Genomic DNA, 72,089 nt, shown 5'->3' on the forward strand with positions numbered 1-72,089 from the left:
TATAGAAAGTTCTCCGGATGTCTCCCTGTCTGTTCCTCCCATCCTCTGTCTGTCTTGCCTATTTAGAGTATTTAGGTTCTTGGGGCAGAGGCTCTCTCTTGCTAGTTTTATGTACAATGCCTAACACAATGGGACCCTGATCTTGGTTGGGATCTCTAGGCATTAGCCCAACACAAATAAACAATAACAACGCTCATCACTGCGGGGAAACCAGCAAGGAAAACTTTCTCCACCAGGTTCAAGGATAAAAGCAACATTTTCTTTAATTTTTATCTTCATTCTCCTCCTAGTGAAATGAAAGGCAGCTTTTACTGGCAGAAGTCTGTCATTGTGCCTAAAAGAAATTCACAACTTTGTCCAGTGGGTGGATTTCAGCACAAAATGCTGTGCATTGCTGGCAGCAGTGATAAAACTCCACCTTGGAATAAATCCACAAATACTCACAAACAGATTACATTTTGCACGTGCACTTAAGCAGGGACTCCTGTTCGTTCCACACCTCTCTGTTCCCTAGCTCTGTTTGCGGTAGGATTACAAGATCAGGGAAATGATGAGGGAGGAAAAACAGCACAAAGGGCAACCAAGAGTGAGGGTGCATGAGGAAGTGTCGATGACCAAATGGTGGCCAGAGGGTAGGGTGACCAGATGTCCCAATTTTATAGGCACAGTCCTGATTTTTTTCTTATATAGTCTTTTTCTTATATAGGCTCCTATTACCCTCCACCCCCTTCCCGATTTTTCACATTTGCTGTCTGGTCACCCTCCCAGAGGGAGACAGCTTGTGATTTAGTTAATGTCAGGATGACTTTTACCAAAGTGCAGCTCTCTCTACAAACAGTGACATGCTCTCAGACTGCAGCCGTGGGTGGGTGATGTCACAGGGAAATGACCAATGGCTGAGGAAGCGATCCATCCAGCAGTGAGTCAGGCCTGAAAACTGACCTTCTTCAGCTGATTGCTAAGTGGGCAGTGGCGTGTCAGCTTACTATTCATTTAACAGTGGGATGCTGAAAGGAACTCTGAATCAGCCAACGCCCACTGCACCAACGTGCAAGGAAAGATGGTACACTGGGCTCAGATGACAGAGGTGAACAGTAGGGCCTCTAGCTATAGAAGGGGGAGGTAAGCACAACAACAATCCAGAGGTTCTTAGTCCCAGGGCCTCCTGAAGGGCGTTCTGTGAACTGGTGGGAGTCTGCAAATGCTGCCCACTTGCCACAGAACATTCCGCAGCTGAGAATGGGAACAGTGACCCATCTGATCTCAAAGTGGAGAGGGGAGGTGGGTCTATGAGACAGTGGCTCTCTCCAGAGCTGGTTGACCCTATGAAAACGTTCAACAACCGCTGTATTGATCTTTAACCTCTGGTGGTCTGGATTCCAGCGTGACTTATTATCATTTATATTACCATAGCAACTAGAAGCTCCAGTCAAGGACCAGGACCACACGGTGCTACATGCTGTACAAACACAGAATAGGTAATTGTAGGTCACAGGTAAAATGTGTTTGGTGGCTCCAACCTGGTCCCTGATGAGCATTTATCCATCTCACAAAAGCAGCACCCAGTGAGGGACAATTGGGCGTGACTTGATCTCTGATCAGAAGCTCAGAACCAGAATAGTAGGTGGCACATTAGGTCTAGATGGAGCCAGTGTGTGGGAGCAGGCCAGGGCGTGTACAGCAGAGGAGTGTCAGATCAAGATTGAGGTACATTAGCAGATCTCCATGGGGAAATTTTGTGACCTGCTTGACTATTCTATAGCTGATTGGCCAGGAGCTATAATCCTTCATCTTTGTGAACACAAAAATTCACCTAGTGACTCCTAACTTGTTTTAAAAGGTGAAAAGAAATGTAGTGGCCCCTTGTCTAACTAGTATAAATTCTGTAAATTTTCAGCTTGTGAAAAACTTTATGAAGATTCATTTCATGGTTCAGGTTACAGAAAAACGTGGAAAGCAACAGCTACAAATTAGAATTGGTTTGTTAAGATGATTTGCACAGCACACCATTCCCAGCTGCTTCATCTTCATTCCGGCGGTTCAGCTCTCCAAACCTGTACACAGACAAAGTGACATGCATGAGTATTAGCATGACAAGCCTTGTCAAGAAGGCAAATACCGGGCTGATTTGCCATTGCGCATCTTTTGTATAGAAGTGGAACATCGTTTTAATATAACTATAGATGGGGCCTACATGCCACTATGCGTGTGGATACAGCTAGCTGAGTAGCAGAAAATAAATATTCATTTGACATTTTATTTAAAATATTCTGTGAAATTGGTCAAATAAATGACTATGAATTTCTTCCTGAAGCATTCAACTCGCTCCTTAGGGAGGGCACATAACGGGGGTTAAACTGTAAAATAGTTTATTAAAAAATTGGAAATTAATATTAGTCAGACAATTTAGTCAACTATTTAGCCAGTTTAATGCAGATCCGGTCCAAGTTGTGATTCAGCATCAACCTTTAGATATTCCTGTTACATATACAGTGTTCTTACACAATTGCCCCTCAAACACCCACATGTGCCCACAAACTCACACACACACACACACACGGCTTGAAATCTTCATTTAATGAAACCCAGACTGCATCTGGCAAAAATATCTTCACTTTCCTGACCAAACTGAGATTTCTGTGGTCAATAAATGCTACATCCTCATAGTGAATCCCCAGCGGGAATTTCTTGTGCATCTTGCTACCTGGGGATTTCTTAATGTTGAAAAACATGATCATCATTTGTTCCCAGCCCACAGGGGCTTACCTGCATCCCTGGGGAAAGGCGTAAGGTTACCTCCATTTCCCCTCTTCCTTACACCCCCTACCCCTGAGTGCTGGCATCAGAGCCCCAGCTGAGTCCTGGATGGGACTCACTCGCTGAGGATCCAGCTCACCCATAATTGGTCAGGGGGGACGATGTTGAGCAATGTGAATTTTTCCCAACCTCGGGGGTTCATTATGCTGCCCCTGCAGTGTACTCAATCTTCAATGGCCTTGTGCAATAAGAGACAGTGATCAGGAGTCAAATGGACCTCTCCCAAATGGCTCTGCAGACCACTGCAATTAAGCTACTAGGTTGCCTTATCATCATGTTTTTGAACAAACACAATTTAAGCTCCTATGGGCCCACGTATGTAAGGGTTACTCACCTAAGGCTTTGCAAGGTTGGGCCCCGAGTCACCAGAAGGAAATGAGTGTTGGTTTAACGGCTACCGGCCACCTTGACTGAGTTACTTCAGTTTCACTATGAAAACAATGGCATTACGTTGGCATAAAGCTGGAGCAGTGCAGTGGTGAATCCAGCCCTAGGATTTTCTAAAGTGGCCTCCAAAATGGCACACACCCTGTTGAATATGCAAATCCTGATCTGCGTGTGCAAAAGTGTATATTGGCAGGTAAAAGTGTGTGCAGTTACTCAGTTTGCATGTGCAAATGCCTACTTATTTATTCAGCTACACGGTTTGCACACTGAAGTGGGGGCACATTTATAGGAGCCAGTTTTAGAGGCTCATTTGAAACATGGGTCCTTATAGTTCATGCAAATGCACTTTGAAAGAAAGCCTTCCCATGCCTGCCTACCCTTGAGCCTACAAAAGTCTGCATTTCCCGCGCAAGAACTGAGCACTTTGCAGCTACTTAAAACAATACAGGGCAAACAGCTCCCCACGAGCTCGAAGGTGGTTCAGATCTCCTCCATCACGGCACGAGAAATGGAGAACCACAAGTCTTCACAAGTAAACAGGCATTTTATTCACTTAAAAATATTTCCCACCGTGTGCCTCAAGACGACCCAGGCTTCATATATTCACGCAACCGTCACTCCAAAGAAACATTTTTCTTTCCTTTTCCCCAATTCCATCCTCTCTAGAGCAGGACAATTATCATAGACCCAACAAAAAAAAGTGTATTCCTTTTGCTCAATCTATCAGCTGAGCCATTTCAGCCCATCCTCATTGCAGTCTGTGCTGGGAAGCCCATAAAGCACTAGGGAGGGATAATTACTAGTCCCAGCAGCCAGGAGATAATTAATACACTGATAAGAGGAGGGCTTGGGAAGTCAGGGGATGAAATACACACATAGGAGGGGTAAAAAAAAAATAATAAAGCCTGAAAAAGAATTGCTTTAAGGTGGAGATGTGGGGGAGTATGGGAAGGAGAAGAGGTATCTCTCTGATCTAGATGGTAGCCTAAGCAGACTGCCCTCTCTCTGAGCTAGGGCATGGGAGGGGTTCTCTAGAATATATCCCTAGGAAAAGTACTCTGCAGTTTGGATGCTGTTGAGATGGAAGGAAGGTGTTTTATTGAGCACTCTACTGTCGGGGATACCCCTTACCTGAGAACTAATGGGCTATGACTTAGGATTGATCTGCAGCCAGTATTTCAAAAGAAACCAGCCAGGTGTTGAGCTGAAATGCACTTCTCTGAGGGCTCAGATGTGCTCTCAGAGGGACGAGGAAACCCTCTGCATAACCTTATATACAGCAATGGAAACTTCCTTCAGTTGGGTTCCTGATTTAGTCTATGTCTGCCAGTCAAGATTTTGCCTTGACTCATAATATCCGAGTCTTGGACATTTGTATTTCAACATTTCCCGTATCTCCCCATCATTCCAATGACTCCTCTTTGGCCATTTGACATCTCACTGCTGTGGAATGTTACACAGCTTTCTAAGCACCTTGTCTTAACATTTTTCTAAGAAAAACGTTTTTCTTTATCCTTTTTATAAATTTTTTTGTTTAGAAAATGTCAAGACAAAGTGTTTCGGTTATTTCCGAAGTGTTTGTTTTCTTTTGACCAAAACAATTTGGTGAATTTGACACAAATTCACAAAATGTTTTGGTCAACCCAAATCTGCCTTTTTCAGAAAAAAAAATTCCGACAAATGTTACCCAGCTCCGCTATTGAGTAAAATGTGTTTTACAACTTGTTAGGTATGCCCTGTTTTCCATGCAGTGGTTGCCATTAACAAGTCACCGGTTACCAACACAAGCCAGGCTGTGGTATCACAGACATCATAGTTACGGCCTGTTTTCAAGTATGGGGAACAATTGTAGTTTCTCAGCTACCACTGTGCTGTGAGTATTGCTAAATACTGACTGGTTAATGATGGCTGTTCTGCAGGCGGTGACTGTAGAGAGTATCTCAGTGGGAGTTGAGGGCATTCAGGACACTGCAGGAATGAGCTCTTATTGTCGATAGTATCTTCACACTTATTGCATATCAAACTTTTTACAATGGCAGAGTTAACTAAAAAAGTAATTCTAAGGGGAGATTGAGATGGAGAGGTACCAGCAAGGGAGAAAAACATGTTTTCAGATGAGATTTAAAAAGAGATGTTTTGTTACTACTGGGTTGGCATCATACGGTCATAGCCCCATCAACATAACATGCTATCACTGCTAACATGACTGTTTAGGGAATATGGAATGCGAACAGAAAGCAATTCAAATAGAAACATACTGAGAATGCTTTAATAGAAGATAACAAATATGCAGCAATCTCATTCAGTACCATGGAATTCCACCTTGGGGGTTCTGGGAACATCATAGTAGACAGGAAGTCACCAGAACCCCTGAATAGAATTAGATCTGTGTATTACATGGCTCCTTAGCTTTAATTCTTATTATCTATTCCTAATAGAGAAACGGTTTAAAAACAGATGCTCTGGCATCAAATAACCCTATCGTTCCTTTCTAATAAAAATAATTATCTGTCTTCTCAAGAAACCGATTTATTTTAAATCCCTAAGTATCTCCACTCAAAGGAATTCATCACCTCGTGTGAGTTAAAAACTGGTGATTTCAAGTCCCTGGGATCTGAAGATACTCAAGCCTGAAATCCATCAATCTAATTAAGTTAGGGGGCAAATTTTAGACTGTTGGCGCTCTTTCTGATTGGCATGAATTTGCTCCTGCAACTGAGTCACAGTGTAAATCCAAATACTCGCTTCTCTCTCTGATTGTGGGTAAATACTCAGACTTGAGTGCACAATTCATTGGATGGGTACAGAAATATGTGAACTCAAATTGCATCCACAAGTAGAAATTCAGCCTCATCCTAGGTGAGATGGTATCTCTAAACGAGTATGTCTGGAAACTCACCACCCATTAGCATTGAATGTGCTGTGTTGACCAATAAAGTTTTGGCACAAACACAGCTACACAAACCATAGCAATAAGGATGACAGCATGACAACCGTTACACAAAAAGAAATTTAAGAAAAAACATTCTATAAAAATATTGACTCCGAAGCCTTTTTAATTTGTATTATTCTGTCTAAAGATAGAGAAAAGAGATGTGAAATCTAAAAATATCCCAGAAGCTAGGTAAGATACTTTTAATAAACCTAAAGCTAGACATCTATATTGATAGCTATCAGAGATATTACTGATGTTCTTCGTAGCGTAGAGAAATATACACACATGCACTTGTGCGTGTAGTTGTGTATAAATGTTCCTATAATTGGCGTAACAAATGCATGATTTGTGCACAGTAATCTCTTTGATTGTGCATATGAGTATTTTGCAGGCACAAAGTATTTACAGATGTTTGAATTGCCAAGTGTAGCTGTAACTGAGTTAGCCACCTCCGGAGTGCCCCCTCATGGCCTGTGGTGGTGCTGCAGTGGTCTCCCTCAGTTTCCCCTTTAATCAGATGCATCAATAACTCCACAAAGTCTTGTGTCCAATAATAGCACCCTTTCTTGGGGTCTGGTTCATTAACATAAAATACACTCCTCCCCTCCTCCCCGAGGTCTGCCCCTCTTCAAGTTTCTTCTCAGTTCCTCCTCTCAGCCCACCCTGAGCTCCTTTAAACACTCCCTGCTCTCTTCTGAGCATCCAGTGTCTACTCGGAGGAACTGTTCCCAGGCTTCTGTCCTGCCTGGCACTCCCAGCCCTTCTCCCACTCAAGAGCCTCCAGTAGGAACGTCCTGCTCACTGCAGCTCTGCCATGCCTTCCTACCTCCTGTTCCCCTCCCGCTCGTTATGGAGACCAGCTGCCCCCTATCAGGCTCCATGGCCAGGCTGTTAATGAGGCATATGTGGACTGGCCAAGTTCCCTCTTAAAGGGCCCACTCGGCCCTGTGACATCGGCCAACTAAAGGACATCCAAACCCTGCAGCTGGGGAACCCAACTGGCACAGAGGTTCAAATAACTGATATATTCAAATAACTGATATATTCAAATACAGTCAGAAGGGGCTGTGATGGTGCCAGCATTTGAAAACAGGCCCTTGCACATCTAAATAAATGTCTGTGCATTGATTCATTCCTACTTTGGGTCCAAATGTGGGCTCGGCCCAAGTGGAAAGGTCCACCCCAGTGGATCAGATTGGAGGACTGGGGCCAGACATGGTGGTGGTTGCCAGGTATTTGGGTGAGGTAGCAGCGAGGTAAGGGGAGTGGGTGCAAAAGAGAAGAAAGCAAAATGGGAGGAGAGGTAATGGAGTGGTGGTGGAAAGGAAAGGGTGAAAAATGGAGCGAAGAGAAGAGAATGGAAAGAGGGGGGTGAAAGGAAATGAGAGAGAGAGGAGGGAAAGGAAGAGAGACTTTGGATTCTCTAATTTTCCCTAAGAAAAGGACAGTGCAGAGACCCTCTTGCCCCTCCCCAGTGAGTTTCCAGAAGACGGAAATTGGCCATCTGGACTTGCCCCCAGTTCCTTTGTCCGACACTGGAGCAGGTGTAGAGCCCGAGAGGACCTCTCACAGCGTGACTGAACTCTGTGCTAGAGGGACTCTCCAGAACTTTCCGCTTGCCAGGATCCCTGACCGGCACTAAGTGAACAGTGGAACTCAGGGAAGTAGCACACACAGGAGAGCCAGACAGAGTCACCCTGGGGACAGCAGAGGTGTAGGAAATCATCAGGGCCAGACTCCTAAAGGGGAGAGGGAGACGTTCAAAATCTCCTCAGACTCTGCTCCCATAGGCAAGTCCCTTTGGACGGGTGATTTTTTTGAGACAATGGCTGATGGAGCATCACTCAGGAAAGTGGAGAGCAGGAGGTAGGGACAAAGCTGGGTGAAATGATCAGCCTTCATTTTGCAGGAGACTTTATGGGATGAGGATAATAATGGGTGAATTTATAGACCATTGGGTCAGCAAATCCAGCGTTTGGGGTTTTTTTTCTCCCAGCAAAAGTAGCAAAATTTTTTACAAGTAAAATTATGAATTTTTTTGATTCTGTTGGGGGTGGGGTGAAATTTTGCATTTTGTTTCATATCAAAAGGTGGTTTTTGCCCCTCTCCAGTATGTTGCCTGCAGATATTGTCTGACATTTGCATTGTCCTATGTAAACCTGCCAAAAATTCAGGGGACCCCTCCCACCATTTTGTGCTGCACCATTTTCAACTGGTTCTTCTGGTTAGTTTGTTCACACTGCTTTCTGAGTCCATGTTTCCATTCGCACCATGGCTGCTGGCATTCACTCCAACTTCTCCAAGGGCAGCGTTCCTTAGAAGTCCCAATGTTTCATCAGAGCATCAGTGCTTCAAAGGTGACGAACCAGTTACACACAGCAGCATTAAAGATACACTTTGCTCCACCAACCAAGTGGCTGAACATGCCTCATACTCTCAAGTTGATTACAAATAGAGGGGGGTGAAACTTTTTTACAGACAATTGGGTTTTTGATGAAACTAAAATATTTCTTGGAAAGTGCTTTCCATAGAAAATGTTAATGTTTCATTAAAACATAACCAGCCCCGGCCCTGAAAAGTGAAAGCGGTTGGTTTGTGTGTTGTTTGTTTTTGACAAAAAAAAATCCAAATTTTCTCCAACTCTCCCTCACCATTTTCTGACCAGCTCTAATTTTAAACAACACAGAGGGCCGCATTCGGATCTCAGTGTAAATCTAAAATAACTCTGCTGATTTCAGTGGAGTTCCTCCAGGCCCGATTCTTAGGTTTTAGAGCAAGTCCACTGACGCCAGCAGATTGACTCCGGATTACACTGGTATGTATGAAAGGAGCATCGGACCTTCTGAATTCATCCTGATGTAAATCTGATCAGAAAATGGCTTGACGTATTTCAGGGGAGCAGCATTAGCAACAATTTCATCCGTCTTGTCAGTTTCTTTATACAGAGTGATTGATCACTGGAGTGTGATACAGCAGAACAGGGATGTGAACCAGAGTAAAGCCACAAAACCAGATCACTTTCAGATGACCAATTCATCTCTGGGGTCAGTCCAATGAAGAAAATAGAATTTTACCAGAAAAAGATTTGGTCCATTCTTTCTAGCAATCCTAGCCCACATTTGGAGTAGTAGAAATTGTGGCTTATGGAAGAATGAGAAAATGCCTCATTCAACCTGCTAAAATATTTTGCATAAAACACAAGTTACAAAAAGTTCTATAGTTGTGGTTTAATTGCTTTAGTACATACCCACAGGAAATGAAAAATGATCTTTTGAACAAGTATAGCAAGGCTCAATTATTTTGAATAACAGTTGTACAAATTAACATCTATTTTCCTGAGTCACTTGCATGTGCACTTATGGAAAGTTCATGTGTGTATGAACTCTTTTGTATGCACGCTTAGTTCTTTTCTACACACAACTGCAGAAATTGCACATTGGAAGTTTTGGGTTACACAGCACCTATCAGGGATGATCTTGGTCCTGCCTCAGCATGGGTGAAAGGATTAGATGACTTTTTGAGGTCCCGTCCATCCCTAAATTCCTATGATTCTATAATCTTGGCATGCACAATGTGCATAGGAGATTTTTAAAATTTAGGCCAGATTTTTTTTCTGCAAGTGAAGTTGCTTTCTTGCATGCAAAGTACTCATAAAAGCTAGGAGCCCTTTGGATGATTCTTGTGGGAGACAAGAGTATAATTCTCAAAGTGATAGTGGGGGAAAACTTTTATCCTTGCTAATACAGAACACTGGAAAAATTAGACAAACTAAGTAAATTTAGATAAACTTCACATGCAAATACTCATGAAGCAAAAACGGGAGCTCAGATTTTGAGAACTGGGTGTGCAATAAAATGCAAGCAATTGTGTGCAATTGTCTTCACAGAACACTCACAAATAGGCAATTAGACAAAGATACCATGCTAAGAATATTATTATACATTTAATTTTCTGTAGAACCCAATCTGCAGTGGAATGCCTTAACTGCACCAACAGCGTTTGTAGACAACACTGGAAAAATCCCCAATCTGTGCATGAAAACAAATATTTGTACGTACAAATCTGGTTGTCAAGTTGCTACAGAATCTGTCTGCACAAATTCTTGTTAGAGAGGCAAGGTGGGTGAGGTCATGTCTTGGATTGGACCAACTTCTGCTGATGAAAGAGACAAGCTTTCGAGACTGAAGAAGAGCTCCGTGTAAGCTGGAAAGCTCGTCTCTCTCTTCAACAGAAGTTGGTCCAACCAAAGATATTACCCCACCTACCTTGAATCTCTAATAGCCTAGGACCAAGACAGCTACAAAAACACTGCATGCAACAAATTCTTGTTGGTATACTCGGGTGAACATGTCTATGAATCTAGCGTAGTGCAGCTGAAAATTTGAGACCCAGTATTCAGGGGTGCTGAACCCCCCTGGCTCCAAATAAAGCCAGTGGGAATTGTGGTTGCTCTGCACCTCTGCAAATCAGACCCTAGGTCAACAGTGTCTTTCAAATCAATGTAATTTAAAACACTTTACACATTTAGCAATGCTAGCTATAGAAATAAATAATAGTAATAGAAATAATATATTATCTGAATTCCATACAATGCAGAATATGTTTCCGAAGTAGCTGATGAAGAAACACATTGGAGGAATAGGCAAAAGGGGAAAAATAGGCTTGCTGGAGAGATTTTAAAAAATACAGAGAATAGTGATCTGATGTAGAGTTATCTGGAGGTGACTCTAAAGGGCAAGAGTTGCAGAGAAGTTTCTCACCCCAGGAGTGTCCACACTGTGTGAAGAGGCAGGAAAAGAGACAGGAATGAATAGATGAAGCAATGACCATTTATGGTCACTGAAGACCTGATCCTGAAAAATGTTCACGAGGGCTTGTGTCACCTAATACTAAGATTGTCAGTGCTTTGGGACAGGAAGCGTCTTTTTTGCGATGGGTGCACAGTGCATGGCACAATGGAGCCCTGATCGCTGATAGGTGCTAACACAATACAGATGATAAATAATAATACAAAATAGTCTCATTGAATTCAAAGAGACTGTTTGCATGTGAGCGTATTATTCAGTATGAGTAAGGGTTACACAATCTGCCTCTAAAAGGTTCCAAGACACTGCAGGAGTGGGTAACCCCAGGGTCCAAATTCCAAGATGAGTAATTACATTCTGCTGGCTTAAAATCCCCCTGGGGTTACAAGCAAAGACATGTATCAATTCACAGCTATTCTCCACTTCCCCTCCTAAACACAGTTACACAGAATTTCCTGGCTACTTGCCATGTTCTATCCCAGAGGTGGCTGCCTATCAGTTGTAGGTGAATGATCCCTGCATGTACAGTTCATTAAGGGTGCTGGGAGCCTTAAAGTCACCAGATAAATGTAATGAGTGTATATTATTCTATTTCTCCCCAGCCACACTGCTCGTCTTTAGTTTGATCTCATCAACTCATTGCAGACTAACTGTGTGTAATCCACATGAACTCCACATGTCTCACAGTGAAACCATGAATCTTGGCAGGTATGAGCTGCAGGCTAAAGGGACCAATGTGCTGTTTGAATATGCATGAACTGGGAAAGTCATATGTCACATTGCAGCATGCCCTGAAAGCTAAGATAGCTGATCCTACTTTCCGTTATATGTATTGGACACTATTGCATACAAGTCGGAACTGGATATGGTCCTGCGACCATGAAGAACTGCAGCTATGTAAGCAGAGATAGGATCAACTCTATAGACAAAGACAAACATTTCTAAACATACTTATCACCTTCACTTGATGTCCTTTAGAAAGAATCTGATACTGTTCATTATAAAGATGCGGGCTCCACCTATGCAGGTAGGACAAATACTTTGCTATGTATCAATATTTACTCAAGTGACATGACTAGAGATGCTCAGAAAATTTCAACAGAAAACAAATGAGAAATGATTATTTTCAAAAAGTCTTGCAGTATTTCCCCCTTTTCCAACCAGCTACTAGAACTGGAATGGAATTGTTCAACAACACTTTTTTGGGGTCAGAAAACACCAATTTGTCAAGCCCAAAACTTTTTGCAGGAAAATTATCACATAACATTCTCACATTTTTTAAACACAAAATGTGGTTTTCTGGTTCAAAAGGTGTTTTTTTTTTCAATTTAATCTAGTTATAGTAAAAAAAACATTTTAAATGGTCAAACGTGAAATGAAACATTCTGATTGACTTGAACCAATTTTTAATTTTTTGTTCATGAAAATGTTTGAGATTTTTTTACTTTTCATCCCAATTTGTGATGGGCAAATTTTCTGAACTCTCAAAAAGTTTTGCATGATGGGAAAAACATTTTCTGCCCAGCTCTGTGAGCTATAGATGTGATTTTAAATCCACTTCATTGTATCAACTGCTTCTTCTGGATGAAATCTCTCCTTAGCTGATGAGGGTGATAGATAGATAGAGTTGTAGCTGTGTTGGTCTCCATACATGAGAGGAACAAGGCAGGTGAGGTCATATCTTTTACTGGACCAACTTCTGTTAGTGAAAGAAACAAGGAGTAAAAGATATTACGTCACCCAACTTGTCTCTCTTGGATTAATAGAGATGTAGGTAGATAGAAGCAGTTCAGTGGCTCAGTACCAGGAGAGCTGTCTTCCTGGTGCTTCATCATCACTTCTTATCTCACATTTATAGCCTACATTGCTTCCTGGACTTTATACACACCGGGCTACTATTCACACAAATACTTCCCAATTTTGTATAGTCCCCGCCCCTGAATCCAATCTCTGCTGAAAACACACAGCCTCCAAAGAGTGTGCTACATTTTAAATAAAAACAGAATTTACAAATGAGTCTGTTGAGATGTGCATATGGACTGCAACTCCCCATGATCTTATTGAGGTCCCCTTGTCCAGCCTCACCCTAACCCTGTTTTATTTCCTTCTCATCCTCCCTGGATATGTCCCATCTCATTCTAAATGGTAAACTCTTCAGAGCAAAGGCCTTGCCTCACTCCGCTCTTGGAGGCGCCCAAAGCAACTTTAGCCCAAACAATCAGCAATAATAATAGGACACCAAAGGGCCGGTCTTCGGCTGGCGTACGTTGTTCTATTGCCATTGACTTAACTGGAGCTCTGACAATTCACAACAGTGCAAGACCTTCCCCCAAATCCTCATGGAGATGAGGGCTTTCTGCAATACGCCTCAGCGAGCCTGTGTGCGGGTAAATAGTTGATATACCTGTAGACACGTGGTAATTTATTAAATGTCTCCTCTTATGATGAAGGTGGGCTATAAGTCATAAAACAGGGAAAGAACTGAATTAACGGGGCTAGTTTTCTTCACCACCTAATTGTTCCAGGGAGCCTGAGTTCTGAGGAGGCGATGAATCATTGTTTATGAGATATTGCTTCCAGGAAGATGATTTGAAAAAGACATTTATTACAACCCCTTGCTCTCTGGGAATGGCAGCTAAGGGAGGGATTCCCTCCGCCTTTTCTTCTCCCTCCCAATTCATTATTTTTATAATCTCAGCTCTCTTCCCCCCCCCTTTACATTTCACATCTTATTCTGTGTGTGTGTTTGTGTGTGGGTGTGGGTGCGCGCATGCAAACGGGGAGAGATTGGGAAAAGGCGTCATATTTCAAGCTGGCTCTATTTAAATGAGTTTGGGATTGTGCTTCTGTAGAGCAGATGGCCCTGGGAGATAATGATGCCTGAGCAATGGAGGCTGTAGCCCCCTCTCTTCTGTTGCCATGGCAGGCCAGAGGGCTGAAATGGATTCTGCTTATTAAATTTGCGAGCTCTTGTGTACTCAGATGAATGGCGCTCAGTCAGAAAGAGGCCCAGCCTCCCAATGTCACTGGATAGTTTTATCTTAGAAAGCCAGGCACTCTAACTCAGTCAGATGAGGGTCTCATTAACCTATTAACAGCAGCCTCGGAGGAGTTCAAACTGCAGGGGCTTTTAACTCAGAGTGTTAGGTGTTTCCAGGAATAAGCCAAATGCTAGTGTTCCTGACGGCGTATAAACCATAACAAGAACACTTAATAAACTAGTATTTATTGGCTCATAAAGGATAAAGCATCTTCCCCTAATATGTGATCAAATATAGAACACGTCTATAAACTATCACAGGGACAAATTCTGTTCTCATTGACGCCAGGACAGGGACCGTGGTTTCCTATATGTTTGTATGGGACCTCGCGCAGTGGCGCTCCGATCCTGATTGGTGCCCTTGAACAGTACCATTATTTAAATAATGAATATTAATAAGGATTTCAGACTCATTGATTCCAATGGGAGTTGTACCAGTGTAACATCCCCCTATGTCCAGATGCATTATTAGCTCAATTTCATAAATCAAAATTATACACACACACACACACACACACACACGAGTACAACTCTAGCTATATTAGAAACAAAAGTGATGCCTCAAACTGTTACTAAAATCATGACATGGTAGAGACTGCAGCAGGAAGAGAAACTGGGAAATAGAAAACTTTGGGGCCTTAATGATTGGCAGATGTAATGTGAAAAGATCAATGTCCTTTCTTTTAAGATTTCACTGCACATCAGAACTGTACCGCATACTGTGTATTGACTGAACATTCACCTATCAACCACAAAGCACAACGTGCTAAGTAATGCTTGTTGGAATTTTTTCATCAAAACTTTTTTTTTTTGATTAAACAAACTTTTTTTCTCAACAAAAGTCTAGTTTTGTCAAAAAAATTGGGGGCTTTGTTAGAAAACTGAAAATCAATGTGTTTGTGGTTGCCAAACCCTTCCTCCCCCCTTCCCCGCCCCACCAAATGTCCAAGAAAAATGTTATCGAAAGCAAAAAATGTTTATTTTCATCTATTTTTTTTAAAGGGAAAAATAATTTCCTCACCAGCTCTACTGTTAAATCAGTATGGCTGAAATTCTGTTTTCAAGAGAGACACAGCAGTCCCATGTCTAGCACATTTAGAACCACGCAAAAGATTCAGAAGAATGGAAATTTGACATGCAGTTAGACAATACATGTTGCATTACAATGAACTTAACTTTGATTAACCAGAGGTAGGCTACAACAGATTTTTTTTTTACGTATGTAAATTTTGCATGTCTCATTTCGTATGCTACACAGATACATTCTTCCCCCACAAGGGAAAAATCCTGCATTGCTCATGCATCCAAAAAGCCCGCCTGGCATTGCTGCAAGATATAGATTTTCAGTCATGATGTTGGATGCAATACTTGCAGTGTCCATGTAGCCGGCATATAGGAAATAATCACTCAGGAGATTGTCATCACTGAATAATCTTCCTGGATACAAGATGGAGGCAGCAGCCATCTGCATCGGTCTAAGCATTCCCACTCCTTAAATGGCAGATGAAATGTAGATGCCTAAATCATCGTCAGGGACCTAGGTAAGTGGCCTAATTTCCAGATGGGCTGAGTAGCTCCCATCAACTTCAGCAGGAGTAGTTAGTTGCTCAGCACTTAAAAAAATCTGGCTCCCTAGATAGGTGTCTAACTCTGAATTTAGAGGGCTAACTTTCTGACACCACTTTAGAAAATCTTGGCCTGGCTGCACTGTGAACTAGAGCTATTGGCAATTTTCCAGTGGAAAAGGCGGATTCATCGAAACGGAAAGATTCCATGGGAGTCTATCTGCTCCAAGAAGGCTCCTGCAGAGCCAATGCTCCCAGTGTTCCACCCGCTTTCAGGCTCCTGGCTCTTTGGTAGCTTGCCAGGTGAGCCACTATCAGAGGTATGAGCATGAGAGCATTAAAAGAGCCTATAAATGGAAATCTGGTTAGAGATGAAGTTCAATCCTTGAGGGGGCCATTTAGGGATGTGGGGCAAAAATGTGTCTGGGGATTGGTCCTGCTTTGAGCAGGGGGTTGGGCTAGATACCTCCTGAGGTCCCTTCCAACCCTGATATTCTATGAAGAGGCCACATCAGTTGAGAAATCCTCATGTCCTGCCTTCTTGCCCCGCGTTACTTATTGAAGAAAACCACAACTTCCTTGCAGATTTCCTTTGCAATGTCCTTATCCACTTATAAAGAGAGACATTTACACCAAAGGCAAGACTCAGTCCTATGGATTTCTCCATATCAAAATCTAGTCCAAAATCTCCACAGAACTCCAGTTGACCAAGGTGAAGAGGCCAGGCTCTTATTTCCAAAATGAGCCTTCTCCAAAGGCCATGAAATTCAGTGGGAAGGTTTTCCATTGGCTTCAATGGGCCCCAGGAATGTTAGTGAATGGTATATGAATGTGGCTGACAGGTTTTCATGGGTATTATGTTTTAGGGAGGAAACTCTCAGTCTAGATGGTAAGCTCTTTGAGGTGGTCTTCAAAGTACCTAAGGTCTGCACTGCACAAACAACAACCCCAACCATTGCCCAGGCACCAATAGTCTGACCACCAGTCTATCTTGCCAACACATTTTCCAAAGCTGGAGCTGCCTGTAAACAGGGGGAATGTTGAGTTCCAAAACAGACACGATCACCATCCCCCGTGAGCCCATCTAGGCTATTGTAAGACAGGTGGTCTTCACTCTAACAAAAGTTTTGACAGTGAATAAGGGAGCTCGAACAAAGTCTTAACACTCGAAGTAGTTAAAACAAAGCCAGCGGGAGCTAGAAAGGTCAACCTCCTCCCTTAGAATGACCTGAAAGTCAAACGGGCCAAAAGGAGCATCGTCATTTACATGAAGGCAAGCACTTGGCAATATCTTATCAACATCACTTTCTCTTCTGTCTGACTCCCCAGGGCAGAAGGCTAAGAGAAACAAAGACATCAGAAGAATTCGGGCAGGTGCAGGATTCCTGATACCCTGCCTCTTATGTTACAGAGTCAGCAGCAGAAGCTGGAGGGGTGGACAGGATTTGCTTATAGTGCGCCTTCATGATTAAATATCGTTGTCTATTTCCCAAGAAAGACAGGGTTATGTCTTCTCATTCACAGGGCATACAGAGAAAAGGCCCTTTAGAAACACAGGACTGGAATAAAAAAGCCTCTAAAATACAAAGTAGAGAGTCAGGACTTTTTTCTCCCTTTGTTATTAAGCAACCCATTTGAAACCCCAGATTTCCTACCTTCTGGATATTTTTGGGATCATCCAAGAGTGGGACCCACCCACAAACAGTTTTATAACATGGTGGAAATAAAGGTCAGAGAGAAGCATTTCCACCATGAAGTTGGCTTTAACACATGGGGAAAATGGGAGCAGAGTTACTCTTGGGCTCGTGAAGAAGTGAATTTTGTTGTAACCCACTAACCCTATCACATTTCTGAAACAAATGATTTGCAGTCTGTGGGTGGGGGGTTGGGGGGGGAGAGGAATCATTTTGTTGGGATTATTGCAAAACGCACAATAGCTTCTTTTCTCTTTCGCTCTTGCAAGAAGCTTTGTTCACCAGCAGAAAGAAGAAAAGGTTGCCCTATTTCAGTGGTCCCCAACCTTTTTGTGGCCAGTAGCACATTCATGTTTTCAGAAGAGTGTGGCGGGCGCCGAGAGTTTTTCAAGGCACCAGCGGAGCAAGCATGTGCCTGGGGCAGCACATGCTATGGGGCGGCATTCCATCCATTCTTGGGATGGCAGAGTCAGAGCGTTTTTTGTTGTTGTTGCTGTTTTTCCCCTGCTTCAGCAGTTCAGGCAGGTTTTTTGGGTTTTTTTGGCGGCAGTTCTGGGAGCGCGGAGAGAAGCCGGAGAGAAGACATGGCCGGCGCCTGCCAGGGACAGAGAACATCGGTGCCTGCAGCCTGCAGCCCCGGAGTTCTCTGTCCCCAGCAGGCACGGGGCCGCGGCTTCTCTCCCTGCTGGACACTAGGCGGGCGCACATAAATGGCCTGGCGGGCTCCCTGGTGCCCGCGGGCACCGCATTGGGGACCACTGCCCTATTTGAAATGCATGAATACTCAAAAACTGGCAATGGGAGAATTTAAAAAAGCATGGAGGGGAAGCACTGATTTAGGGGAAGGATCCAAAATTTCAGCTACTTATCTGAAGCACTTTGGAGTTTGCAATCAAGGGTCAAATAGGGAAAACAAAAATGTTAAGGTATTCTCCTAAGTCCCACCCACAAATCAAGCTCTGCCCACTTGAATCACCAAAGCAAATATCCTCTCACAGCAGATTGTGAAAATCTACACAATAAACTCATTCTTCTTCTTTCTTGTGTGATTCAATCAGCAGTGAAATAGTTAACAGTATTGGCATTTAAATTATCATTAGGCTTCAGTGTTAACATCCTAATGATGGGTAAATTCATGCCTCTCCAAGCTATTGTTTCAGGCTGCCTGCAAACTTTCCTGCATTGGTTGAAGTTGGCAGGTTATCTTCACAACCATAAGGGCTAGATAATTCCTTTTTTTAAAAAAATCACAGCTTAGATTCTGGAGCATCCTTCAAAAGATGGAGCAGCTTGTTACAAACTGGCCCCGTTCAGTCCATGTTTGTATCCAAGTCTAACACTATTGGTTCTAGAAATTTCTCACCAGACTCCATGACCACAAGGCTTTCTTCCTGATTTAGGCCCTAGTCAAAAATTCTATGAGAATCTTCTCTCTTTTACTGTCGAAGTGTTTCTGTTCCAGGGTCTGGCTGGAACAGAGACATTCAGGGAGACAGTTTAATTAAACAACCAAGAATCAAAAAGAGAATTAACTCAAATTTATTTTCCCCTTAAAAGATAGAGACAGGCCCAAATCCAGATGTCCTCAAACCTTGAAGAAATTCAGCTCCAGAACCAGATCTGAACGTTGAGGCTAGAACCCTGCCACATCTAAACAGAAGCCATTTCTCATCTCCCTCATCTATTAATGTGCGTTGCTGGTACTCAGGAAAAGCATGGGATTTCAGATTTCAGAGTAGCAGCCGTGTTAGTCTGTATCCGCAACAAGAACAGGAGTACTTGTAGCACCTTAGAGACTAATAAATTTTAAATAAATTTGTAAGTCTCTAAGGTGCCACAAGTACTCCTATTCTTTTAATGGGATTTCAGTTTCACTTCTATACTATCATCTTTCTTGGGATTTCACAAAGCTTTATGAAGGCTAGTGAATGTGACTTTTTTGGAAGTGCTATAATCCCCATTACACTGGTCCATAGTCTGAGCACACAGAACTGTTCAAATAATGGATTTATTTTTTTTTGGTTCACTGGTAGTTCAAAAAAATATTTTTTTAAACAAATTTTCTTCAGGCCCCGAAAATGAAATCTGTCTGAATTTTTGGCAAATCAAAAAGTTAGCAACACAATGTTTTGGGTTGAACAAAACTTTTCATTCAACTTGAAATGAAAAATTTCAATGTTGAGCTGTTTTTTTTAATGTTTATGCATAGTTGAAAATTGAATTGAAGGGGAAATTTTGTTATAAAAAGTTGTTTTGACCTGAAAAGTTGAAACATTTCAATCTTCTTGGAATAGGTTTGCTTTTTCAACCAAAACCATTCAGCAAAGCCAACAGATGTTTGCAACGCATTTCGCTGTTACTGAATCTGCGTTTTTTTGCCGAAAAATAGTTCCATCCCAAAAATGTTGCCCAGCTCTAACCCACAGTAGCTAGGAAGCCACACAGCAAGGAAAGCAAAGCCAAAAACAGAACTGAGATCCCCTGACTGCAAGTCCTGTGCTTTAACCACTAGACAATGCTTCCACGAGTGTGCATATGAACTAAACTATGCAGGGCCATGTTTGTGCATGTGAGTGTGTGTGCACGGAAGAGGGCTCTGTTTGTAGGTGTGTGCACGCGCGAGAGAGATGTCCCTGGGTGCGTGCATGTGAATCCAAGTATCTGTGTGTATTTTCTTCCCTGCATGATGACATGGCCTGGCTTTTGTTTCCTGAGTAAATAGAGAGGCCTAGCTGGCAGGAGGAAAGAGGCAATGGCAGCACTCCACAAACAGCGGCCTGCTTAGAATAACAAAAGACCCTGCCACACTTCTGGGAGGAGATTTTCCTTCCAGGCTTCAGGCCTCATTAAGTGAGTGGCCACAGCTAATAGGCTTTGTGTGCCACCGGCCCCAGTCTTGCAGGGCCCAGCTGTCACTGGGGTGAATGTCAGAAATGACAGCGGGCCCAAGCATTCGCTCCCTCTTTCTCTTTTTAAAATTTATTTTCAAAAGGGGGAGGAGCCAGGCGGTGCAAAGTAGCAAGCAATTAATAGGAAACAAAAGCAAATGAACCCAAAGTGCTGATTGTGTGGGGTATAAATCCCAAGAAGCGCAAAAGGGGAGGATGGAGGGGTGTGTGTGTGGCGGGGGGGGGGGGGGGAAGACACACACACACACAAAAATCAATTGCTGTAATGAATACACAAATTCTTTACAGAAAAAGACCCAGAGAAGTGGGAGGTCTGGAATCTAGGACCCCAAGCGGGTCATTCTTTGGACTTTGGTCAGACTGAAGAGGCCAACCCCACCTCCAGGCATTCTTCGCTCCTGGAGGTTTCACGTGCAAATGGAGAAGCAGAATGGGGGTGTCGGGGGGAAGCACATTTTCCCTTTAATAATCTGGAGCAGGGATCAGAGCAACGTTCTCTGAAGTTGTAGTCTCTGGCTACGTCTACACTACCCGCCGTATCGGCGGGTAGCGATCGATTTTTCAGGGATCGATATATCGCGCTCTCTCTCTACGCGATATATCGTCGATCTCGCGCGCTTTCTCGATCGAAACTCACCCACCCGCGGCGTGGCGGCGGATATATGGAGAGCGGACATCGATCGATCCTAGGGCGGGGGGGTTATTATCGATATATATACGACTTATTCACGCTCATATTCCGTGTGCTGAAGTGTTCATCTTATTATCTCTTTTTTTTCCCAGTGTAGCCCTGAGTCTGCCTCCCTGCCACAGAGGAAGTGGAATTTCAAGAAAAAAAAATCAGATCTGGTAAGAATAAATATGCTCAGTTGTTTGAGGTTTTTTTTAACTCTTTCCCTCCCTCCCTTCCCCCCTCCATCCCACCAATAAATCTGTCCCTCAGCACCACAGGACTTCTTGGCTTCAATAATATTTGTAAAATGCTTTTCCCTATGTCTCTATCAGGTGTCTGGGCGAAGATACACAAATCTTTTTTTATTCATGTAGAAAGTCAATAGGGAAGACAGGCTCTAGAACTCTTTAGAACTTCAGGGGTTCTAGAATTGAAGGTCCTGTAGAACTTGCCCTGCTCAGTTTTCATCTAGCCTCAAGCATCCTTCTGATTTGGCATAGCCACATTTGTACGTACCAGCCCTTCCAACCGGTCCCTTTGTTTGGAGATATGCCACTCATTTTGTTCTACAAGTTGGCCATTTTTTGGGGGGGTGGGGATGGGAACCCTCTTCACTTTCACCACTGAACATTTTTACATCAGAAATCAAGAATTGTAAAAACAAGGTTATGGGAAGAATTGTTTATGCTAACAGAGCGAATCCCACAACATTTTTGAGCATCCGGCATGAATGATTTTTGTGCATCCCTCATTTTGGTCAGACATTGTGTCCTGTGTTTGGACATTACTAACATGCACATCATATGTAATCATACAGTGATCCTCTTTTTCATATGCATGCACATGATCACATATATGAATTGTCTAGAGGATCCATGGTCTAGAAACTGACAGGTAGGATTGTAACCCAGTAGATTATCTTTCTGTTGCCAGCTGTGTCACTAACTTCCTATATAACTTTTGGGCATGCCCTTTAATCACTCTGCTTCAGTGTGCTCGTCTGTGAAATGGGGATATTACTATCTCACAAAAAGACTGTGTGATGTTACACCCCCATATTCTTCATAGAAATATTGTTATGATATGAATATGGCATAATTAAGATGTTTTATGCAAGATGGGTCATGTGAGGTATCACTGGAAAAGTTATGATGTACTGAATGTAATTATCCAATTTGTAGGCATGTATCATTTCTGTATCTGAAGTTAGGCATACTGACTATATAACATTTACAACTGGGAATGCCCACCAGACAGTAAGCAATCAGCCTGGATGGGCTATTAGGAAAGACAATAGGTCTTTGAAGATGCTGATCTCCCATCTTCCTGGAGTTCCTTCCTGTGGACATTACAAATAAGCTGTCTCATGGTTGCTTTAACACTGCAAGGTCATGTGATGATGTCACCTGGTACAAAATACCACCTTGGACACTTTTCTAGTGAAGGGGGTAGGGATCAAACAGGGAAACAAAAGATTCTCACCTTATGTAAATCCTATTTAAGGCTGGAGAGTGAGATAATCAAGGTTGCTCGTTCTTCCAGCCCAGGATGACTGCTGGAAACAGCAAAGACTGATCTGGGGAGAAAGGACTGGGACCCAGGCTGAGACAGGCGGGTAGCCCATGAAGAGAAATACCTGGAACTCTGCAACCTGTCTAAAACGACATTTAAGGTGAGAAATTACTATTTGTAACCAAGTATCAGAGGGGGAGCCGTGTTAGTCTGGATCTGTAAAAGCAGCAAAGACTCCTGTGGCACCTTATAGACTAACAGACGTTTTGCAGCATGAGCTTTCGTGGGTGAATGCCCACTTCTTCGGATGCATCCGAAGAAGTGGGTATTCACCCACGAAAGCTCATGCTGCAAAACGTCTGTTAGTCTATAAGGTGCCACAGGAGTCTTTGCTCTTTGTAACCAGTTTCTTTAGTGAATTAAGCTTAGGTTGTGTGTTTGTTTATTTTGCTCAGTAATCTGCTTTGTTCTGTTTGCTATCCCTTATAATCACTTAAATTCATCCTTTGTAGTTAAACTTATTTGGTTTTCTAAAACCCAGTTTGTGCAATTCATAACGGGGGAGGGGGGGGGAAGGGGGCAAAGAGCTGTGCATATCTTCCTCCACATTGAGGGAGGGGACGATTTTCATGAGCTTGTGCTATATAGATCTCTATACAGCTCAAGACAATATAATTTTGGGTTTACCCTCCACAGGGTGTGTGCACAGGATGGGTGGGCAATCCCCTAGCTGAGTCCTCCCACAGAGAGCTGATTGAAGACTCTGTATGATTCTACAGCTGGGGGTGATCCTACCTGTGTATGTGCTGGAAAGGGGCTTGGGGGCCTGTCACAGCAGCACAGAATAAGGGGAACCCAGGCTGGTGGGACAGGCTGGCTTAGTGAGACCCCCGCACATCCAGTGGCACCCCGAAAGAGGGGTCCAATCTGTCATCTTTTGTAATTCACTGATGTTTGTAAAATACATCAATGCCATTGGATAGGAGATATGATAGATGAGTAAAGCCTTGCATTGTGTATCAGACAATTTACAGTCCAAAGAATTGCTGACTTTGGAGGTGGAAGTCTCCATCACTGTAAAATATTTTGAAGCAAAAATTTGAAATACTGAATTTTTGAAACAAAGGAGTTCATTTGCTTTGGTTTGGGCCAGGTTTTTAGTCACAGACCTTTATTTTTGCTCCCACAAATTACAAGTGCAAATAGTTGTAGGTGCAGTTTTGTTTCACAATAAATTTGTGGATACCATTTTGGTCATTCAGATATCTAAGTACCTAGTTTGTGGTTCCTTGTTACCCTATCCAGCCTGCCAAAGAAGGAAAGATGGCCCCGCTTAATCTCTGATGTAGCATTATGAGAAGGAGGCAACATATATTATAGTACATTACTGATAAGGATATCAAAAATGCCTTTCACCCAATGGCTTTCTTCCTGGAGGAACTCAAAGCAATGATGTTGCTAAGTTTATTCATAGATCCATAGATTTGTAAGGCCACAAGGGACTCCTGTGATCATGTAGTCTGATTTCCTACATAACAGAGGCCATGGGACTTTCTAGCTCACCCACAACTATCGGACTTGAAGCAGGTATTAATTCAGGCAAGTCTCTTTTAGATATTCCATCCCATTCACTATTTTTTCTTGAGTGCAGATCTTCTCAAGTATAACATTAAAAGACACATTAAAGGAAAGTTACTGGTTACTTCAAGGCTTAAAATATGGCCACTGATTACTGAATAGTGACTGGAAATATTTAAGGATTTGCTGAAAACAGCTAGCATTCTGCCTGGATCAGTCCCTCTTGATTGAAAAAGGAGAGAAACAACCTACTCCAAACACATCTGCTGACCTCTAGAGTGCACCATGTTACACTGGCAAAGGGAAATTGATGCAAATAAAGAGCTGTTGAATGGGTCAACTCAGAAGAGCATATGGAAGAGTGTAACAATTGCATGATATGTTCAGTTAATTTATACCAAGGCTATATGCATGGCAAGCACCTCTTAAGAGTACACGTGATGAGGGAATTCAATTTACTGCTTGCCAAGGCTACACATTTGGGATGTCATGCATGATATTTGATAACAATAGTAACAGCAGCAACTACAGGGACACTGCATGAGCAAAGTCATTTCCACTGACTTCTTGTTGTTGTGTTGTTTTTTTAAATACACATGCTCTGTTTTTGCTGAGCTCTTAGTTAATGCAGAATGTTTGTGGTTCCTTTGTCCTACCTCACTGTACACCATTCAAAACCAGCGGAGTCCATTCCAGCGCTCATGCTTTTCCCCATGTGCCAACTGGGATTTGAATTCCAGCAGCAAAGACTAGAGAGTACAACTGGGATTCAAAGAATGTGATGAATTTAGCATCTCTCCTGTTTCATGCATATACAAGATCAGTTTCCTTAATGCTGAAAAATGCTAGGAGGTACAGCTGTGTATTTGACAAATTTATCCTCTTCTCCTGCTCAAGAAATATCCATTAGCCAATAACCATTTCCCTTCATTTAGTCATTATTTAAGTGTATTTGACGGATATCCTTTCAATATTTTTTACTCTATACATTGATTGCTAAGAATCAAAATTTGAGCTTTCTTGTTAAGTTGTGTCACATGATATCTTTTCTGTTTCCTGATTGGATGAGCATCCAGCAACTCCTGATATGAGTATTTGTGCATGTGAATTTTATAATTTGGTCTCGGATTGCACTTCCCCCATATGCTCTTGAGCATGAAACTCAGTTGCTGGAATACTCATTGAAGGCAAATGCAAAAGAGGGATAGAACAACGGAGCTCGTTTAAAAATGCAAACAAAAGTTCATGGACACATTGTCTTAGCATTTTTTCCCAGTTCATCTTAGGGCAAAATATGGGGATGGGTTTTGTAGAGCAAAGTATAGATCAAGTGTGAGGATGGGAAAGAACAGAGCTTATGTCATTTGGATACAGACAGACACCACCCAGATACATTTACACAGCCACACAGGCATCGGGAGGGCACGGTAATCAGTGCTTTGGGATTGTTTGTGAAGACGATCAAAAGTTGCCTTAAAGTAACATCCAACCCTTTGAGGAAAACCACGCGGAATGGAGAAAGAGAAAAGGACGGAAAGATGACAAGATGAGGGAAGAAAGCCTGTGGGGTAGAAAAGCGGGAGAGCGAAGAAGAGAGAGCGCACAAGCAGGAGGGAAGAAGAGAGATAAGAGCACAAAGAGGAGGATGAAAGCTGTGAAAAAAGTAGACAGACTGTGCATGTCTTTGTACGGGATCAAATCAAATCCTTAGTCCCAACGCCAGTAGAAAGTAAAAGCCCAAAAATTTAACTGAGAGGAGGGGGATATTTGAGTGCAAACACTCAGACAAAAGCGCCAACTTCCCCTCCCCACCCCTGCCAAAAAAGAACAAGGCGAGTGCTCAAGGGCAGCTAGCAGTGAATGCTACGCCATGTGTTCCTGTAGGGCTCAGCCACCCCTCTGCTCTTGAAGCAAGGAGGCTGGGGGAGGGGGAAAGAGACAAACTCCAAGGACAATAATAGCCCTTTCTGAATGGCCATTGTCCCGCCACCTGGGCTCGGGGAGTCAGCAGACTTGCCTGCGACTACTAGACAGAGATTTTAGGTGGTCACACATTGGCCAGCCTCACCTCCTTTCTATCCCCTGGCCCCCCACTCCCACACCCAAGCCCCTCCAATCAACTTCAGCACTGGTGAGGCTTTCCTAAGCATCTGTATGCAAATCACATGCTGCCTGGGCTGAGGGGGGTTGGGGGGGGGAGTGCTAGGGGAAAGGACTTTGTTCACAAATTGCCAGAGAACCCGCAGTACAGCTGCTCTGTTTCCCCAGCTTGGGCAGGGATGGGAAGGCTGAAACCTGGCTCTCCCCATCCCATTCTGCGAATATGAAACATGCCCAGGCTGAGAGTTGTCCTTAGGTTAGCGGAAGAGCAAAGTGCCATCCCCGGCCACAGGGTTTCTGTTTCCAATAGGCTCCGCCAATGGCAGAGTGAAGGCCTCTGGGGAGAAGAAAGAGGTCTTCTGGTGAAAGGATGGAGCTGGGACTTGGCAGACCCAGGCTGTACTCCTGCTCTGTAACAGCCATGCAGCCTGACCTCGGGCAATTCATGTAACCACTTGCCGAGTCAGTTTCTTCATCTGCAAAATGGGGACAATAATGCCTACCCCAGAGGGGCGTTGTGAGGCTTAAACCATTAACTGTCAAGTGCTTTGAGAGATTCTGAGATGCAAAACGCTAGAGAAGAGAAAAAGACAAATCCTGGGGTGTTCGTTGTAAGGGCTGACTGTGAAATTATGATCTGAATCCAGGCTGGTCTCCAGGCTCCCATCATGTTTCAGGTTGGGCTGGATCCTGGGTTTTGATTCAGGTCTAGTTGCACTCGTTAAGGAGTCCATCTTGCTCTTAGATCAGAAATGTTGTTCAAGGATGCCCCTCAGAGTTTCTTCCTGCACTTGGGCCATGACAATGACCATAACACAACACCTCCGGCTTCTGGGTCATATGTTTAAAATACTGTGAATTCAGACAGGAATAATAGCATAACAGCTTTGAGATATTTACAGAGCTAGTTTCATACCAATTATGAAATGGAGGGTTGTGTGTCCACGTTCCATAAATATGATTATGTATATGAAGTTTTATATAGATTTTGTCCTGCATTGGGAACATTTAACCAGCTCGTGGTTTCTCTCTGCCTCATGTACTTCCTCTTTCAGGTTTCAAATGACACAGAGGAACATCAGATTTGTCAGACCAGATCAAACCTCCGAGCCAGCATCCTGAGTCCAGGAATGGCCATCTGTCCCAGTCAAAACTTAGTGGGCCCTATTCATTCCTAATCTAATTTCAATAGCTTCAGTGACGTTACAATGGGAACGAATTTGAGCCACATTACACTGCCGAAAGGGGAGTGCACCCAGCAGGCTAAATTCATGTTGTCCCAAACTACCAACTTTCTTCCCAGAGAGTAACCATCCCCACTTCTCTCCAGCTCAATTTTTTTTCTATTGATACTCCTGAGAGCAGTTTGAATCCCTGTATTTTAAAACCAATCCATCCATAAATCTCAGAGCAGGGACAGTACAGAAGGTGGACAAATAGAGCTGATCAAAATTTTACTTTCAGGTTTTTGTTGTTGTTCTTGTTTTCAAAAAATGAGTTTTTCATCAATAGGGAAATTTCCATGGAAAAATATCAATTTTTGCCAATTTTTTTTTTCAAGACCTCCCCCTCCCCCCAGGAACCTAAACTGAAAAACTGTTCGTTTTCAGCAACCAAAGCGCAGAACATTTTGGCTGAAACCTGCATATTTTTCAGTATTTGGTCACTTGAAACTGTGACATTTCAGTTAAGCTCCCCTGATTTGGCAGGGAGGGGTTTGATGAAAAGGCAAAAACATTTTGGGGGGGGGGGGGTTAGAGTCACTGAACACCAAAACTTGTTTGTTTTCATCTGAAATTTTCCTGGGAACATAAATCATTTCCTGGCTGGCACTAAAGACAAAGAAACCCAAATCTGCTTAGGAGATGCGATTTCACCCTACTAAAGCAGGAGCGAAGGAACTTTTCCTGGAAATCTCAGATGACAGGGGAGTGTGGCAGTTTGTTCCTCCCAAGAAAGGTAACATTAGGGCACTTAAAGCAAGCGCTCACATGTGGCTTCCAGACAGAGGGAGCACTCATAATCAGGGGAAAACTTGGATAACTGTACCCAGGAACTTGAAGGTTTGCATTCAGGGGTAACAATGTCAGCTGTGCACTAGATGCAAGATCTCCTGCTATTTTGGTTGGAAATTTGTAACAAGTATTTATAATGCAATGGCAAAGTTCACACTAACACATGTTAAGGCCTACATGCTGTTGCATGAAAAGAAACCACTCATGCCGCTTGTCACTGCACAGAATTCAGTGATCGCATTGTTCTGTATCATAGGTAGGGTGGATTACCCTGTGTATCAATTCTTAGCACCTCTTTCTGAACCAGAGCGGTTCCCTGTTTTCTGACTGAGCTCTTTTTGGTAACTCAGACCTGCCTCAACTGATGTACAACAAAAACAGAAAAATCACTAAGAGATCCTCAAATTCAATGTTTCTTAAAAGCAGGTCCCCCCCCACCCTACTCCCATGTGACATGGATGCAAATGGGAAACAGTAGGATGCCAACTTATCTTTTATTTGTGCTTTTAGGTTATAATTGCTGTTGGAATCACTGACTTTTAAGTTATTCTGCAGAAGCAGGGGAAAGGAAAGAAGTGGATGCATGGAATACTCCCTTTAAGTTCTATAAACCGAGCAGCATTGTTTGTGCAAAAAGCCATTGCAAATGTGGCCTGTTTGTTAAAGGCACAAAATTTCTCTGATGAAAGAATGAAGAGAGCTAATTGGGATGAAAAAAAAATCAAACAAGAAACATGTCTTGGTTTGTATGTGATCACTGTGGGGTTGGGGAGGGTTTTGAGCTTCCTAGCTGCCAGTGCTGTACAATGTCTTGTTCTAATTTGTAGCTTTCAGCTTTGCCCTCCCAATTTTTCCCCATTATTGCATCTTCTTACATGTTAACAAAAATCTTCATCCAGGTCATACCAATCCCAGCACATATCCCTTCTGTCATCTGCATCTGAAGTTTGATGTCAGAAGGGATATGTGCTGGGATTGGTATGACATCCACGCTGCAGTGTCACAGTGCAAGGACTACATGCATTGTACTAAGATAGGTCCCAGTATCACACACACACACAAGAAAAAATCCAGACACAGAGACACCTGATTTCCATAATTACTTGTCTTGTCCCCATGCTCCTGCTAAGTTGCTCTTGAATGGAGAATGTTCTGTTCCTCTAAGTCCTAAAGAGACATTGTTACAGTCATGTACACAGTATTTTCACTCTACAGTGGATTTTGTCTTAAGATTTCAAAGTGCTTTACACCCATTCATTCAAGTAGGGTGAATAATGTCAGACCCATTTTATCAATGAATCCGGGGAGGTACAGAGGAGTTAAGTGACATGCCCAAGGCCATACAAACGAGATGTCTGCAGAGCTGGCATTAGAACCCAGGATACATGACTCCCTGTCTCCTGCACTAATCATGACTGGACAACACTTCCTAAGATGTGAAAGTCCCCTTATCCCACCACTTCCAGGGAAGTTAGCAGATTTCCAGCCACTACCTCAGAGAGGGAAACCCAGGGAAAGGGGATCTTTCAAACCATCTTTGGTTTGGTTTGCCTTTCTTCCCATTGAAAAGCCACTCCTGAGATTTCCACACACACACACACACAAGTAATGTCACATTCTGCTCGTCTGATGACCTCAACCATGGCCTGTTAGGACCACCCTCCCTGGAGGTGAAAGGTAAGTTAGCCATCCTCTAAATCATTCCACTCAGTCTTTCCAGCACAAAGAACCTTCCACAGCCCTGAAGGGTCTGACCCTGGGGTGGGTTGGTAGGGGGAGTTTGGTGGGAAGTGGGGTCTCTGAGCTGAAATCACTGCCCTCTTTTGTGTGTGTTACTCCAGAGCTAACTTTGTACTTGAACCGGGAGAGCAGAGGTGAAAGGGCAAACCTTTAATTCATGGAGTCCCTTCCCTAGTTCTGTCTCACTCTCAACATTGGCCTTTGTGTTTTGCTCCTTCTTGATCTGGCCTCCTTTTTAAAACAAAACAAAACAAAAAACACACCCAAAAAACCCCACCAGACCAATGAACTTGTGCTAGCTACCAGACACAGGCAATGGCACATTCATCCTCAGAGAATCCAACACTTCCAGACATTTTTTACAAATTAAAAAGTGTTTTAAGATATTTTGAGGAAGGGAATGGCAAAAATTAGATCTTTTAAAAGGGACGAGTGGAAGGTGCCAGGCTAACCAGCCCTGGCCTCTGAAGTCTTCAATTCATCCATAAGCCAGGCATGGCATAGAGGGTAGCAGGGCACGTTTTCCTATGTGACTCTGTCTGATCTCCTACAGTCATGACTGACTCTACCGACAATGACCTAGAGAAAGGAGCATCACCTTTTTGGGGGGAAAAGGTCAGTTCAGTCCCAAATTTCATGCAATCCCTGATCTCCCTGCTTGGACTAAAGGTGCCAGCTATGATGGCAGTTTTTGCAATGTGTACACTTATCCATTAGGAACTGGTCAGAGGCTATTTCACACAGCTCATCAGATAGCTGTCAGAAAGCAACAACTTCAGTCACTACCATCCTAGTACAAATGCCGCCTGGAGAAATATGTTGAAAGATCACTGGACTCATCTTTGCTCCCTTAAATCACAGCTGGAAATAATTACGGCAGGCACTCCCCCACCCTCTTTACTCGGGGTAAAAACGAGCATGAAAAGCCCTGGATCAGGCACTGCAAAACCTCTTGAAGACACAGAACTGAATCACCCACCTTGTGCCTGATTTTCAGGGCTACTGAGGTCTGTCCTCTCCCCAGGAGCAGGAAGGAAGGCAGGAAAGGTAAAGCCAACTTCCCCACCTCCTCCCCTTCCTGGCCCTATGCCCAGCATGGCTCAGCCAAACCAAACCACCTGTCCTGTATGCTCTGTGGGGCAGGAACCATGCCTACATAAGTATTAGGTCCTAGCACAGTGGCATCCCAGTTATGACTGGGGCCTCTGGGCACTAGTGTAATAGAAATACTGGACCTGATCCTCAGCTTGGCTGAAGCCTTCTTTGTGCCCTTCTAGCAATGCAATCCGTTTGATCAGGCAAAGCTACCTGCTCCCATTCTTCCTCGCCTCTCAGCACAAGGGTGTTCTGTGGTAGGGACGTGGCAGGTTGGGGGACAGGAAGGGTAGACCAGTCATTCGGGAATCATTCCAGCTAGTGTAAGTTAGAGCACCCACAGGGCTGCTTTAACTTGTGCAGTGGTCAGCTTAGCCCCTGAGAGTCATGAGTGTCTGTCCCCACCACAACTGCTCCAAGCTTGACCCCATTACATTAAAAAATAGCAATGGAGGTCAAAGGCAACAGTACATTATTTGCAAGGATCATCACCTTCAAGTCCTGTTTTCTGTATGCTGGACATTGCAAATGGAGTTAGGATGAGTGGTATGTGCACTCAGTACAGCTGTGTCTCTACAATAGCAGGGAAAATACTCTCACGGAGGAGGGGAGTTGGATCTGTGTGTGTCAAAAGAAAGAAAGAGAAACAAAATACCCCCAAACCTCTACCCCAACAAAATCATCGCCCTGTCAAATTTGCCAGTTAAGAATTGTTATACACCAGCCGACGGTCAATTTTCTATTGCCAGGGAGACGGTGTCTATTTATTAGAGGCATTGGTAATTTATATTTCCCAGTGGCCAGATGGGTTTATTGCCATTTCATGTTGTACAGCTCAGGTTTTGAATTTGTTTTTTAACCTCAGCAAATCTGCACTATTCTTCTCTCTTGGTAGTGTTGGCCATGCCTATATGTGCACTCACCCCCCCCTCCCCCGGTGTGTGTTTGTGTGTGAATCAGGACTAGCCCACCAGATTCAGTGAGGCCAGATGCATACTTTTATATAGTGCCGCACTAATGGACTTTCAGGTACAACGTTATTATTTTCCTCTAATGACGTGCTTTTCTCTCGCTCCCTCTTGTAAAAGGCAGAACATAACTACAGAGGGAAAAAAAAAGGGAAAAGCTTTGCAAATTATAGCAATCAGAGAGTCTGAACCATTAGGAGCATCTGGGACCGTGTTTTACATAACAGTGGACACTTTCTTTGAAACAATTACAGCTAATAATGAATTAGGATTGACTGGGCTGTAAATGCTTCAAACTGCAATTCAGAGACTCCCAGTGCCTGCCATCCCCTCCTCTCAGGAGAAAGGCCTCTTAACACTATACAGAAGTTTTATAACCAGGCCCTTTTAAAGAGACAAGCTCTCTTCTGTAGCCCCATGGAAGGTGGGGCTGCTATGGAGGACTCTTGTTTATTTCACGCACGCTTGACACCCTCTCCCCACCATGTATTTATAGTTATGCGCTGTGGTCTCATGGACTGGTTTTAGAGGGCATCTGATCCCAGGAGAATGCCTTCTCCTGGTTTTTCCTCTTCAGTCTGGTGGTTAGGACCAAAGTCCCCCAGCATTATAACGTCCTGCTATTGCTCATTTCTAAAAGGAGGGAAGAGTGCAGGAGACCTAGGTAAGTTACAAGACAAAGCCCACCCCTGTCTTCTTGGGGAGAGGGGGCATTGAGGGCCATACATAGACGTGAATGAGGCCAAATTTTCAAGTGTTTGGCACCCACAAATGAGGCCCGATTTTCCAAACAGCTCAGCAGCCGATGTGCACCCAACGTGCTGGGCTCTTGGCAGAACGTGGCCCCTGGTGTCGGCTCACTTTTTATTCTCAAGGGGCTGAATTCTGAGGTAAGTGCAAATGGACCATGGCAGGACATAGATCTCCACTTTATTAGACCTGGGGACGAGAAGAGAAGGTTAGCGGGAGGCACAGCGGCTCCTGGCTGGACCACAGTTCAGGTCTCTCAAATAACACTGTGCAGTAAAGCCCGCAAGTCCGGGAACCTTAGATTTGTTCACAGTTGATTGAGTTTAACACTAATAAACCATCACTGGTATGTTGTCTATTATAACATTCTTGAGGGGGCCACTGAGGGATCTGGGGCAAAATCAGTACTTGGTCCTGCTAGTGAAGGCAGGGGGCTGGACTCCATGACCTTTCAGGGTCCCTTCCAGTTCTATGAGCTCCATATATTATTATTATACATGCTGTCTCTCCTGTACTCATGCACTGTTTAGGTTAAAATCTTTTCAGAGGTGGAGAAAAAAAAGCCCAATATTAATAGCACCACCTAGAATTTCAAAGCTTAGAACAGCAGCAGTTGCCTCTAGAGACCAAGGGCTGTGTTTCCGAGTTACAATGGATGAATTAATTTTTACTCCTAGCCAGGAAGCCTGGCAGGTTGTAGCTAATGTCATTAGTAGTGTCTGGGTGTGTGTTCACACTGCAGTTTCCTTGGTTATATAGGTAGCCAAACTTCAGTTAAGAAAGAGATACCAGTCTCTCCACTTTCACCAGAACAAAATCTCTATTTAAAAGGAAAAAAAAATAGAGGGAGATAAACTGAAAAAAGGGGAACATTTGCTTCTCTTCGTTTGGGAGTGCAGATGTGCTGAGACTGAAAGTGTTTGCTTTCACAAGTGGCTTGATCTCTGCCATCTCAAAGCCTCCTTCTCTCACAAGTTGGCAAAAACATAAAAGCCCGTTTGTTTTAGAAGTTGGCTTGTGGGATGTGCCTCTTATCAAGGGGGGGACATAGCATCAAAACAGGTTTTAAAAATTGCTCTTGCTGCCATTATAAATCCTTGTTTGTTTCCAGTCAGTCAGTCCAATACTCCAGTGGGCCAAACCCTCTGACCGGCCTGTGATGGTTACACCTGGTACCATGAGACACCATGGCACACTCCCTTCTCCTCAGGGAGGGTCAAGAGATCCCAGCTTCTTCCAACTCCTGAATGTGGCATGGAAAAGTTTGGATCCACATTCAATGAAACAGAAAGGACACAAATTCAAAATTGCAGAAAGGCAATACTTATTCCACACAGCATGCAGCCAGATTCTGGGACTTGCTGCCATAGGATGTTGTGGAGACCAAGAACTCAGCAAGATTAAAAAAAAAAAAGATTGCACATTTATGTGGATGGCAAGACTACCCAGTTGTAATAGCTAATGCTTACAAACATAAAGGGTTTTAAAGGGATATAAACCCTTATGCTTCAGGGATGAAACAGATCCCTAATTATTAGAGGTGAGACTTTCATGACGGGCAGAATATGCCATAACTACCTATTGCAGGGTTTCTCTCACCTTCCTCCAAAAGCAGGGATCGGCAACCTTTGGCACGCGGCTCGCCAGGGTAAGAACCCTGGCGGGCCGGGCCAGTTTGTTTACCTGCCGCGTCCACAGGTTCGGCTGATCATGGCTCCCATTGGCTGCGGTTTGCCACTCCAGGCCAATGGGAGCGGCAGGAAGCAGTGCGGACCGAGGGATGTGCTGGCTGCCGCTTCCCGCCGCCCCCATTGGCCTGGAGCGGTGAACCGTGGCCAGTGGGAGCTGCGATCGGCTGAACCTGCGGACACGGCAGGTAAACAAACTGGCCAGACCCACCAGGGTGCTTACCCTGGCGAGCCACGTGCCAAAGGTTGCCGATCCCTGCTCCAAAGCATCTGGGACTTGCTACTCAGGGTCAGGATGCTGAATTCAATAGACCTCAGGTCTGAGCCAGTCTGGCAATTCCCACATTTCCTACATCTTGTTCTGGATCTGAAGTTTGTGACTTCAATTAATCAACACTGAAACCACAGAGACACTGAACCATTCGGGCCTCAGTTCTGATTGACTATAATGAGAGCAAGGCCCGTGGGACTAAGAGAAGAAGTTGTCCCTTCCTACTGATAACAAAGCAAGCGGATTCATTCTCAGCTGTGTGTGAAGTCACCACCGTAAGCGTATGGACAAATGACCATATACTCGTTCTGCTGATCACCGGCATGTGCACTGACTATGGCAGTGTGTGGAAACAGAGTATATACACACATGCCGTGGCATGCCCAGAGATGCCTGGACATTTTCGCATGTGCAAATATGAGCGCACAATTCTGAGAATCCAGGATTAATGTAATAAACCCTCATTTTTATGTACCCGAGTTTGAGAAATAACAATAATAAAAAAGCAGCTTTCCAGCATCTTTACCATCATTCCCCAAAAGAACATTTCTGGTTGCATTTGGCCTTTGTAGTTATTTCAGAATATTAGCAAAGTCTTTTGTCTTCCCATTACTCCTGAATTGTATGCATAGGAATCACACACACACACACACACACACACACACACACACACAGTCCCAGTGGGTTCTGAAGCACATTGTTTTTGAAGGGGACAGCCTTGAACTGCATCAATGGATTTGTGAAGGTGCCTCATGCTACAAGGATGTACTCCAGCTATGAGATCCCTGCTACTGAGACCATCCTTGACAAACGCATCAAGTATCCTGGACTGTGTTGGACGATTGCATCATTACATGATGTTCATTGTCAGTGGATGCATGTAACTTCAATTACTTAATAGCATCTCCCTATAGTCTCCCAAGTAACCTTTATATCATCTTTTCCTATGCAGAGGTTTTGTTTTGTTGTTTTTGTCCTGACTGGGGCTGCCAAGTTTTGGGTGGACTCCCAGAAGAAAATATTCTCAGTGGTATTTTAATTTTTCATATAAAAATTATGTGCCAGATCCACAGCTGGTATAAATCAGCATCGCTCCACCAACACCGATTTATATCGGGTAAAGTTCTGGCATACTATTCCTTATATATTTTTGATTCATGTTATTTCAGATGCCGAGTAGATTGGAGATATATTTTTTCCATTTACAGTCTGCTTGAAATTAGAGGCACTGGGACAAATGCACAGGAACTAGCTACATCATTGTTTATACAGGCACTCACTCCAGCTTTAAGGAAACTCTAATTAGAGAAAAAAGAACAGCCAGTCTCTGAAGCACAGAAGCACTTAGATATTATTTCAAGCCAAGCAACCAGAAAGTTACAGCTGCCATAATTAAACATGACACAGAGAAGTCAAGCATTAAACACAGGTTCATTATGAAAGTGCAAGAGCTCAGTGATCCATGAGAGAAGGACCTTGTAATTCTGTGCCAGGCTGGGAGAAGATCAGAGATGTGAAAATCCTCCTGCCTACCTAGAAAAAGCAGCAATGAATCTAATTGTGTTTGCACTGGAGGTATAAGCAGTTGCAGGATAACTTTGCAAGGCTTAACTCACCTGCTGTCCTTGGTTACTCTTGTTTCCCCAGCAGAGCTATTCTACAGGTGATTCTATAGCCTGAAGCAGCCAGGCTGCTAGTACATGTTTCCAGCACCTGTCACCCACACTTTAGTCCAGAGTTCCCCTTTGTTTGCCTTGCCTGTACAAACAAGCCCTTTTGCACCAACCCACAAAAGGATAAAAGAAAAGCCGTCTCTTTCCCTTCCTTCCAATGAGCATGTCAGAAAACAGGTTAGCTTGTCTCCAGCCTCACCTGCTGCCCCTTCTCTCTGTGTTAGCTCAGGTGTTCCAGTTTACTGACTGGCTCCAGATGCTGCATCTTGCTGCGATTTGCCTGGCTTTCTGTGCGTAAGCAGCACTTGCAGAATGAAATTAACGCTCACATTGTTTCCTATGTCAGCCTATTTTCATACCTGTAAAAATTTTTGGGACCCTGGCTGCTTGCTGGCTAGTTTCTTTCCCATGCTCAGCAACTATCAAGCAAATGCTCTGCTCTTCCTTTTATCAAAGCAAGAGATGGATCTGAGCCAGGAACTTTAACTCAGGAAATGGCTTTTTTGGGGTGGGGGTGTTTTGCTCTGTTTTTTCAGTTCAGATTGATTTCAAATGACAGTTCTGATATCTCTCTGTCACTGCTAGCACTAAGCTTGGGAAGCCTGGACCACACAGCCTAGATCTTCTTACAGACACGTTGCATCACCTGAGCTGGAAGAAATGTGCTGGATCCCTGAACAATGGGTCCCATTCTGCAGCCACTGAGTTTTGCCATAGACTTTAGTGGGAACAGGATTGTGTACTACATAATGGTGCATCAGCTGGGAGGAAAAGAGGAGTGCACCATATATCCTCCGGGCTAAAGCAAAGGCTAGAGCACTAGATACCTCTCAGGCGGCTACAAGTAACTATGCTTTAATTCAGCCACAAGTTATTGGGCTCAATGAAGGAATCCCTGGGTGAAATTTTCTAGCCTGTGTTCTGCAGCAGGTCAGACTAGATGATCACAATGGTCCTTTTTGGCTATAAAATCTATGAAACCTGGGTAAAATATCCAGCTGGGGTGACAACCCTGACAAAGTTTATGGAATTAAGAAAAAACACAGTCTATGACTTTGCCCAATCTCATGGAGTGGTCCAATTTCTCCAGCCTTTGGCCTTTCTGCCGCAAAAATCACGTTGTCCTTCAGGGTGAAAACTAGTGAATAATGTAAGTCATTGCCTTGGCCTCCAGCTCCTCATATTCCGCAGACTGGCTACCACTCTGTGTACCGTGGATTCGGATACACAGAGAGAAGTCTGGAGCCACAAGCGGTAGAGGGACCACAGGGGAAAGGCAGCAGCGGACAAGGAACTAGAAATGGGGAAGGATTCTCTGAACCATGTGCAGTCATACACAAAGGGAGTGGAACACGCTACCACTCTGAGCTGGGGCATTGGGGCAATGAAGAACTAGGCCCACGGGCTCCAGCAGCGAGTTAAAAACATAAAGAAATGCAGGGCGGCCCAAACATAAGCGAAGCAACACAACTACAGCAGGGAAAGAGGGAACGAAGAAAGGAAGAATGCACAGCATGACCCTCCTAACCTAGGAGCGTGCAGGCCTGCAGCATGGGCCTTTGTCTGCCTTCCCTCCCACCCAGGTCTGAATGTACAATAAAGGCAGCTGCTTGGAACAGGGCCGGCTGCTATAGAAAAGAGGGCAAGAGGGCAGAGAGTAATTTATTTACTCTTCACAATGTGCTGTTTGAACAGACTCCTAAAGAAAATGGAGAAGGAAGCAACCCTCTGCCAGGGAGGAGAAGGAGAAGGGAGGGAATGGAGGAAGGGTCAGCTCTAAATGGATTAGAAATTTACCCTGCAACAGTGGGCCTTTAATTGATACGGGGAGGGAGGGGGGCAGTAAAATGTCTCTCTAATTGCATTAAAGATCCACTAATTAGGTTGATTAAAAACAGAGAGGCTTTCTTTCTTTCTTTCATTCTTTCTCAGAAGGCCTTGTGGGGTGGCACAACGGAGAGAGGGGGGGAAAAAAGGAACTACAAACAGATTTGAGTAAAAGGAAAAAGTTTTCCAGCGCAGGTGTAACAGAGAAGAGAGTTGGCCATTCGCACGGCTGGACGGTGGTTACTTTATCTGGTCTGACACCCTGTCAGCCAGGCTCTCACTTCTGCATTCAAAGGGCCTGCATGGCATCAGTACTGCCAGCTCCACGTGGTCAAAAATCACAAGATCGCTGAGCCAATTAAGAGATTTTTAAAAATTGTAAAAGATCATTTTGGGGTCTTTTGATCCACCTCCTGGTTTCTGAGTCTTCGGGGTACACTTGGGTGACATTTTAGAGCTTTTATTTTCAAGGGCAAGAAACTTCCTTTTTTAAAATGAAAGTGGAGATTCTCTCAAAATCACTTGCCTCCAGGAGCTGAGGTGACAAGGAAGACAACACATATCATGTGATTTAGGATACGAACATAAGAGTTGACAACCCTGGCGTTTGCTGATGTTACTTTTTTATGGTACATAGCATTGGCTGAGCTCATGGTGAGAGAAATCAAGTATGCGCATTCAAACTTGGCAAAACTTTTGGCCCAAACTTTTTTTTTTAATGAAAAAATGCAGATTCGGCAGCTCTGACATATTTTTGTGAATGTGTGTTGGCTTTGCCCATTTGTTTTGGTGAAAAAAAGTCAGAAAAAATCAAAACGTGCCATTTCAACATTGTAAAATGAAATATTTTGATTTTCTGGTTCAAAATGACTTCATTTCAGATTTTCCTCTCCTTTTACTAAAAATTCAAAACTTTTTAAAATGCTTGAAATCAAAGCAAAACGTTTCAATTTGTATCAGGCAAAATATTTTATTCCACCTAAGATTAACTTATTCAAAAACATTTTGAGTTGCTGAAAATTTTGAAAAAAAATTGTTTTCGGGTTTCAATCGCCTCAGGAACAAAGATTTCAGAGAGACAAGGTGGGTTGAGGTAATATCTTTTATTGGACCAACATCCATTGGTGAAAGAGAGAAGCTTTTGTGCTCCACAGAGCTGCTCTTTGGGTCTGGGGAGCTCAAAAACTTGTCTCTTTCACCGACGAACGTGGTCCACTAAAAGGTATTTCCTCATCCACTTTGTCGCCTTCGTATCCTGGGACCACCAGGAGACAACACCACCACAGACAACAATGGAAGATTCCAGAGACAGTTTTCCCCACTGCCCTGGTGGGCTCAGAACTGGTGGGGAATTTTTCAACTAAACATTTTTCCATGAGAAAACGTTGGTTTGTCTAAACCAAACCATTTTGCCAGAAAGGGTTAGTGTCCATGAATTTTTCGACTCAAAAATGTTTTGGAAAAAAAATGCTTTGAGAAAAGTTTAGAAATTGCGAACACGAGTTAGCTGTTTCGATGTAAAAACACCTTTTTTTGCAGGGAAGACATTGCATCATGGCTAGTGCTTCTCCTATCTACAGTATAAGGGTGCCATTTTTAGAAAGTGATGCTGAATTAGGATCTAGATCTTTTCCGCATAGCCACTGCCACCAATGGTAAATTAAAAAGGCAGCTGTAGAAAACAAATGTATTCTTTGAGCAGCTGTTGGTTTAAATGTGTGCTGCTGTCTGACTCGATGCTCTGAAGAGATTTGCTCATTAGCTTAAATCTAGTTGTAAGTAACCAGCATTTAAATGAATTCCTCAATCGCTGCTCTTCCTAAAACACTAATGGACAGTGTGCTGAAATCAGAACTGCTGCCTGAGAACCACTGAACTAAAAGAAGATCCATTAGCCAGGTAAGTTGGTACATGTATTGTTATACTGCAGAAACTTGCCCCTTGTTTTTAGTCTGTTGATGGTTTTAAAGAACTCTATCCAATTTTGATTGGACCATTTGTTTTAATAATTGGGAGATATGCTTATCTCCTAGAACTGCAAGGGACCTTGAAAGGTCATTGAGTCCAACCCCCTGCCTTCACTAGCAGGATGAAGCACTGATTTTTGCCCCAGATCCCTAAGTGGCCCCCTTAAGGATTAAACTCACAGCCCTGGGTTTAGCAGGCCAATGCTCAAACCACTGAGCTATCCCTTCCCCCTAAATAACTCTCCTGGTTTCTTTTAGATGCTAGTGTGGATCAATGACATTTGCTTGCTATATATTTGGTAATTGCCAGAAGTGGTCGACATTTTTCAAATTTCAAATGTTTCTGTGAATTTTTTGTCAAAAAATTGAGTCTTTCATAGAAAAAAAAATATTTTGACAAAAATTTAGTCCATTTCTTTTTCAATTTTTTGACCAAACCATAGCTCTTGCAGATTTTTTTTTATTTTTGAAAATTTTCAACAGTCCTTTAAAAAGTTTTCTGAACAGTTCTAGTAATAACCTTCACACTAAAATCATATTCAAACCATGATCTGTCAAAAACCTTGTGAATTATATGATTCTTAGACAACGCACATATTGGCAGATGCATTTTGGCGGCCCTCCACAGAACAAGGTTGCCACTTACTGTGCTGTCAGGGGGAGAGAGCTGGAAAACTAAGCTATGTGCTTCTGACTGTTTAAGGACATGAAATCTTCTGGATCTACTAATATCTAGCTAATATCTTTACTTAGACTGTAAGATCTTTCAGGCAGGGACTGTATTTTTGTTCTATATTTGTACAGCACCTAGCACAATGGGGCCCTGGTCCACGACAGAGGCTCCTATGTGCTGCCACAATACCAATAATAAATAATAATCTGTAGCTAGAATATCTGAGGAAAGTGGGTCTAGTTTTTAGATCAGGGATCAGCCATCAAGACTCCTGGTTTCCGTGACTGATCATGCTTCACGGCATGACTATGTGGAGTGCAGCATAACAGTTCACTGGATGCTATTGAGCATGTTTAGTAGCTGCTCTGTGCCTCAGTTTACCCATCTGCAAACTGGGGATAATACCTGTTTTGCAGCAGAATTGTGAGGTCTCATTACTTAAGTTTTTGTAAAGTGCTTTGAGATCTTTGAACATGCTGTGTAAAATAAGTAACAAAAAGAAGATCACGGGCAAGATTCTGATTTCACATTCCACTTCACAGAAACCCAAGGAATTTCAGGCTCCAGGAGGAGTGGTAATCAGGATATTAAATATGCTCCTAATTTAAATGTGATTGCAACAAATGCACCTTACACAAATGAAAATGAGCTCATCTGCATCAACTGGTGCCAATAAGATTGTCACCTTCTCTGACTGTGCACAGTAGTGGGTGTGACACTTCCTTTTTCCACACTGGAATTACAGAGGTCACAATTCAGCCTGGTAATCTATTGTGCAGGTCAATCAGGTCACGAGGCATCGTCATGGGACTGCTCAGTAACATAAGTAGTGCAGCCCCGAAGGCGTTAGGACCAATATATCTCATTCTTAAGCAAGGGTTCAGCTGGTGCAGCAGAGTTATCAGTCAGATTGTATTGATTAGCGGTATTTGCATACAGCTGTGGAACTTTATGGACTGGCGGCTTGGCATGCCGTATTGGTGCAGAGAAGTCTAATAATGACTGCATGTTGCCCCTACTTCCTAGCATCTCCTATGAGAAAAGTAAGCAATTAGTTAGTGAGATTAGCATTCATCTTTCATATGAACATGCCGCATCCCATGACTTCCTTTGAAGACTTCCAGTCGTATCTGAGGACAAGGTTAAAGTGACTGGATCTTTCGTTAGCAGATCAGGATTTCCTGGGGCTATCTGGGAATATATTATCACATTGGGGCAGTTTTTGGTCCCTCTCAAAGTCCTAAGAAGGCCTCCAATATTGAGTAGTTTCAAAAAGTGACTGGATATTTTTCCAGCAGCAGATACTCACAGGTTTAATGTGCTTTGCTGTATATACCAGGCCAAATCTAGAGTTTTCAGATGTGTCCTAAGAATGCACTAAACTCTGCTGGAGCTGGCATAGAACCAACCCTACAACGAGGAACCAAAAACATGCCCCTAGCTGCAACCAGCAGATATTGGGTGTGGATAACACTCTAGTCTTGCGATGTCTATTGGGTGTAACATTTTGCCATTTTTCAATAGCACATCACCTCCTGCTTTACCCTACTCCTCCTTACTTTCTCCTGACAGTTGCTTTTCCTGCTATGCTCCTCTTTTCCGGCCAGACAATGTTTAAGATATACCAGTTTAATTTCAGGCAGACTCAGAAAAATGAATTGAGAGGTGATGTGTCAGGAGCTGTACTCATGTTGACGAGTGAGTGGCTCTTTATCTGGAGAGACCGGGCAAAGAGATTCAGTAATTGCTGGTACTTTTGAACCTGGATTTATTTAAAGGCACATGTAGGTTGGCCGAGCAACCTGTTACAAGAGCACTCCATAGAAGAGATGTGCCTGTATACTGGATATGTAAATAGTCAAGAGATGAAGTGCCAGTAGATGGTGCTCAGGAATATACACCATAGTTCCTGCGCATTGTGAGCCCAGTAAAACCTCTTGATGTGCACTGCAAATGTCTCCCAGTGTGCAGCTCAATGCAGACAGCTCTCAACTTAGGCTACGACCTCGCAGGTGCTGCCAGGCATTTTCCAACCATTCCGACCACAACTTAGATACAGAGCTGGTCCTTCCAGGAATGAAGTGTAACAACTCAGCAGCCTCTCCCAGGCCGGCGTACTCACTCCCAGGTGGATTGGTTGTAAGGGGGCCCAAGCAGTGTTATCATGAGTCTTGGGCTAGTTAGTGTATTCTTCAATCCCTGTGCTCCTGGAGCCAAGTGATTTTGTGAGAAGCCAGAAAGCAAAGGAAAAGAACCCAATGTTTGCTATTGGAAGAAGTGCATGATTTCAAAGCCAAGCTCATGATTTCCTGCAGCCTGACCCATGATTTCTGAATATGTGAGGTTGGCCACACTGCGGAAGTAGGTATCAGCGGATACTGGTACTGATTCATGTCCAGGTGATATTTTGATTCAATTGTAGATTCCTGCATTGGGGATCTCGCTGTAGTATAGAACATACACTTGCTCTCCTCTTCAAAGAGTCCCTCAGCATCTTAGACATTCCCTGTCCTCTTTGAAATAGACCTACAGACTTTGTAAGAGAATATTACACCATTGCGTAAGCCAGATGCCCTATAAGCCAACCCATCCGCTGCAGAAAAAGTGGTACTTTAAAGAAGCCTTTTGAATGTAAGTGAACAGAATAAGTACATCTGAGGCCTGCAGCCATTTCTTTTGTGCACACAGAGCTGGATGCACAGCCAGGATCCCACCTACAATGGGAGATAACACAGGAGACCTCCCAAGTGTGGCTCTGCTGGTGGTGCAGGAGAGATTGCTAACAGCCTGCAAAGGGTTTCGGAATAAAATCTCTCCATGAGGACCTAGCTGCTAAGGCAGCCAGGAAACATTGCCCATAGTGTGAAGTTCAAACGACTGGGAAAACAAACCCAAATCATCCCTTTTATGGTTCTCTTTTCTAACTTAGCCAAGGCCCAGTCACGTTAAATGCTCTGCCTCAAAGCCCAAAGAAAGACCCTGGTATCTATTTTAAAAGGAAAGTTGGAACAGTCCCTCTGTCTCATTAAAATCACTTCTCATTCCCCTCTTAGAGACTTTCTAGCACTAACCTCTTCTGGTCGGCCGGTACATTGATACCATCCCCTCCCGGGGAGTGCTGTTAAGCTGCCTGAGTCTGGCATTAACATGCAGAGGGCTCTGGCTGAAGAACAGGCCTGGTTCTTTCTAAGCTGATCTAATTAAAGGAGTAACCCTGCTTGAACAGTAGTTTAGCAGATTAGCATCACACCATATGGCCCAGAGAGCAGGACAGGGAGCTGCAAAACTTCTGTCTTGCCTTGGCTTACTGAAGGAGGCAGATAATCTTGTTGCACACTGCAAGATGTGAAAGGCAATGAATAACTTTTCCAGTAGCCCAGTGCAAGGCCCCCCTCCCGCCCCCGCAGTGAAATCCTAAGGGCTGCCATGCTGCCTCCAAAAACTTGCAGAGCAGAAGACTTACCAGCTCCTGGGAGAGCCCTCCCCATCTGCAGCAGGTCCTTAACCCGGATTGTGATTGTGCGCCGTGGCTTAACGCAGACCACAGTTTAATTTCATTAACATTTTAACCAGACGGCCTATTTCGAATGGAACAGAGAGAAAGAAAACAGAGGAGAGAGGCAGAGATGCACAGTGGCAATGAAACCATCCTTTGTGAGCGAACGGAGGGGCTGACAACCTCGACTAGAGCTAGGCCTTCAGTGGTCAGGTATCGAGGAAACTTCCCCCAAGCTCTCCCAGTGCACCTTAGTCCCGACCTGCGCCATCCCCTGCTCTCTTGACTGGAGACCTCCAACCCCATTAGAAGCCGTTGAATTGCACGGTGGGTCTTTGCGCTGTGAACCAATGGCCCGCAGGAGACGAGACCACCCACGCACGCCATCACTCGGTACTGGTGGAGTCAGGATTCAAAGGCCAGGTCTTCTGCAGGGAAAGGCTAGAGCCTCTGAGCTGCCTCTGAGGACGCGGCTGCTGTAGTTCCTTGACGTAAACTCTTCTCAGCTGCAGCCGTTACTGTACAACTTCCATTGAACCCATCCACTGCCAGAGTTGCGTTCATCTCCCATTAGCTTTAGTAGCGCTTGTGTGGCTAAATCTTGCTCAACTCGAATCAGAAGGCAGGTAAGGGGCCCATTTCCCATGGGCTTCCTAGCCGTGTTCACAAAGGGCCCGAGCCTGCATGCCTGGGAGCTCGACCACTGACTTTAATGAGAGTAGGAGTGAGTCCAGCCCAATATTTGGACTTTCAAGGTCCCTTCCAGCTCTAGGAGACAGGTATATCTCCATATATTATTATTCAGGTTGAATATTTCTGTATGGGAGGGTTTGTAGAAAGCTGCACAGACGGTGGAATGAAGGAGGCTTGTTGGAAATATGGATCTAAGTGTTAAAAAGAGCGTTTGGCCCTTTGTACCTAATCACACTACTGCAGATTAATTCTGCGCCATGGCAACAACAGTTAAGGGTGCAAGACAGCGTTTATAACCGCCAAGGTTTCCCCTTGCTTTCGAAGACACTTTCCTTCTGTAAGGACACTTTCCATGTGTGGTCTGAGCCCAAAGCAGAGGGTTCCTGGAAAGTCTGAGAAAAATCTGTTCCGCCACTGGTGAGTTCTGCTGAACTGCCGAGGTTTTCAGCTTGCAAACTATACACCGGCCTTCTGAACACAAACAACGGCTTGTGAAAAACAACCTGGGACAGGCGCTGTCGTCTTTGTTGCTTGCCTGTAAAGCAATTCTCACAACTGGCCACCGATCCAGTTTCCTAGGTACCGCTGGACTTTAGCTAAGGTACTTTTATGGCTCCCATTTACATAGCACCTGAGTGCCTCCCCTGGGAGGTAGGGAAATGCTCTGATCCCTGTTTTACAGATGGGGACTTTAGGCACAAAGAGATTAAGGGACTTGCCCAAGATCACCTAGGAAGTCTGTGGCAGAGCAGGGACTCGACCTCAGTTCTCCTGAGTCTCAGGTGAGCATTCTAACCACTAAGCAATGCTTCCTCTCGATGTAACACTAATAAATAACCATAGAGAAGTTTATCAGCAATGAAATGAGTAGAAGTTGCCATGTGTTTCTGACACAGTTGTTAGCTCTCTGCAAATATTCTTGTATCACTCAGTCCCCAAAATGTAATGTCCGCTCTCGATCCCCTGAAACGTCTATTAAATAATGCACATTTGAGTGTATTTTCAGCATGTCTTCTGAACTGTCCCCTGCATTGTTACTTATTTTCTGCCTGTGGATGTCCTTCTTCTGCCACGGTAGGGGATTTGTGAGTATTACAGAGATGAAGGTGCATCCTCAGGCTGTGTGAATCAGTGCATCTCTCCTGATCGCCACAAAGCTGAATCCATGTACACCAGCCGACCGGGCCCTAAATGGCTTATTTTTTAGCCTTTTCTTTCATCCCCTGATGGTTGGTTTTTTTTCACCCTCTCCTTTCAGACTCACGGCCCTGCACCTTCCTTCTGTTCAGGAAGTAGAAACATTCTTGTCTGGCTCCCTCTGCAACTGCTGCTAACTATGCTCTGCCGCCAGGCTGGATCGGAGGTGGGGTGGGGGGAGAAGGGGATCTTCCCTGACTAAGCAGCTGTTGCTCAGTGCAGGTTTTCCTCCCGCCTTCCTCCAGCCCAAGCCAACTGAGACCAAATGTGTCAAACATCCAGCTGCATCCCTAGGCGAGTTCCGAGACTGTCTGCATTCAGCCATTCTTCCCTTTCAGCGCCTCCGACTGGGGTGGCGCTTAGTATTCACCAAGGCGAAGCCACAGACGAGGGGAAGTGAGCTGCCCATTCAGACGTCCCTGCATAAGACGCTTCCCCGAGCAGCGCCAAAAACTCAGGGCAATTTGACACAGTCAGCTTGCAAGCAAATTAGCACGTCACATGCCCTGGGCCAGAGCTGGTGTTTGGGATGGGAAGCTACCGTACATTAAATAGAGAGCTGGATTGTGCCTTTAAAGCACAGGTCTGTGTTGTGGGAGGCAAGCGGGAGAGGGCTGCCTTGCAGCAGGGACCCTACAAGGGACTTTGGGTAACTTGGCCAGAATTTCTCTTGGGGTGGCTTCACCGCAGTTCCAAAGGGAGGTGTCATAGTATATTCCCCTCTGACCCAGCCAGCTCTGTAGGCTGGTGCTAAGGGTCATAGGATGGGGAAGGGCTCCTAACCCAACCACATTCAAGGGCACCGTATTCTGCTGAGGAATAGCACAGCCCCAGAGCCGACGTGCCTGTGCGCTGCGGCCCATCTCGAACCAGCTAATTGATGAACTGTTAGCGCTCACCAGCAGGGTCCACACAGACAGTCTGCGGCAGGCTCATGTGGGATAAATTTCCACCCCAGCTTGCTGCAATCTAAACATCCGTGTGGACAAGTCCTTGCAGTTGAAGTAGTCAAGACCGACTAAGAAGAGGAAGGAGAGGCACAGAGGTGAACTGCCTTGACCAAGGTCACACAGCCATTCAGTGTCAGGTATCCAGACATCCGACCATATGCCCTGTGCCTGTAGATCAGTGGTTCTCAACCTTTTTTTACCCAGTGATCTCTAAACTGCAGATCAATCTACAGAACCCCAACCAGAGGGGATACATGTGTGGGGGGGAAGCATGTGAGGTCATGTGCCCCCACCAGATTTCTGCCTTCCGTTTGGCCCTGCTCCGTGAAGTGCTGATGTAGCAGGGCTGAGCCGTGGTGTGTCTCTTTGGCTAACTGCTGCCTGCTCGTGAGTCCATGGCTGTGAGGCAGCCCCTTTCGATGGCAGGGGGAGACCTTTCTTCTGCAGTGATGCTGCAATTTTTGGTTCCTTCCCTCCCCCTACACCAAACAGGCTGGGTGGCCTGCTGAGGTGAGCCAGAGGGTGGAGGTGGCAATCCCTCCCTGAGCCCCGCCTGGGGCTGAAGCCCAGTTTATTTTGATGGACCCCGTGAAACCAACTCGTGGCCCCACATAGGGACCCGGACCCCTGGCTGAGACCCAACGCAGTAGATCACACTGCCTCCTAACTGGAGACAACTGGGTGCTTGTGACTGGCGCTTACGTAGTCCTGTTCATGTGAGGATTTCAAAGGGTGAGAGAGTAAGAATTTGTGTGTGTGTCTGAGAGAAAGCGAGACAGACACAGGCGGGGAGAGGAAGGGAGAATGTGGATGCCTTTTCCCCTAAAAGGATGGCACAGGATTCCTAAATCGCTCTCTTGTCCTGGAACTAAAGCTACAGCTATCAAACAGCAGAAGCTTTGATTTGCAGTATAAGCCCAACTGTTGAGTATGAAACCCCCCGGGGGAGCGGAAGAGAGCGGATGAAAAGGAAAGAGACAAGACGCTAAATCACCCTCCAACCCAAGCTCAGGATCCTGAGACACCAGGCAACCCGAAAACCTTTCTGTGGAACAAAAATCCTTCACAATGTCACAGTTACAAGAGCGACGGGAGCGGGTCTCTTAGTTTAAACGCTACCATTGGCAACAGAGATGGCTAAGGACAGAGAGAGCCAAGTCCGCTGGGAATCAAAGCAGCGGTGGAGGCACCAAGGGAGGCCCCTGTGTAAAAATAACCCTGGAAGGGAAAAAGTTACAACCTGTAAAAGAAATCACCTCCCGCGGAAACCCCACAAATGAGGCAGACAGGACTGACACAGGTGCCTTTCACAGCCTCTCACCCTCTTAGGCCACGACAGGAGGGCTTCTCGTCGACCTAGCTACTGCTTCTCAGGGAGCTGGAATAACGACACTGACAGGAGATGCTCTCCCGTAGGTGCAGTAGTGTCTTCACTAACCCCTAGAGCTGTGCAGCTGCACCGCTGGAGCGCTGTACGTGAAGACAAGCCCTCAGACACAGCAATGGAGCTCCTGACCTGCAAGCAAGGCAGAGGTTGTCGTTAGCTGGGGCTCTGGCAGCCTTGATACCTCAGAGGAAAAAGGTAATAGATGTTTTCCTTGTTCCAGGTAAACGTGAGCTCCCCAGGAGGAGATAATGGGTGCTGGCAGGCACTCTGGGTAGTTGGGTAGAAAAAAGAAAAATGTGTTGGAGAGAGGAGAGCCCTGTAGAAAACCAACTGCAGACGTCATGCCCTTTGAATATTTTTTGTTGGAAAATACACACAAATACTATTGCTCGGATTTGTGCATGCAGCTGAATTGCAGGCACAGAAATGTAGGTGCAACTTGTTCTCACAAGTCGGAGGCTCCTCTTTTCTTCTTCTATTAGCTATATTACCATAGCACCTTGAAGTCCTAGTCCTGGACCAGGACTAGCAAAAGCGGGATGCTGTACAAACACAAAATGCTGTCCCCCACCCCAAAGAGCTGATGATCTACGTGAAGAATGATCTACTGGGGAGTTCATGTCATCATGGGTTCTCAAGAAACTTATGCTCAAAACCCCACTGCTGAGTGTGCAAAATGGGTCCACATGCCTTTCGCACATGCAAATGTCTGTTTGTACAAATTGCAAGTTCAGTTTGTGGGAATGCAGATACCAAAGCTGCATTTGTATCCCTAACCCTCTTATTCAAATGGTACCCCAATTAGGATGGACCAGTGCTGAAACCCCAGCTCTCAAACTGGGTGGATAACAATAGCAGTTATCATATAATGCCCTGCCACTGATTTTCCTGCCTTCTCTTTCCTCCTGAGCCAACAGGAGAAATAGGCAAGATTCCTTCAAAGAAGAGGATAAGAATGGAGCCATTGGGGGAGATGAAGGAGGGGTGTGTGAGACATTACATTCCTGCTTGCATCATGTGCGCACCAACCACACATATGCAGAGAAAAGGGATTGTCCAGTTTAAGAGAAAGCAATCAAAGATTGGGTTGGCCCTTTTTTTCTTTTGAGGTTTTTATTTCATCTCGGAGTCTTTTGGTTTTTTTTAAACAGAAAAGACCAAATACTGAGGTGTTCACACACTCACTGCACCCATAAATCCTGCATTTGCATATGCAAATCAAGTTTTTTCCCACATCGGTCTGAAGCTAACAAGTCCCTCAAGCATGTGCAGACCTTCAAGCACGAGTCATCCTATTGAAGTCCGTGGGATGACTCACGTGCTTGAAGTTACATATGTGCTGAAAGCGCTTTGCAGCTCCAGGGCCATAAAGCATGCATTTTCATGTGCAGTAATCACCCAAATTGCACTCAGAAACACAATTTGGTTGTACAACAGGTGCACATGCAAATGCTGCAGACAGAATTTATGCGCCCACATTTCCAATGTTGACTCAAAAATAAATTTTTCAGTGGGGTCAAATTTTAGAACCAATTCAATCTATTTAGATTGTAAGGTCATCAGGGAAGGAACTGTCTCTTACAATGTGTTTATACACTGCCAAGCACAATGGAGACTCAATTTCAGTCAGGTCTTCTAGATGATACCTTAATACAAATAGATAATACAGATTGATAATAACAATAATTTACAAATCAGGGTCACTTTAATTGGTTAGCTACTGTATGTTAGAGATAGGCATAGTCCAGTGAGCAGATCACAGGTGTAGCAAGTAGCAGCACTTTAAATCCAATAATAAAATATTTGGATTCCTAAAACACCCCTCATGTCTGCATGCAAACAGTTCTGTATAACCTCAGCTTTGACAGTGAGTGCTTCATAGCCTTGGGTGAGTCACTTAACCTCTCTGTCTCTGTTTCCTACTCTTTAAAATGGGAAGATTATGAACACTGTTTAATAGGTATGAAGTGCTTTGAAAAGATGCACTCGTCTGAACACAGATTATGGTGGAAATTAATCTTATTGAACGTGAGTGCTTATATTTTGAATAGAGCTGAGAGGAGAATACACTTTATTTTCTGTTAAATTAATTTTTCATGTTTTCATATTAGAAAAAGACAAAACTGATTTTTTTCAATAAAAACACGGACAATGTTGATGAAAAAGAAGGGTTTTCTATTTAGTCAAAGAGGCAACTATGTTAAAAACAAATGATGACAAATTTCCTACCAGCTCTAACTTTTAATAATCAGTTGAATTTCTTCAGCTCCAAACAACAGCCTTAATAAAGGTATGAAGCCATGAGCAGGGGGTTAGCTGCACATCTCCTATTGACTGCAATGTGAGCCATGTGAGTAGGACCTGAAACACTTATAGAGATGGAGGGTTAGTGCCTATTATATAAAGAACAGGAGGACTTGTGACACCTTAGAGACTAACAAAATTTATTTCAGCATGAGCTTTCGTGGGCTACAGATCACTTCTTCGGATGCATAGAATGGAACACACAGACAGAAGTTAAGTTAAGATCTCCTATTATATGGAGATCTTAACTTAAAGCATCACCTCTCTTGCCCTGTGCCCCAGTGTGACAGATGCTGGGAGTGATAATCGCTCCAAGAGGGAACCCTGAGAGGGCAAGATACAATGGTGGAGAAAAGCGGGGTCTTTGCTTTTATCTGCCTGCAATTTTGGAAAACACTCTCCTTCAGTCTAGGCTGAAATACCCCTGGAGCATCAACAAGGGTGATGATGTTCAAATGTGTTTGGCTTGTTTTTCTGCTGCAGCGTGTGCTGTGTTGTAATTTTTTCATGTTGTGAGGGACAATGGAAGTTGTTTTCTTTGTTATCGTTGAGCCTAACCCAAGTCCATTGGAAACCAAGGCAAAGGCTGCTCTGATGGGATTTGAATCTGGCTCTTTATGCTGGATTTACTTCACTGTGCTTCTATAGTTCTAATAACCTTGGGCCCAGTTACATTGGAAACCACTGCCCTGGGCTGGCTGTAGTGCAGTGGCCCTCTGTCCCAGGGAAGCCTTGAGAAGCATTTAGGATGCTTTCCTAAGACCCCAGGGTGCACAGGCTACTTCACAGAGGGCAGTTTATTTCCTGCCTAACACAGCCGGCTACCCCTGGGAGCCAGCGCAAATAACACCTTGTAAACCTGATGCATTTGCAGCATGAAGAAATGGGAAATTGGACACAATACGGCCTCCATTTGCTAACAAGAGCTCTGCATCCAATTTCATGGTCCGTGCTGACAATTAACAGATTTTTATTTTCCTAATTGAAAGGATTTGACCTACAGGATTTTGCGTTTCTGGCTCAACACTACGAGTAGGCCAGGAAACCCAGCCATATTCTAACTGGGGGCAGCAGGGGAAAAGAAACCCAGATCTCCCCACTGTGGGCTGTGACAGACATTCTGTGGCAAGCACCAACCCAAAGGAAAACCAAACCCATGAGCTGTGCCTTTAATTCCTGCCCAGGCTAAAGCACACACATTACAAAAACAACATTTTAATTTAAATTCCGATTCCTCATTCATTCACGGGAGCTGGCTCTGAGCGGGGATTTCATTAAAGGCTTTAATAGATTTTATAGGACTTGTCAGATCCGGAAAGGTTATGGAGCAAATGCATTTTCTCTGCTTCCAGAATTTCAACAACGGTTCGGTAAACAAATTTACCATGAAAATGCAAAAAAGTCCAGCCTTGTACAGACAAGGAGAAATGAACTTCGTCTGAGTGACTCAAAGGCATCAAGATGGGCTAGTCTGTCCCCCTCCCTCCTCGCTTCTCTTGTCCTTTTTATTTCTGTTAACATGCTGTGCAGTTCAGCAGACAGTTGTGGGTTTTTCTGGGAAGGAAACGAGGGAAAGATAAACAGAAGGGGGGGTTCTGTTGATCAAACACACCTGAGTTTTTATGAGAATTGCTAAAATGTTGGCCCTTAAAAGCACAGTTACCCCTGAGCATGAGGCACTGCTATGGGACTTCTTGATCAGAGGTTGGAAGGTCCATGCGGACCTCACTTTGGGGTGGTTCTGCTCCCGATCCGGGAGCCCCACTTGCTTGGAAGGCAGGGCCGCCACCAGCATAGAGCTTCACTGTGTCAGGACAGAACTCATGCCGTGAACGGGATACCCAGACTTCATGTGGTAAAGTCGGTGGCGTGTGTGTGGGGGGAATAAAGAGAGCGAGCCAAGACAGGGCAATATTCAGGCTTCATTCCTTCTTCCAAATGATCAAGCCCTTCCCGAAGTAGAGCTATCTAAGTTCCTCGACATAGTCATACTGTGGTGTTCCCTACTGGGAAACGATCGTAACGGGGGGTCATTCGGTGCATAAATCTTTGCAGGATCAGGGCCAATACTAGTGCAGAGCCTCATGCTCCAACTGCAGGGTACGGTTAAGATGGAACATCGTGCCGGGCCGTGGTAGAGCTCATGTCTGGGTAAACGGGGCCCAGTTGCATAGGACCTTGGTTTTGCATATTACTGTGAAATGTGCCAGTTTAGTCCAGGCAATAAGGTGAAGATACTGGCACTCAGAGCCGAGGTTGTGTCAATACTCCCGAGATCTGGGGAGCAACAGGTGAGGAGAGGTGAAGAGAGCAGGCTATGCAAATATCTGACTTCTCCCACAGGAATATGTTTAACATCTGTTTAGCTGCAGGGATCAGCAAAAGTTGCCATTTCCTCCCTATGCTTTTGGCTCATTTACAGATTCAGAATGTGCTCCTCCCCAGAGGAGCAGCATCGCACCTAGACCAGGATCTAGAGTCTTCTTGCAATAAAATGTCATGTCACTGAAATGAATTCAAGTTACTTTGACATCTTAAGTGTGATTAATGCCTTTGACTTTACCAAAGCGGTCAGAGAGGTAACACTTCCCATTGTCGCAGGGCCTTCGGCCACTAGCACTTCCATTACCTGCAGAGGTGGATGAGTGGACTCTTGCTGGAAGGCAAGGGAGCTAAAGGGAAGAGGATCTTTTCTGGGCTGTGAATCCCCTCTGACACACCTGCCTGATATCAGAGAGCATGTAAAATTCATGGGTAGTTGGTTATGCACATGCACCTAGAGTCCGTTGCAGTGGGGAGGGGAATTCTGGAGCCCTGTGTCCGTCTGCAGGGCAAATATATTTTCTAATTATTGTCTTTGATGCGCTCAGACAAAAAAAAGGACTTTCTCAGTTGGAGAATAAGAGAGGTTGTGTGTTAAAGTGGGGGAAGGCTGGGAAAAATGGAGTATTAGTAAGTACCAGACAGGAAGTTGAGTCCCTCAGGCTGGGAAGAACAGTCGATGCCAGCCTCACTCCAGGGACGTCTCCTTAATCGGTCTGTTCACCTGAAAGGGAAGGATAAAAGGGCAGGACCTGAATTTATATTTCAAAACTCAGTTCCCCTCTGTCCTGGTTACCAGACAGGTGGCCCAGGTGGGTGCCCACTGCTTTACAGTATGCCAGAAGAGTACCCAGAAGTCACCTACTACCGGACAGGCCCAACAAAGAAAGTAACAGAACGCCACTAGCCGTCACCTTCCGCCCCCAACTACAACCTCTCCAGCACATCATCAAGGATCTACAACCTATCCTGAAGGATGATCCCTCACTCTCACAGATCTTGGGAGACAGGCCAGTCCTCGCTTACAGACAGCCCCCAACCTGAAGCAAATACTCACCAGCAACCACACACCATACAACATAAACACTAACCCAGGAACCTATCCTTGCAACAAAGCCCGATGCTAACTCCATCCACATATCTATTCAGGGGACACCATCACAGGACCTAATCGCATCAGCCACACCATCAGAGACTCATTCACCTGCACATCTACCAATGTGATATATGCCATCGTGTGCCAGCAATGCCCCTCTGCCATGTACATTGGCCAAACCAGACAGTCTCTACAGAAAAGAATAAATGGACATAAATCAGATGTCAAGAATTATAACATTCAAAAACCAGTCAGAGAACACTTCAACCTCGCTGGTCACTCAGTTACTGATCTCAAAGTCACAATACTCCAACAAAAAAACTTCAAAAACAGACTTGAATGAGAAACTGCAGAATTGGAATTAATTTGCAAACTGGACACCATTAAATTAGGCTTGAATAAAGACTGGGACTGGATGGGTCATTACACAAAAAAAACTATTTCCCCATACTATTTCCCCCTCACTGTTACTCACACCTTCTTGTGAGCAGCTGGAAATGGGCCATCCTGATTATCACCACAAAAGTTTGTTTTTCTTCTGCTGATAATAGCTCACCTAATAGCTCACCTAAATGAATTACCCTCATTGCAGTTGGTATGAACACCCATTTTTTCATGTTCTCTGTGTATATATATATTTGCCTACTGTATCTTCCACTGCATGCATCAGATGAAGTGTGTTTTAGCCCACGAAAGCTTATGCTCAAATAAATTTGTTAGTCTCTAAGGTGCCACTAGTACTCCTCCTTCAGTATGCTGAGTGTAATGGGAAATTGGGTGAGAAAGGAGAGGGCCTGGAAGGAAAGAAGAAAGGAGAAGAGAGGACAAAGGAAGTATGTGGCGATTGATGGAAATGACGTAATATTATCCCTGTGGTTCAGAGTAACGTTCTGCAGTAAATAGGGCTCATGGTGTGGAAACATCCAAGGCCAGATCGTGCCCAAGTAGCCGCTGTTGGCTGGAAGAGCAGAAGCCTGGAGGAGCAGATTTTCACAAGTGCCGAGTGCCCATATTTCCGCCTGAAGTCAATGGGAGCTATTAGCCACGCAGCCCTAGAACAGGGTGGAGAAAGGTCATTAAGTCTGGTTCATGGAGAATTAAGATATTTCAAGATTTGATTTCATTCTGCTTTGGAATGAAAACCAAAAATTCTGAAATTTTCCATGAAGGGGTACACAGCCTCAACTCTGGGGCAGCCTGCCTGGAGAGCTTCCCCTCCCCACCGCCCCAAGCCACGGATCCTGGAAGACCTTGGAGCCCAGACTGGGGTGGAGCTGCCAGGCTCTCAGCTTCCTGTCAGCCTACCAGGTGGGTGAGTGGTCAGGAAACTAGGGAAGTTTCAAAACCAGCCTGGTAGGCAGGATTCAATCAGAACTTCATTGAAATCAAACCTCCCGAACAAAACGTTTTGATTTCGACAGACAGGCACCTTCTGACAAAAGAATAATTCTTTGGAATTTTTCCGACTAGCTCTACTCATCACCTCTGAGAAATCAGTCCTGGAGAGGGGGATCCCATAGTTAGTCTCAAATCTGAAGCCTTATTTGTCCTCCATTTCTTTTCCTTACTCCAAAGAAACCTGGGCTCTGATGCACAGCATCCCCAGTTGGAATGGCTCCCCAAGCTGCTAATAAAAATCAAGCTGCTTCATAGATCGCTATTTAGAATCACCAGTAAGAACCAAACAACAGAAAGCAAACTCTAATTCCCAAGAGGATCCTGGCAGCTGATTCTAAATGACGATGAATCAAGTGAAGCTTCTCTTCACTTCTCTTGTTTTTTGATGAGCTTTGTAAACACAGCTGAATATCAGAGGAGACTTTGTGGGCATATTGTTAATATTAAGGGCGTAGGGGAAAGCAGCTTGGATAAAATTATAATTGACATGAACTTTCAATCCAACTTTTTTTGTCCGAGATTCAGAAAAGTTGATGCCATTTCCCCCCCTCTCTTGTTATTTCCTCTGCTTATGACTTTGCAATTTGAGACTGACGGATTCTAACACACCTGCTCTGGATGCCTTCCCAACCCTACAAAAACATATTATAAAAACAGCAGCACATGTCAAGAGCTGCAGTTATTAGCATGTCACTGCTTGTGTGGGAGAAGTGTTTGGCCTCACGGTGGCAAGGCCTCTGGGTGATTACACATGCACGTGGGGCCAAGTGCTAGGAGATGCTGAACATCTGCGTCTTCCATTGACATCCATGGGAATTGCAGGTGGATCTGTATTTGAACCATCGTTTTGTCACTTGATTGCTGACAGAATTATAGGCTCATGGCAGCTAGGGCTGGGGGGGAAACCAATTTCATCTGCTCGTCTATTCTCCTGCCAGTGCTGTATAGTTCCCTGTATAATTTACAGAGCTTTGCATAGTTTTGTATTAAATATCCAAAGCAATGGGGATTCTACCACATACTTGGGAGATGATTTCACCGCTGAATAGCTTTCACATTCAAGAAAAGTTTCCTACCATTCAGTTTAAATTTTGATTTTCTGAATTCTGTTACTCCTAGTTCTACCTTACCTGTGTCAAATTACATCATTCGTCTCTGTCCATGCTGTACATGGCTGGGATTTGCTATGTTACCTAGGGCATTTGGCTGCTAAATTCCCGTTAATTTTATTGGCGGCTGGGTGTGCAAAACCATTAGGCAGCTCCAAAAAAATATAATCCCAGCCTATTACTTCCAGTAGCGTGTCATGCAGGACCCTTCTTTCAGTATCCAGCAGCTGAGATCCATAATAAGTAGACCAAGCTTGTCAACACTCAAGGGAGTGATGTAGCAGGACATTACTACTCATAATTCTCCTTTTTGTGTCATATATTTGTGAGCAAAGTTCATATTTCCTTCACAATGTGCTGCACTCTAAACAAATTTTTGGATTACTCTGACACAGAAATCAGTGTGAAGCTGTGAACCCCGTACACACAATCTTACATACACCGTTGTGCAGGCAAGCACCCATGCATAGGACTTTTCAGATGTGGAACATATCATGGGGCTTTTATTGAATCTTGTCTTTAGGTAGACCACGTAGTTAGGGCTTTCACATGTGAATGGTGTTTAAGGGTGACATGGTGTTGTCTACCCATAACAAACAGCTGGTTTTCACCATTGCTGAGGGCCTTAATCAGAGAGCAGCCATTACCAGCCAAACATAAAAAAAAATCTTATCAGAATAGGATTCACAAAGAAACATGAGACTCCACTTCTCTGCTGCCACCTAAAGTTCTGGTGGGGCAGTGATATCTTAGAAAAGGCGAAGACATAGGCTAGATGAGCACTCTTCTGAGCAAAGCATTTCAGCAGTTGTGATGTCTCTTTGAAGGTGCTGCCATCTATTGATTCCACTTATACAGGACTCCCTGTAAGAGGAGTCATTTTAATGACAACCCTAGAGAAAGAGTTAAAGCAACCATAGTGTGCGTAGACTCTGTTAAACTGCTCAGACCTCAGAAGTAGCGATACGCAAACTGGTTGCTGTCTCCAAACCTTGGACCCCAAATATGAACCGAATCTTTTTTTGCAGTTTGAAGGAGTTAACCTTTAAGAATAATTTTCCATTTTCCTATTTCTCTGCTTCTGGATGCGGCAAAACCAAAATAACACCAGAAAGGCAGATTCTAGAGTTTTTCCTTCTTGCCAGAAGTAGCAGCTATGCAGTACCTTGCCAGGAATACAGTTCTTGTGAGATCTGCAGCTGACGTTTGCAGCACTATGATTTTCAGAGGAGCAGCCAAATTTTTCAGCATTCATGTGAACCAAATCTCTGGAGATTAACTCATAGCTACACAGAACTCCTTTGTTCCGCCAACTATTAGAGGAAGATTACTCAAAAACAGAACTTCTCTGAGTTCTGTGACCCCTGTGTGCGCCTAGCACCTTTACTGAGTAATACCCTCTTCCACCAATAATCCATTGAAATGCAGATAGCAGGGACATGTCCTGCGGTAGAAACTGCTTTTAAAATAGCTATTTCCAACTACGCCTGAAGTGATGTTTTATTGCTAATTGCTCCCTTGAATCAGCGTTGTCCTTAACAGAGCACATTTCTGTCCTCCCTCTCGCAGTTTGGTTGCCTGTTTTCCAGAATGAGAAATCTCTCTCCCCACCTTAAATATGTGTCAATATACCACAACCATCCCCAGGGTATCTAAGTGCCTTAAATGATAAGATTGAATATTAAAATATTAAAACTTCCAATGACCCGCTTTGTTTCTCCTCCTCTATCTCCCACTGGTTAGAATTGTACTATCCTTACTGTGGAAAAGCGAATTAGACCCAAGAAGTGAGCTTTATAGCGAGTCTAAGATCCTGAGGAACATGGTCAATCTAATCTCGTTCAGAAGCATGTTCCTCAGTCATGGGACACCTGTGCCAGGAAACCCCAGGATAAAAATAGTAATATTTACACCACCACTTGGAACTTGGATTCTTACATTTCTTCTTGGCAGGTTGAATAGCTGGAAGCATGAGGCAGAACATCATGGGTGTTAGGCCATTGAAGCAAAACTGGAATGAAACCAAACCACTCACTCATAAAAACCACAAGAAGCTTCAAGCTGATACTTCATGTCACCAGCAGAATTCTCTTTCACAAGACCATGACAATGCCCTGGAGGCATAAAGGGTTTCCTTACAGATGTGCCAACAGAATTACATATATAAATCCACATGCCTGTCTTCAAGTGGAGAATATGGAATAACTGAAGCTGCTGGTAAAGTCCGATTTTCTCCATTTTCACAGCCACCATCATTTTGCCATTATTTCTTGTGAAATTATCTTGGTGAAACAGTTTGGAAAAATGAGAGTCAGCCTGAACCTTGGTCCATCTCCTGAAAGAAACCCAAACTTTCTTGACTGCCAGTCAGTGTGGGGAAAAAGTATTAGCTCCTTCTTCTTTCCTTATGGCTGTAATTACCTAGGTTCTGGTTAAAACACATTGATGGTTAATCTTATTATTTTTACTTGCAGTATATTATTTAGCTACTAGATGTCTCTTTGTGCTGTAGCGTTCCAAGTAATCTGTGCTCCCTAGTAAATAAGGGAGACACAGTTGGGACTTATGTCATGTGGAAACCCGTGCCTGTAGTTATAACTGTTTTCTTTAATAAACGCCTCCTATTTAAGACAGAGTGTAATTTTGTTAACATTGTTTTCGTTTTTTTTTATTGACTGAAATAATTCAGTGAAAACACCAATTCTCAACATTTTTCAAATTCATCAAGTCTGAACTTTACACTAAAAAAAGTGTCCTTGAAACATTTCCCCGAGCTCTATCCAAGAATGCTAATTCTGTGTGCATGTGTTTGCGTGTGTATAGAAGGCCGACTCTTGGCATGCGTGTGTGTGGAATTATTTCCATGTTCTGGATTCCAGCCCACAGTTTGCAAGGAAGATCACCTTCCCCGCTCCTCACCCAAATGCTCTCAGAGCTGGGACAATGGATGGCTCATTCTGCCACACTGCCAATTAAGGCCAGCAAGCTTCCAACAGCCAAGTGCTGATTTCCCTGATCAGATCTGATTACACTTAGTGAAGCTCCTGTCAATGATTCTCTAATGGAATTCTGAAAGTAATTGTACAAAACCCGGATGGACTTTTCACTGCAGTTTTAACCCTCTTCCACTTCTAGATGACAGTGACATTAGCTGTGAAGATTTCAGCCTAATGTGACTATATTACAGTGTTCTGAACCCTTCTTTGTCATTGTATAGATCTTTCTCAGGAGGAGAGGAAAGGAAAAGGATGAAGGTGGAGGCACCTCGTGATCTGGTCTCAGTGGAACTAATCTCACATAAGTCCTATTTTAAGGCTTGGATGTTGAACAGGCCTTGAGCCAGCCTTCTGCACAATGGTGAATTTTACCCATAAATACCTATAACTTTAACAATAAAAAGGAGCTGACAGTGCATGTCATAGAGAATATACTGTAACAAGTTGCTGGGTTTGGAGCAGCACATATACAAATTACATATAAAAAATGTATAAAGAACACTTAGGGTTGCAAATCCAAGCATTTCAAAGTTAGAAAATACCTACATTAAGGATGCCAGTGCAACCTTAACTCTGCCCCTTTATGTAACTACATTATGAGACACGCTTTAATGATATGATCACATCCTATTCCCCCTCCCCCAAAAAAGTGATGTAGGAATACAGGTAACACAAACAAAGAAGATATGAGCTCATCTTTTACTTGATTTTCTCTTCCTTGACAGCATATTTATAACACAAGAGAACTATAAGATGACTGGGGTGGTAGTATCACATGATCTCATGAGCAGATCCCTTCAGAGGGATGTTTCAATGTCCATTGCCATGAAGACACCAATAGTGGTGGGAAGATAAAAAGATAATATGAATTTCAGGTGATTTTAAATGGTTTACCACAGAGTTTGTCTTGATTTTCAGAATACATGAGCAAAGATTCAACTGCTGCTGTTCGCTTGGGAAATTCAGCTGTGGGGCATTTGTTAAAACAAACGTGAATTCTAACATTTTTATATTAATATAGCAGTGAGTGTGTGTGTGTGTGTGTTATGGGGGAAATGAGGTCACTTCTCTTTGAATGAGTCCCCAACTCTTATTCTCTAGATAACTCAAAAGAGTTTATAAATTCTATGAAAGGGCCTTGAAAGACAGAGAAGGTTATATTAATTCAGCCACCTTGCTCGCACAATGGACTCTTTGTCCGAACTCCAGCTTTGAACACGTTCAGTGTTACTTCCTTCCCCATTCCTTCATCTCAAGCCCAGGGCTACAACAACCTCAGCTCTGTTGAAGGACACAAAGAAGCTATACAGCATCTTCCTCCAGATGTGAGGTTGCCCAAAGCTCTCCTCCTTCTCTCTCTATCTCTGCCCCCCCTCCTCCCCCAGCCCTGTTCTGCTGTTGTGATTTCAATCACAGAAACGATTTTCTTCGGTCTGGTGATCCCTGTACTCAGATTTGTTAATTTCTTCACAGCCTTACAAGATCTTCAGCATCCAGACGTCACTGTCTGAAGGCTTTCCCACCTCCGGGAAGGAACAAAGACCTGTTAATAATGCAAAAAGAGGTTTCTGAAAAGTTGGCTGTGCTAGATCAGAGAGTAGCATACAAACCCTCACATATTCATTATAATTTACAGTGGATGAACCAATTCAGTAGCAATGTTTAAATAAAATACAATAAAAATAGGAGAGAGGAATGATCAGGACTGAGGTGAGTGAGTGCCAAGTGAGAATTCACCAAAGTGAGCCAGCCACACCTCACCAGTGTTTGGAACACAAGAGATGGTTCTCTAAGAACAGTTGCAAATTTATCAAGGACATCTTTAAGAACATTCTTTTAAAAAATGTTCTGCTTTTGTTGTGACATCCCTGGAGGCTTTGTCTGCAAGGATTGGGATGCTCTGGATCTAAAATCAGAAGGCTCTGTTGGTGCTGTTAAAGGACCAGGTCCCAGGGTCAACCCCGGCACACAGTTCAGGATTCTACCTGCTTCTTCAGATTCACAAATAGAGAACTAGAGTTTGACAGCATCAGCATCAAGTGGGTGTACATTCTGTCCTGACCGCTCAGAGCCCAAACCGTTTGTGCTATCCTCCATGGCCTAGTACCTTTCACAACACCCCTTTCTCCACACACTTTCAATCATGATCCAAACACACAGATTGGACTGGACACTTCCTACTAAACCAAAGGACTGTGAAGCTGAATGCAGGAACATGCGAACAGGTAGGTATCGGTTGCTGTATACCGAGTGTCAAAGTGAGTTTGATGGGGTTGTGATTAGAACAAGCATCAGCTGCCTGCTAAAAACAGCTAAGTATGAAATTGAATTTTAAAAATGACCTGCCCAACAGCTAACAAACTGCATCTTTGAGTGCAACTAAGCATCCTGTCACAGAGTTACAGGTTGGTAGGACTTAGTATGCAGTGGGGATTTCACACCATGGCAAAGATCAGCCAGCTTTCTAAATTATGACATTGGACATTCCCTCCAAAAAGGCCCATTTACCTCAATCTGGTTATGAGCCAGTTGGCCAATGGGGTCTCAGACAGTTATTCTTTGTTGGCAGCACTCTGTACCTGCTCCTCCTCCTCCCTTGGCGCAAGACCTGTTTTTCTCTTTTCTTAGTGGTGCTCTTGTGTTTTTCATACTGCAGCATTTTGCACTCACTTTTCAAACAGGCCACAGGAGTAATGTACTTCCTATTGACTTTGGCCCTTACAGATAACCCAGGGTGTATGTGATTGTGTGTTCAATTCATGTTAACACAAGCTTATGAACTTTATAAAATATGTTCAGGGGACAAAGGCTCTCTCTGATTAGGGTATTTTTATATTGTATAATAATGTATAAAGTGAAATTCTATCAAACTCCCCCAGCAGTTTATTTAACACATAAAGATCTCCCTCCCACACAACAGAAACAGGAGAATATACATATATATACATATATATACAGAGAGAGAGAGAGAGAGAGAGAGATATGAACAGAAATAGGAAGTAACGTTCACTGAGTTTCACATAAAATGTCCTTTTTTGTTGAAATTCAATTTTTAATGCCAAAAATGTCAATAAATTGAATTGTTAATAGTTTTTAGCTGGATCTATGTTGGTCAAAAAAGGGATGAGATTTTTGTGAATTTGTTGTTGTTATTATTGAAACATTGTCAAAACATCATCAAAATTTGAAATTTTGCCAAAAAGTTTGTTGAAAATTTGACATTCTAAACATTTTGTCCGGCTGTACTATGAAAGTTACATCTTGCTTTGAAAACAGTTATTTTGGCTGATGAAACTAATAATGGTAAATTGACCAGTCATCCTGCAAAACTGAAAATATACTGATTGTATCAGTGATGTAAAGGCAAAAGAGTTTAGAAGCATGTCTTGTATGTCACAATATTTTGGTGGTTTTCCATGTTTATTAAGGGCTGTTTTTCTTTTTTCATTGTAATAATCCTGTTCTGTGTTTTGTATTAAGATTGTGTTTTCTTTACCAACTTAACTGAGAGTTAAAGTTTTTAGGTGGGAGTGGAATGCAGAAGGAAATCTTGACTCCATTGTGATCAATGGCAAAACCCTCATTAAATTGAAGAGGGCCAGGATTTCACCCACAACTATAAGTGTGTGTGTGTTTGGGTTTGTCCTACAACAGCAGTCTCTGGTGGACAACAAAATGATAGCAGCCACCTAAACTAAAATAAGAGAGACTTTCTTAACATGGGGATCTGATTCTGTTTTCACTTAAACCAGAGTAAATTAGGAGTAAAGTTACTCTGGTGTAAAACTGGTGGATAAGATATGCCCCTCACCCGCTTTTCTGCTATTCATTTTTTTCCATTGCTGAATTTTGAAATTAACAAAAATATTGAAATGAGGTCAAACAAAATGATTTAGAAGCAATGACTAACTCTTCAAGAATCTTCTGCAAAAGCTAAGAAAATAGCTGTAATGAGTTAACACATGCAAGAAAATAACATTCAGGCGAAGAACAAGCTGCCTAAGAAATGTGCTGTCTTCCCTGGAGCTTTGTCCACACTACAAAATCAGACTCCTTGCTGACCCCAGGTGCAGCCAGACTGGCACTGAATGTGGCTGAGGCCCATGTGTAGCTAAGGACAAACTGTGTTCAGTGCTCAGCATTGTTCCAGTAAGGTTCTGATCAAGGTTACTTAAAGTTTGTCCTGCTTTATGCTTGCAGCTGACCCTTGCTCAGCACTGGTTCATGTGCCCCGGTTGGTGTTTGTTCTAGAGTAGACCCTGGCTTCAGAGTCTTTCTGCCAAAGACTTAGGGCCAGATCCTTAAAAGGGCTCTCCGCGTACTGGGTGCTGATCTCTTGGCAATCTTGGCCATAAGGAGTCACAAGAGGAGTTGCAGGGCGAGTTCTCTTGAAAGCCTGACCCTCACGTCAGTGCCTGAATAGGAAGTTGAGCTCTTTTGATACTGACCTCAATTGTGGATGCTAAGTGCATGAAGATCTGGACCCAAACTCTTTGACATCAAGCCCACGCCCCCCCGATGTGCTTAACTTGAAACACGTGCTGAAATCCTATCGGAGTCAGGGATGGACTTAAGGAGATGTTTAAGTGATTTCCTGAGTGAGGGTCTACAGTTCAGCCCTAGAGTGCTCAGCTGGCAAAACTCCCTTTGAAGTTGACAGGAGATTTCCTCCTTCATAACAACTTGCTTGATCAGCTCTTCAGTGCAAAAAGGCTTCAGGAAAACGAATTAGGACTGAAATACACGAATGCGACTTAAATATTTAACCAGAATTTCAATTGGCCTTGATCCCTTGAACCACAGTAACCGCATACCACGAAGCTGAACATTTCCTTACCCCTATGTGTGGGTAAGTGGTAATTGTCCATTCTCATCAAGGCTGAACCGCAGCATTTGAAGCAAGAAATTATTTAAAGCCTGCTGCATCTGGAAAGCTTAAAGCCAGAAGTTTGCTTCTGTAACTAAATGCTGCAAATCACGAAATGAAAGGCTGATCCATGCATGGCCATGTAAATATCTTCCTCCACTTGACAATTCAATTATATTGGTGTTCCAAGTGCTGTTGATCTCTTCATGAACATATGTGCAAGAAAAGTAGGCAAACCGTGGCCCCTGGGAGCTGCGGGGGGGCTGTGCCTGTGGACAGTCAACATAACCAAACTGTCTCCTGGCCCGCCAGCTGATTACCCTGATGGGCTGTGTGCCAAAGGTTGCCGACCCCTGTAATAGCCAATGGAAACAAAATAAAATCAGCCAGTGGAATGTTGGCTAATTAGATGGTATAAGCCATGAGGTACTTTTGTTTCTGAACAAAGGTTACTAATTTTTTCCACTGTAATACTCCTGAGGGAATTCTGTGTCACTGCAAACGCTCAGAATATACGTCCCCCGCAGATTTCTTTGCTTCCCCGCAGAAAAAATGACTCTCTGTTGGGGAAGCAAATGGAAGCCACAAGAGCGGTCATGCAGCCCGCCCCAGCAGTATGTTTTGGGTACCCAGGACAGCCAGCAGAGGGGTAAATCACTGTGGGGCAGGGGGCAGGACGGGGGAAGACCCGGCTGGTGGCTTCTACCCTGTGCTGGGCTCAGCTGCTAGTCCCAGCTGGACTGGAGGACCGGACTTCCTCTTCCCCTGCATGGCATCCGGGACCGTGTCAGATACCCCCCCAGATTTCTTCCCCAGCTGTAGGAAGCGCTGAAAACTCGCCCCCCGCCTCTGGTCCCACGCTTCCTGCACCCATTGCTCCTCAGCTGCAAGGGGAGGGATCCCTGTACAGGGGAGCTGTTCCCCCATCCACGCAACCTCTGTGCATCCAGAACCCCTCATACCCAGGCCCTCCCACCAAGTCTCCCCCCTCTGCATCCCACCCCAACCAGCAGCAGCTGGATCCCCACCCCACTGAGCTCCACTCCTCCAACATCTGGACCTCCCACTGAGGCCCCCACACCCAGACCCCCCTTCCAAGCTCTAACCCCCCCAGACCCCTCCCTGCTGAGCCCCAACCACCTTCACCTGGGTCCCCCTGCATAGTCCCTTTACCATTGTATTCAGAACCCTCCAACAAGCCCCTGTGCATCCAGATCCCCCCACCTAGATCCCCCACTGAGCCGCCTGCACCTAGGTTGTCCAACACAGAACCCTCTTAACCCACACCTGGGTCCCTCCACACCTGGATCCTGCCTTGCTGAATTTGCCTGCCCACACCTGGTGCACCGGGCATGGAAGAGCAGGGCCCTGGGCCAGGCACAGTCCTTTCACTGTGTCAGGGTTGGGTGCAGCCTCACCGCTGAGTCCATGATCTCCCACCTCTGTGCGGCCAGTGGCCTGTGCTCCCCAGTGCCAGGCTGGAGCCTCCACATTTATTTGACAAATAAAATTTGCAGAATTTTAAAGTACTGTGGGCAGAATTTTTAATTTTCTGGCACAGAATGCCCTGAGGAGTAACTGTAAGGATAAGGCTAACTGGAGTCAGACCTAAAACCAACCTCCCAGATTCACACTGCTCCAAATTAGTTTGGATCCAGATCCAAAGAGTGCTGCTTCAGCCCATCTCCAATGCTATCAAAAGATAGCAGCTCTCTTGTACAGCGAAGGAGCACCCAGCAGGGACTGAACAGCAAAGTTTTTTGCATGTTCATATCAAGGTGCCACATGGTGGCAGAGTTGTTCTGTGAAAAAGTTACGTCCCGAATGCAAGGAAAGCAGCGGCACTCAAAACTGAGGGTCTCAGACTGGCTTCTGGTATCCTGGATGTTAACCAAACACAATTTGTTGCGTCTACAGGCCAAGAGCGCGTTGCACACACTAGGGGCTCCTCGTATCCCCCCATTCCCCGACACAAGCTCTCTAAGTTCCATGCCCCCTTTCCCCTGCTATTTCAGGGACTCCCTGCACTACCTCCCTCATGCCAGGGGCTCTGTGTTCTCCCCACGCCCCCTCATAATCTCATTCCACATCATTACAGGTGCTGTGTCCTCCTCCTTGTCCCCTCAATCACATGCCAGGGGGTCTGTGTGTTCTCCTATGACCCCCTCTCCCCAAAGGATTTTCCTCCACCCCTGCCATGCCAGGGGCTCTGTGCCCCCCATTCCTCCCCCCAACCCTCCCATTTCTTTTCTCTCTGTCTGGGAGAGATGTCATTCAGGGTGTAAACATTTTTAAACTGCATTGGACCAATGGGTAGAGCCAAGCCAGTATCATACTGGAAGCTGGTCATGGCTGCCATCAACCGGATCTTTGATCTGTAGACAAATGCAGACGTGGCTGAAGCTGCTAGGTCTGCTACCGAGAGGCCACCAGGACAAAGACAGACCGAGAAATGTTGTTGAGTTCAGGGTAGACCCTCACTTTGCTCAACTAATCAATGCGCAACTGATTATAAAAAAAGTCATGAACTGAACTCAAAGTGTAACTTAATCAGCTGCAATGGGGCTGGCGGGCAGAGGTGCTGAGCACCCACCATTCTAAAGGAAGGCAATGGGAGCTGCAGGTGCTTGGGATGTTGGTAAATCAAGATCCATGTAGGTAGGATGGTAGAGATGAGAGCGCCTCTCCCTGGCTCCTCCCAGCTCTGCCTCCTCCTTCGCTGGTGCAATGACAGCTCCCTTGGCTGCTTCAGTCTGCTTTGAGCCCTGCACAGTCAGGCTCTAATGGCCGAAGGGAGAGGTGGGGAAGAAAGGCCCAGCTGACCGACATTTGGTGCAGGACCAGAGGACTTTATGCCACCTACAGTCCTGGAGCTGGCTGATAGTTTGGCCTCTTGCAAAAATTATGTATTTGCCTGTATTTGGATTTATAAAATGATAAATTGCTAGACCAAGACCCATCCCTGGTGCCCAGCCATTACGTACACACAGCCAGGCTTGACAACCTCATCTTCTAAAACAAGCCCAGCCATGCTAGCCCAATGGAGGCACCTCCAGCACACCTCTTCTGCCCAGGAGAAGGGAGTCTCAGCAGTCAGCGCCATCCTGGGATTTCCTGTCCCCAAGGGAATCCTAGGTAGCTGGCCAGGAGGGGAGCCAGATTCTAGCCCCAAAACTCTACAATCTGAGACACACCCCTAGACTGGCAACCAGAATATCAGGTTACTTCCAAGAGGTTGCACCAGGGTTAGGAATACAGGCCTGTGCAAATGCTGTGTGTGAATTCCAGGCCCCAAATGCAGCTAATGACAAAACCCAGGTCCTGAGAGGAGCTGGAATTTCAGCTTTCCTCATTGATTTGCCATTGTGAACATAAAGCAAGAGCCCTGATGCACCGAGATGAGACTACAACCCTCTGCCTGGAAAGCCTTTATTTTTCAAGTAGTCACCTCATCTCCTTGTCGAAGATCCCCCTCCATCACCATCACCTGGTCTCCAGAAGCTCTCTGCCATGTCTGCCATAATTCACCCCCATGAGGATGAGGCAGGATACTCTTCGGAGCTCAACTCCTTAACAGGGCTGAGAGGTTGTGATTGTAAACAGGACTCTACTTCTCCTCTCCAGGTTGTTCAATCCCTCCCAGTCCTCACTACTCAGGCCAAACTTCTGTTTAGGTCTTATTCATTGGGAGTTTTGCCAGACCAAGGCCTAATGACTAGGCCTCAATGGCAAAGAGCTTCCAGCAGCTCTGCCAGGCCTGCGCCACATGCAGCCATTTCTCTACTGCGATGCTAATGAGAAAGATCATCTCACTGGTGCGAATTAATTAGTCACGAGTGTGACATGAAGTTTAGACAGTGCCAGGAAGAAGCCAGAGAAGAAAGGAAGCAATGAAGCATGAAGCCTCCCCCATTCTCTGAGCTCAGCTCCTCTGACATGTTCTTGGCCAAAGCAAAAACAAAACCATGCAAGAGGACAGACGAAAGGAGCATGCTGAAGAATAGTGCAGGAAACTGGAAAGAAATTGAGCGATAATTGAGATTCCCTTGCAGAGATATGGCAAGACACAGAAGCTTAGCTACAGCAAGAAAGCCTAAAGGTTGGTCCAAGTAAATGATCTGACAAAGAAAAGCCGTCTGGTGCAGCAGCTTAATAGAGCTGGTGAAAGATTTCAGATTTGGAAGTCTAATAACCAGGCACCTCAAATCATGGTTAGCACCTGGGTAACAACAGCCTGATTTTCAGGGGTTCTGAACACCCATTTCCTTCGGTGACTTATGTGGGTGTTCAGCAGAACCTCTAAAAATCAGGCTGCATCTGCACAGGTGCCCAGCTATAAAGTAGATGCTTATAACCAGTTATCCATGTTTGCAAAATCTTGCCCTCACCCTTTTAATTCTACATGCTGGAAATTGAAGATAATACAAAACAAATACCTAGCTCTCACCTGGCACCTTTCATCAGTAGATCTCAAAGTGCTTTAAAAAGGTGGTCAGTAGCATTATTCCTACTTTAGTTGATGGGGAAATTAGACACAGAGAGGGTCACGTAAGGAAACCAGCCTAATGGGCATCTTAAATCTCACAAACTCTTCTTTGTTCGGTCGGTTTTTTATCTAGATGATTTTTTTCTTAATCCAACATTTCAAAATTTGAAGAAAAATGGGAAAAAAAGAAAAATGTGAATCTTCCTGTTTTTCAACTAGATCTACTTTTTCTTTTTAGTTGCAGATGAATAAATATTTCCCTCTTCTCTGACTTATGTTACCCATCAGATACCCTCTTGGGATAGTCTTATAACCTGTGAACCCCTTCCCCGACTCATATCAGCACAGATAAAAATAAGCATAACCCCCATAACCTATTACAAAGAAATTTGAAGTAACATTTTAAAAAACAAATTCCACTCCCCGTTCATACTTAACATGCAATGTAGAGCCTGATTTTTTTAAAGTCACAGAGCCCAATAATTTCAAGGAAATGACAATGTGTCACCCTTTATCATCCCTTCCTGAACTTTGTAAGTCCTTCATGGGAACAAGGAAGTAATATTTCCATCATACAGCAAATGATTCTTCCAGATACAGTACCCCGACTGACTCAAATCTGATCAAGTGGTTGAAATTTCCGAACAAGCGAGTGGAGCGTCTGTAAATCTTGCTATTGGCAGCAATGAAGAGAATTGACCACAAGGTGGCAGGGCTCTATCACACATTGTCTGCTGGTTGTCCGCTGTAGGGAGCCACAATTCCATTCAGGAATGTTCACGGTTAAACCTTTCCTGAAAATTGCAAGGGCTTAAGGGCTCTCTAATTCACCTGAGGAACAAACTGCTGCAGGATCCTGTTGAAGCAAATGGCTTAGTAACTTTGCTGGTGATGCTGCTGGTAAGATACCTCGTGAGTGAAATCTGTCCTTCCCAGGATAGGGCTTGAGTAATCAAGTTTCATGCAATCAACACAGACACATTATCAAAAGTTGTCTTTGATTCTGGATCTCTCTGTTTTAGGGTGCTCACCCAAGAAATCTGGGATCCAGTTTTCAGAGGTGCTGAACACTCCCATCTCCCACTGGCTTTGGTGAATTGCTGCCTGTCAGATCTGCCATCACTAGATTTACTCTCTCTCTCTCTCTCCTCATTCATTTTGGCCGGCAAGCTCCCTAAAAATAGCAAAGGAAAATTTAAATATCCTGTTGTCTGGAGGACACCCCCACTTGGTCTGATTCATGCTGGTGAGTTTCAGGCTAGTTCTAAAGACAGTTGGAAGGAGAAGGGATATCAGAGAGGACATCCACATGTTCTAGAGAAGAAGGATGCAGTTTTCCCCTTCGCTACTAGCGATGACACAGCATGCTGTCACTTCTGTTACCTAAAACTATATGCAAGAGAACATAGCTCATGTTAGTCTCTCTGCTGTATGATAGAGGGATGGCATATAGATTAGCTGCAATATACCTGCTTTTGTGGAAAAGCAATGGAAATTTGGCCTCATTTATTTTCAGTGTTTGGGTGATTTGAAATTGTTATAAAAATTAAGATAGATGGATTTTATCTATATCATCATTTTCTATCACCGAGAGCTGCTTACCCTTCAGACAAAACTTAGAAAAAGAGCATTCAGTGTGAAAATGCTTCTTGCTTATCAGACATTTGCTGAATTTCTCCTCCTTTTTATTGCAAAGGGCATTTGTTTGAAAATATGATTGTTTTAGGCAAATAGGGCCAGATTTTCAGAGGGATTTTGGCACCTAAAGATGTTAATAGATGCCTACTGGCATTTGCAAAAGAACCTAAGCAGATTAGGCAGATAGCTCCCACTGAAATCAACCTAGCCCCCACTGCTGTCGTTTATTTCTCACATGATACCGTAACACATCACACCACAATAACACACTATAAGGATGCAATGTTTTCGATTGTGTTTTGTGTAGGTTCTTATACTGAGCTAATCACCATAGTATCTGAGGTCCTTCAGGAGTGCATTAAGCAAAATGACTGCACATCAGAGATGTGTTGTTTGTTCTCTCTCTTTTCCCTGGGGGGTGAAACGTGTGCATTGAAGTGTCTTGTTTTGATACAGTTTGGGATGTGTTTTTTTTAATATACATGCTGCTCTGTATTTACGCTAGGGAAGGCAAAATCAAAGACATGCCATTTGCACTTGGAGTGGAAGGTGATGAAGTTTGTGATAGTCCTTAGTTCCTGGAGGGGTTCATTTCACAGCCGTGACTGGCCTCTGAAAGTTGCAAAATTAATTCTGACTCTGGCGTGGAAGAAGCAGTAGGTGTCGATGATCACTTAAGGAAAAATAAATGATCTCAACTCAGCCCTGAGCAAAGCAAGTGCATCTTCTATTGAGATCTGTGGGGCTGGGTATTGGGGCTACGAGTCTGAATTGAGCTTCGGTGTTTATGTAAAACTGCAGAGTAATAGATAACGAGGCAATAGCAAAACACAAGAAGACTGATCTGTATCTTAGTAGAGGATCTTCACTTTTCTATGGGAAAATTTTAATGAAAAATTCATCATTTTTTCTCAATTAATATTTCAAATTTTTAAACGTACTGACTAGCTCTATAGATAATTGCAAAACAGGATGACTTGTCCATAAACATTTGTGTGTGAAAAATGTGTTCTGTTTGTTTTTGATGAAACTGCGACGAAAACTTTTATTAGAAAATCAAAATCTGGGAAAATTCAGACCAACTCCATTTTTTACTTTGATGCAACATCAGCCTTTTAAACTGACAAGAAGATGAGACGTCAGGTGGACATGAACAGTCAAAATAAATGAGAACAGCACTTCAGCACTTAAGGTGAACTTTCATTCCTCAAAGCACTTTACAAACAAGTCCCTCAAGTCCCCTGTGTGGTAGGTCAGAATTATTAACCCTACTTAACAGAGGGCACCAGATGTTAATTGACTGTCACACAGTGACAAGTTAGAACTCATAATGTCCAGATTTCCTATCCCACCTTTAAAAGGCCATGTTTCTTCTCACTTCGTTTAGATCGGGGTCGTCAATTATTTTTTGTCAAGGTCCAAATTTCTTGTTCAAGGTATAGTCAAGATCCCGACTTCAGAGAAAATA

At 44.1% G+C, this 72,089-nt stretch overlaps 1 long non-coding RNA gene across 1 annotated transcript; it reads right to left on the reverse strand.

Moving 5' to 3' along the window:
* Positions 1–1,121: 1,121 nt before the first annotated feature.
* On the reverse strand, positions 1,122–36,558 carry LOC120381140. The gene is made up of 3 exons (XR_005587948.1): positions 36,159–36,558; positions 3,152–3,246; positions 1,122–2,054 (listed from the first exon to the last, which is right to left on the reverse strand). It is a non-coding gene; the product is annotated as an uncharacterized LOC120381140 (long non-coding RNA).
* Between the last annotated feature and the right edge of the window lie 35,531 nt (positions 36,559–72,089).

The sequence above is a fragment of the Mauremys reevesii genome, linkage group 13 (genome assembly GCF_016161935.1).
Source record: "Mauremys reevesii isolate NIE-2019 linkage group 13, ASM1616193v1, whole genome shotgun sequence".
Lineage (NCBI taxonomy): Eukaryota > Metazoa > Chordata > Testudines > Geoemydidae > Mauremys > Mauremys reevesii.